Source organism: Silene latifolia, chromosome Y, assembly GCF_048544455.1.
Source record: "Silene latifolia isolate original U9 population chromosome Y, ASM4854445v1, whole genome shotgun sequence".
NCBI classification, from domain to species: Eukaryota; Viridiplantae; Streptophyta; class Magnoliopsida; order Caryophyllales; family Caryophyllaceae; genus Silene; species Silene latifolia.
Window position 1 is genome coordinate 406,200,140 of NC_133538.1, and position 72,089 is coordinate 406,272,228.

The 72,089-nt window shown below is 40.0% G+C and overlaps 3 protein-coding genes and 1 long non-coding RNA gene across 8 annotated transcripts; 2 read left to right on the plus strand and 2 right to left on the minus strand.

Annotated features, from left to right (window-relative positions):
- Window positions 1–6,761: 6,761 nt before the first annotated feature.
- Window positions 6,762–7,196, minus strand: LOC141632272 (uncharacterized). The gene has a single exon (XM_074444831.1). It carries the CDS (start codon window positions 7,194–7,196, stop codon window positions 6,762–6,764), a length of 435 nt encoding a protein of 144 aa, XP_074300932.1.
- A 9,084-nt stretch (window positions 7,197–16,280) lies between these two features.
- On the plus strand, window positions 16,281–20,401 carry LOC141632273 (replication protein A 70 kDa DNA-binding subunit D-like). Its single transcript, XM_074444832.1, has 10 exons — window positions 16,281–16,524; window positions 18,243–18,414; window positions 18,526–18,805; window positions 18,890–18,959; window positions 19,039–19,169; window positions 19,273–19,360; window positions 19,443–19,551; window positions 19,633–19,790; window positions 19,867–19,990; window positions 20,081–20,401. Exons 2-10 carry the CDS (start codon window positions 18,265–18,267, stop codon window positions 20,399–20,401), a joined length of 1,431 nt encoding a protein of 476 aa, XP_074300933.1. The 5' UTR covers window positions 16,281–16,524; window positions 18,243–18,264.
- Window positions 20,402–37,069: 16,668 nt separating this feature from the next.
- Window positions 37,070–40,912, plus strand: LOC141633052 (uncharacterized). 5 transcript variants are annotated; one of them, XR_012537854.1, is made up of 6 exons: window positions 37,070–39,147; window positions 39,537–39,801; window positions 39,902–39,950; window positions 40,044–40,126; window positions 40,230–40,378; window positions 40,542–40,912. It is a non-coding gene; the product is annotated as an uncharacterized LOC141633052 (long non-coding RNA). The 5 variants fall into 5 exon arrangements; XR_012537852.1 differs by lacking the exon at window positions 39,902–39,950 and having other exon boundaries at window positions 40,010–40,126; XR_012537853.1 differs by having other exon boundaries at window positions 37,071–39,801.
- A 29,466-nt stretch (window positions 40,913–70,378) lies between these two features.
- Window positions 70,379–71,803, minus strand: LOC141632274 (uncharacterized). Its single transcript, XM_074444834.1, has one exon. It carries the CDS (start codon window positions 71,801–71,803, stop codon window positions 70,379–70,381), a length of 1,425 nt encoding a protein of 474 aa, XP_074300935.1.
- Window positions 71,804–72,089: the final 286 nt, after the last annotated feature.

A 72,089-nucleotide genomic window follows, 5' to 3' on the forward strand; every position in this document is an offset into this window, starting at 1 on the left:
CACTCAAATTATCCAGCTATCAAGCCAAAACACGAGTAGGTAGCCGGGTGCGTTGCCGTCTAAACCTGACAAGCCTCATGAGACTGTGAATGCGATACATCTTCGAAGTGGTCTTACATATAATGGACTAGAGATGTCCCGGGTGAACAACGAGGTTATTGTTGAAGATCTGGATGTTGATGCAGAAGATGAAAGTGCTAACGAAGTTGCTGTAACGTCTGAAAAAAGTCGATCGACTGGAAAAAGTGGTCGATCGACTAAAACAGCAGAACAGGATATTGAAAAAGCTGAAAAAAGGCGATCAACTGAAAAAAGTGGTCGATCGACTGTAGTCGATCGACTGAAAAAAATGGTCGATCGACTAATTTGCCAGACGGAGTTGCTTATTCATCGTCTACTACTTGTAAAACGCCTTTTACTGCTGATAAGGCGTCCATTTCGGGTGGAGGGGAGAGTAAAATTTCCGAGCCACCTATTGCGATTAAGCTTCCCTTTCCGGCCCGACAGCTGAATACGAAGATTGGGCAGCAATTCGGGAAGTTTTTGAAAGTCGTGAAGGATCTGGAGGTAACGGTACCTTTCACTGAACTTATTACTCAAATTCCCTCATATGCTAAATTTATGAAAGAAATTTTGTCTCGTAAGAGGAATTTTGATGAGGTAGAGACTATTGCTTTTACTACGGAGTGTAGTGCGCTCCTACAAAATAAGTCTCCATCCAAATTGGCTGACCCAGGTAGTTTTTCCATCCCCTGTTTTATAGGCACCCATACTATTGATAATGCTTTGTGTGATTTGGGTGCCAGCATAAGTGTCTTACCCTTGTCTTTAGCTCAAAAGATAGGTTTGACTGAGTTTATATGCACAAATATGACTGTCCAAATGGCAGACCGTTCCTTGTCGCGTCCATTAGGGGTCCTAGAAGATGTTCCTGTGCGGGTAGGGAAGTTCTTTATACCCGTCGATTTTGTTGTTTTGGACATTCCTGAGGATACCCATACCCCTATTATCTTAGGGAGACCGTTCTTATACACTACTGGTGCAGTTATTGACGTAGGAGCGATGACTCTGACATTTAAAGTGGGGGGTGAGAAGCTGACCAACACTCAATCTAGTGTTCATAGGGCACCTATGCAAGTTGTACCTTGCCATGTGGTAGTTGATAGTCCTACAGTTGAGTCCTCTTTTGTCGTTACTGTAACACCTCCGCCCCATGCTGGGAGCAAGATGGAGGACTGTGCTTTTGTCTCTCTTTCTGCAGGACATGACAGGTTGAGCCACCAGGATTTGGGAGGTGGACTTGGTGCGTTGGGTGCGTTTTATGAGGCTGGAGATGCTGATTATGGTGGACATAAAGGAGATCCTTTGCCACGTGCAAAGTGTTGCGAGGAAGCCTATGCAGCGGGACGCCCTTCTATTTTCAAAGCCAAATTTGAGCGGTGGCCCAAGGTGAAGAATGCTGAGGGGACTTCATTTAGTCAGCGGCCGAACTGTGCATCGCCTGATTGTTGATGACTTATGAAGTAAGGTCGAGCGGGACCTCAAAAACCAGCGCTGATCGGGAGGCAACCCGGATTGAATAAACTTTATTTAGCAAAAGACATTTTAGTTTAGTTTATTGTTTGCTTTATTTGCGTTGTAATTAGGATTTATTTCCGTTTGGTACTGAGACAATTGGGACACGTGCTTTGGTTTGTGTTGAGAGATATGTGCATTATTTTCAGGTGCATCGACAAAGAGGCGAGTCGTCTTGGCAAACTAAGCATGAAAGAAGAGTTTGTGCCGCTTATAAGGAGCATAAAATTCGATCGACTAGTTGTTTTGGTCGATCGACTGGGGCTGTTAGTCGATCGACAGGTGATGTTGGTCGATCGAATTTCCCCTAGAAATCAGCACGTTATTTAAGGAGATGATGATCCCGATTCTGTTGTGGGTGATGAATAGTGGCTGCTATCCACGACCTCCCTTGTTGTTGGCTGGTTTGGGGAGGTCATGTTTTGCTCTCCATTGTGAGTCTCCGTTTCCTTTAGCTTGCTTTATTAGTTTTCATTTTGTTGTGTATTTTACCTTTCCCAATTTTTCTCTGCTGGTGTTGTTTGCTGCTGAGCACAATGAGGGCATTATGCATTTTTGGTTTGGGGAGGGTATGCATTTGTTTGCTCATGCATTGTTTTTGTTACATTTTAGTCACATATTTACTGCATTTCCGCTTGCATTGTTCTTTCTTTTCATATATCAAAAAAAAATATTGAAAAAAATGCAAAAAAATAAAAAATAAATCAGCATGTTTTAATTATGCATTTAGGATAGGAACGGTTGGATAACCATGATGAAATCGCATCTATGTTCTCTTTGGTAGCCTAAGTCTTGCATTGCCAACTTATAGACTTGACTTGAAGATTTTGGCAACCTACTTATAATTTCTAAGGATTAGATCCTATAAACTGGTGACGTCTATGACCAGTTTCACGTAGAATTGTGAGTAGTACTCCTTGCATAGCATGTAACATCAATTTGCATAAGTATGAAATTCAATTACTTTTTGCCTGCTACATTCGGGTTAGTGGCCGGTGTCACATGTTGGAGAGTGCTTATAATTTCCCTTTTCTTTCATTATTACCCATTAACTCCACATTTAGCCAAATTTGCCTTTTTGACCCCTTAGCTACATCCAAAATCTAGCCTGCCTTGTCAAGCTAGCTAGTGTTTGCTTCCGCGGGTATAATCATTAATTGTGTTAATTTGGTTTGCTTTGAACGGTTGGGAGTTGGTAGCCTTGAAGGAAGGATCATGAAAAAAAAATAGATGACAAGAAAAAAAAAGAAACGAAAAAAAAAAAGAAATTAAATGAAAAAGAGAAAAAAAAAGAGAGAAAAAAAAAGAGAAGAAACTTGAAAAAAAGAGAAGAATATTTTTACTCCTATGTTTCATTTATATCATATGAGGAGTCGTGGTTTCATTTGCTAAGTGAGTTATTTGCCAAATGAAAGCAACTGTGCTTATTTTTGATGGATTCGGAAGCAGGAAGTTGTTATTTTTGTTTTGTCTAGGTTGCTAGCTTGGCTATCACCTCCGCACATCCAAAAATGTTTTGCCTCTTCTTATCCATTGCCTCACTTTACAATACTTTGTAAGCACTCGGCATGTGACAGGATCTCGTTTGGTTGGAATGTATGTGTACGGTAGCTAGAATTGTCTATCATACTAGACTGCATGCATATTTATGTGGGTCGTAGTTTAGGTGAGCGACTATTTTTCTCTTTCTCTCTCGCACAAATATATGCTTGCCCTTTACTTTGTTGAGAGATGAGCGACCCGTGAGAGTCCGATTTTTACTAGTCTTGCAAGGTCGACGGTTCAAAAATTTCATCCTTGATATAACTCGTTTGCATTGATTTTGTACCTTGTTGTTGGCTAGTATGCATTGAATCGGTTTGGGCATGTAAAGAGCATAGCTAGCTCTGAGCTTGTCCATCGTCCCATTTAGTTTACTTCTTGTGTATAGTCTTTGCTTGCTTGGGGACAAGAAAGGGTTTGGTTTGGGGAGGTTTGATGCATGTCTATTTTATACATTTACTTTACTCATTTGCATGCATTTCTATGCTTATTTAGTAGCGACTGGCTACTATTCTCCCATGAATCGGCTACTTTGGGTTATTTTGTATTTCGTGCAGATATGGACCCGAAAGAAGTGTTAAACAAGCCAAAACTCGTCCTCGGAGTTGCATTATAGATACTAGTGAAGTTAGGCTCGGGAATGATCATCTTGGAATGCGTGAAAACGAAAGAAAGCATGATTAAGTGATGATTGACGCTGTTGTTCACCTAGAAAAGTCGATCGACTGAAATTCTGGTCGATCGAATGGACAAAGTGGTCGATCGACTGAAATTCTGGTCGATCGACTATTTCTCTTACCAGGCCGTGTTTGCTTAGTTAGTATTTCGGCCCATTAGTCGTTTAATTAATAATTATTAGCTAATTCTATATAAAGAGAAGCTGAGAACTTTATCTTTCATCTTTACTTTTGCAAAAAAACTGTTTTACACGTTACTTTGCTCCTTCCATTTTTTGGATCTAAACTTGTAATCTTTCCCTTTCAATTTCGGTAATTTCAATTGTTCTTCGTTCCTTACTTTCATTATTGTTCTTATTTATTCTGTTTTATGCTAGTTCAATATCTATGTAATTCCATCATGCAATCATTAGTTTTCTATTCTACTTTGAGTGTTGTTCTTCATTTAATTATGCATAGCTAAATCCCTCGTGCTAGGATATAGGGGATCCGCGGTTCTATGACATGATATGTTAGGGTTTTGGGTCTAGTTGTTTACTCCGTCTGTTTTGTTAATCGTGGCATCTGATAGCGGTTTGATTAATTAAGTGCAGGTAATTAATTGGCCTTCTTGTTAAACCTTGACCTAGATCGAGAGATTGGAAAGGGCGAAGACTTGCTATGAACAATAGGATAATCTAATTAGGGCGAGAGCTACATTAGAATTCTAGGGCGAATAGTGGACCGCGAGGACCTGTTTTGTACCCTTCAGACCGTTTATTGCTAACCGTTAACTTTACCTTAGATCGTTGTAGACCGCGGTGAACCGACCGTCCTAGCTATTTCTCTCTTTTATTGAAATCGTCTTAATTTACTTTATTTTGTTTGCTACCTTAGTGATTAGACAAACCCATTTCAAACCCCCAACTTCGTGACTCAGACAGACTTGAATTGACATATAGATTTGCAAACAGCCTCCTTGTGGATACTATCTCGACTACCTTGCTACATTAGTTTAGGCCAGTTGGTTTATCTTTGATAGGTGTGCGATTTAGCTTGTCAGAGAACTTATTGTTGATTGTCGTATTATTTGAATAAATTTTATTTTGATTAATATGATAGTTCACTAGTCACAAATTTATTTATAAAACGTTGATCATGCATAATTAATTATCACTTATTAGTTTTAATTAAAACTCTTATGTATTTTATTTTATAACATTGAAGTTAAACCTAAAAATATTAAATTTGAGAAAAACTTATTTATAAGAGAAAATATTGTAGGTTATATATGAATTATACATATAATTTTTCTTCAATTATAATCATAAAATATTAAAATAGACCGCGCGAAGCGCGGGATACTACCTAATATATATATATATATATATATATATATATATATATATATATATATATATATATATATATATATATATATATATATATATATATATATATATATATATATTTAAAGCTGGGTTGAAACGATGTGGATGCGCCACGTAGCGTATTGAACCTTAATTACAAGCAATAAAAATAACAAATCATTAAAAATGAACAGAATAAATGTTGCTTAAATCTCAGCAACATATTAATTAAGCATAACTTAAAAAATATTACAGCATTTATTAAATACATCAAATAAGTATGGTCATTTATTTCTAAATTTTAAACAATATACTTTTATTAAAATTATAAAATACTTCATAAATTATTAGAATTTAGAAATCTAGGAGAGTATTTCCAAATAGTATGTACACAAATTAGTAGGTAAATGATAAATTGACTAGAAATAAGTTGTGATAATGTGTACATTCCCAATGTATGAATGTACGGAGTATAATTTGTTTATCACAAATTATCATTACTGCTATGTTCAATGTTTCAATGTGGTGTCAAAAAACCATGGTCAATACATAGTTTCCCAATGTTTTATTCGAAAGAGTTGTGGCTCCCCTTGCTCCGGCTTTGCAAGTAACGGTGGCGTGCTTAGGTAGCTTTTGAGTTCTGCGAATGCCTTTTCATGTTTCTCGGTCCATTCGAATTTCTGACTTTTCCTCAATATATCATAGAACAGCTTGCACCTATCTGAAGCCCTTGATATGAACCTGTTTAATGCCGCCACCTTCCCTGCCAGCCTTTGCACATCTTTTGGTTTCTGAGGTGACTCCAGCTGGAGTATTGCGTTTATATGTTCCTTGCTTGCTTCAATTCCTCTCTGGGTCACCATATACCCTAAGAATTTTCCCGAGGATACTCCAAACGAACACTTGGACGGATTAAGTTTCATTTTAAACTCCCTTAATGTCTGGAAGGTGTCTGCCAAGTGCTTCATATACATTTCTTCTTTTTTGGACTTTACCACCATGTCGTCTATGTATACATCCATGGTCTTTCCTATTTGCTGCTTGAACATCTTATTTACCAACCGTTGGTAAGTGGATCCAGCGTTCTTCATGCCAAAGGGCATGACCTTGTAACAATATATGCCTCTTTCTGACATAAATGCCGTTTTCTCTTGATCTTGTGGATGCATCTTGATCTGATTGTAACCGCTCCAGGCGTCGAGGAAAGTGAGTACCTCGTGTCCCGTAGCGTCCACCATTGTATCAATATGTGGCAATGGAAAGGGGCCCTTGGGACAAGCTTGGTTTAAATCTGTGAAGTCTACACACACCCTCCATTTGCCGTTCTTCTTGGGCACAACTACCACATTAGAAAGCCATTCAGGGTAGCTAACTGCTCTAATTTTATCTGCTGCCAAGAGACCGTCTACTTCTTTGTTAATGACTTCGTTTCGTTCGGCCACGAATTTTCTTCTCTTCTGTTGTACTGGGGTGCAGCCTGGGTTCACACTTAGCTTATGTGAAATAACGGATGGGTCTATACCCACCATATCGTTGTGGGACCATGCGAAGCAGTCCATGTTGGTTTTCATAAATTGAGTCAGCTGGCTGCGCAGCTCTTCACTGCAAGTTGCCCCAATCAATACTGTCCTATCCGGGTGTTCCTTGTCCGGGTGTATCTGGTCCAGTTCCTCCGAGGGAGGCTCCTTGTATTCTGTCGAGGTGCCCCGGTCCTGTAATTGCTATGAGGGAGCTTGGTTGTAGCCTTGAGGGCTTGAGCGTAGCATTTTCTGGATTCTTCTCGATCTCCTTTTACTGTGACCGTACCCCATTGTGTTGGGAACTTGAGACACTGATGATATGTTGAGGGCACCGCCTTCATCTGATTCAGCCATGGTCTTCCTAGTATCACGTTGTAGGTGGTTGGACCCTCAATGACTAGGTATCTCACTAGTTTACTAACTCCATCAATATATGTTGGGATGGTTATCTCACCTACCGAATGCGCAATCTCACCACTGAATCCCACCAGGGGCACAGATTTCTTTATCAGGTTCTCTTTATCAAAACCCATGGTTTTGAGGGTCTCAAGCATGATGAGGTTCACAGAACTCCCGGTATCCACTAATGCTTTTCATACGGTGCAAATGCCAATGGATAACGTTATAGTTAGGGCATCGTCGTGTTGCTCTGCACCGCTTTCTATGTCAGTTTCGTCGAAGGTTACTGGGGTTAAATTGCTCTGGCTTACTCTGTATGAAGTTTGTGGATGATCTCCTTTGCTTCAGGTGGCTTTCCTCTTAGCGACGGAATATGTTAAACCTGATAGCTCGGATCCGCCTGTTATCACATTAATAATCTTTGTGCATACGGGTAGAGCAGAAGGATGCACCTGATTTGCTACTTCTCTCCTATCCTGCTTGCCCCCACGTGATAACAGGTGGTCCAAGTTTCCCCTGCGTACCTGGAACTTTACCTCCTTTCGCAACCTGTAGCAGTCTTCTGTCCTGTGACCTATGTCCTGATGCCATTCGCATCTCTTGCTGATGTCCCTGTCGTCATTGGGTCGATCCTGAGTGGGAGGCTTTGGCCACCTAACCTGATCACCTAGGCCTCTCAGTGCTTTCAGCAATCCTTCCATTCCCGTGTTGAATCCGTACTCAGATAGCTTAGGAGGATGCTGGAAGTCGTCAACTTGCTGGGTTTTTTCTGCTATTCTGCTGATATTAGGTCTGCTGTACGGCTTAGCTCGCTCGTCTTTCTTTTCTGTAAGGATCTTCCTGCCAGGTTTGTCGAAGTTTGTTATTCCCTTTCTTGCTTGTATATCTTCTTCCAATCTTAATGTTGTTGTAGCTCTCTGCTGGACTTCTTCGAATCTCTCACAAGGGTACATAGTTAATTCTTTGTAGAGGTTTGACTCCTTATCCAAGCCCTGCTTGAAGGCGTTGATGGCCGTGGACATATCGTAGCCTCGGATTGAAACTTTCTCTGCATTGAACCTAGTGACGTAATCCTTGATTGACTCACCTATTTTCTGAACGATCCTATACAGATCACTTGGCTGCTTTGGTGTTCTCCGATTGCTGGAGAACTGCTGATTGAATGCATTGACCAGATTGGCGAATGAAGATATGGTCCCGTTAGGCAAGCCGACGAACCATTATAGTGCTACTCCGGTTAGGGTCGAACCAAATCCTTTACACATACATGCCTCTTTCGAGGCTCCTGTGGCAGTGGTAACCATCATTTTCTGCTTGAATAGGCTAATGTGATCGCAGGGGTCTGTGGTTCCATCGAAGAGGGTCATTGTTGGAACGCTAAATCCTTTTGGTAAGGCCACTGTAGCTATATCGTCAGTAAACGGCGAGTCAGCGTAGCTTTCTGGTGTGGCCATTTCCATAGACAGCGGCATTCCTGGGACCCTTCGGAGGAGGCTTCGCAGTTCCTGGTATTGTTGTTCTATGTATGTCTCTCTCCAGGCAGGTCGCAGGTGCTCTTGTGACTGATGTTCGGCTCCTCGTGTGAAGTTCTGCTGTCCCAAGACTGCTGGTTGGTGCATCTGCGATGCTGCTGCAGCCGGGCCGCTTTCCCAGGTATACTCAGCTTGATTCGTAACTGGGGCCCTAATCATCGGGACCGCAGCTGCTGCTCTGCTCCGTTGGCGTCCCTCTGTATTTGAAGTGGGTGTTGGCTCTTGGTGGGCTGGCTCCTTATCTAGTGTCAATGCCCCCAGTCCTGTTGAGATCAAGCCTACTCTTGACTGTGGTGTTGCGTCCATGTCTAACCTAAGTGCCACTTCGCGTGGCAACACCCGCGTCTGCCTCCGGTCCCCACTTTCTCCTGGTGGCCTCCCGGATCTGTCCTCCTGCATCCAAGGGGACAAATTAGCGGCATGGCTCCTTAACTCGTTGATATGTGCTCGGAGGATATTGTTGTCCTCTTCCATCTGGGATCTCATGCTTCTATTCTCGTTCTGCATTGTCCGGATTGTCCTTGCTAATGTGTCCAATCCGCTTATCATGATGCTGGTGGGACTCGGAGGAGCCTGAGCCTGTTGCCTAGATTGTGCTCCCCTTTCAGGCTGTGTGACTCCTTGTCGTCCCTGGATGACTCCTGAATCTCTAGTTTGTACTCTCTCCAAAGATGGGCTTGCTGCTACCTGGGAACTTTGGCTTTGCTTAACTGCTGGTATTTGGGCAGCAGTGGTGGTCTGAATCGAGGTTGTGCGTGCTGTTGTTGCCGAGGGGATGGTATACGTGTTCTTTGCCGCCGGGGGGCGGTACCGCGTTCTTTGTGGGCACCGCTGGTGCTACCTGGGTTGGTTTCCTGGTGTCCGGACATGTTGTGCTTGCTGTTTAGACTGACTAACGAAGACGACCACTATGCCCCACGGTGGGCGCCAAACTATTTTGGTAAATTTCTACCAATTTAGAGTTAAAGTAGTCTTAACGTTAGGTCAGAATTGCTATTTGATTGTTTGTTGTATGCTAATCTAAATGTGCGATGTAAGTAAAGAACACAAGCAATTTTGGTGACGCGGAAAACCCAATTTGGGAAACAACCGCGGGGGGAGACGGAATCCCACCAATATTTTCACTATAATTCGGGAGGAAATACAGTTCGTGCGTTCGCTATGAATGTTAGGGTATATTTCTTGTATTTTCTGATGATCTTTCTTCTCTGCGTTGAGGCTCTTTATATAGGGAGAGTTCGGCTAGCTAGGGTTTCTTGCTTTCCCTCCAAGTTATTCCTAATTTGACCCTGAATAGGACTTTCCTTCCTTGGATATGGTAAGTGGTAGGACTCTCATAAGCTTCTTCCATGCGGATCAAAGCCCACGTCCTGCGCTGCTCGCTAATGCTGTCACCCTAGCTCCCTGATATCCTGAGTCCCACAGTGCTTCCAGACTTGCTGCCCCAGATTAGCCCATATCCAGATTTTGGGCCTAAGAAGAGTGATGGACTCTCATCATGGAATATATTTTCATTGACTACCATATCTTCACACATATTTCACAAATTTACTCTATAAATTTATTTTCTCTCATCAAATTTGAGTAAGACCCTTCTCTTTTTCCTTATTTTCAAAATATTGTAAAAGTATGGACTTACGAGCAGAGCCATGGAGCCTCGAAATGGACAAAGCGCAAGTGTTCTTAATTTGTTCAAGGTGGAATTTTGTGGTTGATAATGAAAAAAACCTTAAGGTGATGGTTGAGGCCCAACTATTATAAATATTCTTATTACGCTCCCTCATTCAAATGCCCATTGGGCTTGAAGAGTGGTTAGTTGTGCACCGGCTCCCCGTACCGTGTGCTGAGATTCCACTTTGTGGGTTTTTGAGAGTTTTGAGGTTGCCAAGATTTGAACCCGTGACCTTCGGTCACACTGGCTCTGATACCATGATAGATGAACCATCTCAACCAAAACCTTAAGGTGATGGTTGAGACCCAACTATTATAAGGAACATGGCAATTATAAGTGGATATTAGTCAGTAAATATTAGTTAGTCAATATTTGATATTATACTCTTGTATTCTAGGCTAGGATATCGTATATCTTGTATACCGTTCACACTTGTAATTAGCTATATATATCGTATGAATGAAATACCCTAATCAGGGTATTCAGTTATTTACAAGGTATCAAGAGATTAGGTTTCTTTAAAAAATCCCTACCTTGATTCCGCCACCTGCTCTCCTCGTCATCTCCCTCTGCTACGGCCAATGACGAAAGACGGCGATGGCTCCTCTGGATCCGGCAAGCCTGGACTCCACCCCGTTTACTCCGTCACTAACATACTCCACAAAATTCGTATGCTTGATGGTGTAAAAATTACTTACTCCTCTTGGGTTAAATTATTTCTCCTCCATGCCAAAGGTTATAAGGTATCCCATCACATTGATGGTACCCGTCCTCGTGCCGAATCTGATCCGAAGTATTCCGAATGGTGTGAAATTGATGCACACGTGCTTCAATGGATTTATGGCTCTCTCTCTGACGACTTACTCCTTCGGATTCTCGAAAGCGAATCCACAGCCTACGAGGCTTGGACTCGTCTCAAAAATCATTTTCATAATAATAAGGGGGCTCGTGCCGCGGCGTTGGAGAATGAATTTACGAACCTATCACTCAAGAAGACGGCCTCGTTGGATGACTACTGCCAGCAATTGAAGCATTTAGTAACCCAACTCACTAATGTTGGTAGCCCTGTCAATGATCAAAGGTTAGTCATTCAATTGGTACGCAGTCTTACGTCTGAGTATGATACTGTTGGTGCGTATATCAATCAAACTATACCAACATTCGAAAATGCCCGAAGCATGCTCCAATTAGAGGCACAGCGACAATCATCTCGCCCAGAGACTGAAAGTGCCACGGCACTTGCTGCTCTTGTTCCTTCTCAAGGATCGTCTTCAGGTAATTCTGATGGCTCTCAATCGTTTAATTCAAATCGCTCCAATAGTGGTGGAAATTGGAATAAGAACAAGCAGGGACATAAGGGCAAAGGCAAGCAAACTTGGCAGCCGCGTGGGGGTGGTGGCAATTCAGGCGGTGGTAAACCACCGGTGACACAAACCTGGGTCGCCGCTCCTGCTCAATTATGGCCGCAGCAGTACCCTGCTCAGTGGGCCATTCCGTCTTGTCCATACCCTTCGCAACAGGGATGGACGTCGCCTTGGCAGCCGCAGCAGCCACGTGGTACACCCTCTGGTCCACCGCGGTTCACTGCCCTCCCTCCACCAGTCGGACAGGTATTCGTGACTCATAGTGCTGATGGGACAAGCATTTCAGGCTATGACTATGTATCAACCCGAGGATTGCAATTTCTACATGGACACTGGCACTTCTTGTCATTTGATGTCCGAGTCAGGTATGCTATCTCCTCCATTTAATAAGAGCAATATTCGGTCTATTTATGTTGGTAATGGTAAAACTATTCCGGTTCACGGGTCCGGGCATACGACTATCACTACCCAACCCCGACCTTTGTCTCTCAACAATGTCCTGTATACCCAACAAATAATCAAAAATTTAATTTCCGTAAGACAATTCACTAAGGATAACAATGTGACTGTCGAATTTGATCCAAATGGTTTTTCTGTGAAGGATATACGGACTGGGAAAATAATAATGAGGAGCAATAGCATCGGTACTCTCTATCCCGTATCATCTACGTCCACAAAAGATCCGCCCGCTGCCTTCCATGTCGAGTCTGCGTCAGACCTGTGGCACCCTCGCCTTGGTCATCCCGGTCATAATATAGTAGATCATCTACGAACTCATGCTTTTATACGTTGTAATAAGGAGCGTCGCTCCAAACTTTGTCATGCTTGTCAAATTGTTAAGCATAAGCGTCTACCTTTTTATTCTTCCAATTCTATGTCTGTGTCTGCATTTGACATTATACATTGTGATTTATGGACCTCTCCTGTTATTAGTAAAAGCGGTTTCAAATACTACATGGTGCTTATTGATAATTTTACCCAATATGTGTGGATTTATCCGCTAAAATTTAAGTCCGAGGTCTTTAATAAATTCTTGCAATTCCGAACCTTTGTCACAACTCAATTCAATAGTCAAATAAAAAGTTTTCAATGTGATATGGGTCGCAAATTTGATAACTCGTCTTTCCACCAATTCTCACAACAACACGGCCTATCCCTGCGTTTTTCTTGCCCACAAACGTCCTCACAAAACGGAAAATCCGAGCGCATGATACGTCGTCTCAATGAAATCGTCTTAGCTCTCCTATCTCACGCTTCTCTCCCTCCCCACTTCTGGGTTGAAGTTGTACACACAGCCACTTATCTCCACAATATTCTACCATCCAAACTTCTACAATACCGATCCCCCGCTTCCGCACTCTATCTCCGTCAACCCACATACGATCACCTCCGTGTCTTCGGATGCTTATGCTACCTGAATTTGTCAGCCACACGTGACCATAAATTACAGACCCGGTCCACAAGATGTGTCTTCCTTGGTTATCCCGCAAATTATAGAGGGTACCGGTGTCTCGATCTTGCAACTCATAAAATTATTTTGTCTCGACACGTGACTTTCGACGAACATGTTTTTACCTACGCCGAAACCTTCACCCCTGCCCCTACCACCTACACTTTTCTTGAACCCGGACCCCCACCCAACATCAACCAGTTCGCCTACCCCACCCCACCACCACAAAACCCACTAGCCACACCATCTAGCCCCACCAACCTTTCCCCGAACCCCCCTGTCAACTCCCCACTATCCCCTAACAACCAGCCTAGTACCCCTGCCTCCCACCCGAACCAGACCACTAGCCCAGCCTCTCACCCGAACCCGCATACATCGTCTCCCACCAACAGCACTGCTGTCCCCTCCACCCCACCTCCACCACCTCCCCCACCACCAGCCCACACCATCGCCACCCGTAGCAAACACGGCATTTTTAAACCCATTAACCGATTAAACCTCCTCGTCCACAACAAACCACCACTCTCTCCCGTCCCTAAGTCACCACCCAAGGCCCTTCATGATCCGAATTGGAGAGCCGCCATGAATGCCGAATATAAAGCTCTTATTGATAACCGGACTTGGGATTTGGTACCTCGACCCTCGGATGCTCACGTGATTCGATGTATGTGGCTTTATCGCCACAAGTTTCGATCTGACGGTACTCTTGAGAGCTATAAAGCGCGATTAGTTGTCAATGGCAAAACTCAGCAAGTCGGGGTCGATTGTGACGAGACTTTTAGTCCTGTTGTTAAACCCGCAACTATTAGAACCGTACTTAGCTTAGCTGTCTCAAGATCTTGGCCCATTCATCAACTCGATGTTAAGAACGCTTTTCTACACGGCGATCTTGTAGAGACTGTCTATATACACCAACCCCCAGGTTTTACAGACCCAAAGGCCCTGTCTCATGTTTGTCGACTTTGCAAATCTTTATATGGCCTTAAACAGGCTCCTCGGGCCTAGTATCAGCGGTTCGCTACATTTATTATTTTCCAGGGGTTTCGAAGCAGTAAATGTGATGCATCCTTATTTATTTATCATCAGGGCTAGGCAATTGCTTATTTATTATTATACGTCGATGATATCGTTTTAACGGCTTCTAGTGATGCATTCCTAAGTTCTATTATCACTGCTTTGTCTAGAGAATTTGCCATGACAGATTTGGGCACGCTTCATCACTTTCTTGGTATTGTTGTCTCCCGCACAAAGACCGGCCTCTTTCTTTCTCAAAGTCAGTATGCCAAGTCCATTCTTGCCCGTGCCTCTATGTCGGGGTGTAACGCTTCTGCCACTCCTGTTGATACATCCGCCAAGCTCAGCGCTGGCGATGGCCCTCCTGTCGCTGACCCTAGTTTATATCGGAGTCTTGCAGGTGCGTTGCAATATTTGACCATTAATCGACCAGATCTCACCTATGCGGTTCAACAACTGTGTTTATTCATGCATGACCCACGGGAACCTCATTTGCATTTTATGAAGCGCGTACTTCGGTATGTTAAAGGCTCTATGGAACTCGGTCTTACTTTATCCGTCTCCAAGTCACATTCGTTTATTGCTTATTCTGATGTTGACTGGAGCGTTTGTCCTGATTTTCGCCGTTCCACATCTGGGTATAGCGTGTTTTTGGGTGATAACTTGATTTATTGGTCTTCCAAACGCCAAGCTACAGTGTCTCGTTCTAGTGCCGAGGCCGAATATCGAGGGGTTGCCAATGCTGTTGCTGAAACGAGTTGGCTCCGTAATCTCCTTCTTGATCTTCATATGCCAATTCGCCAGGCCACACTTGTCTATTGCGACAATGTCTCGGCCGTTTATATGTCCAGCAACCCCGTTCAGCACCAGCGCATGAAACACATTGAGATTGATATACATTTTGTTCGTGAACAGGTGCAGCTTGGTAAGGTCTGCGTTCTTCATGTCCCTTCCTCGTATCAGTATGCAGATATTTTCACAAAGTGACTCCCGCGCCAATTGTTTAATCAGTTTCGAACCAGTCTTTGCGTTCGTTCCCCTACTGCTACGACTGAGGGGGTGTATTAGTCAGTAAATATTAGTTAGTCAATATTTGATTAGTCGTATATCTTGTATACCGTTCACACTTACAATTAGCTATATATATCGTATGAATGAAATACCCTAATCAGGGGATTCAGTTATTTACAGTGGAGTTTTTGGTTAATTGAAATTGAGCATATTGGTTCAGGTAGCAGGGGGTTTGGGTTTGTTTTGGAGTAAGGGTCAAGGTTGACTTCCTGTGGTTTATTAAACAAGATGATCCATTAAACAACATCTTAATTTTCTAAAATCAATAATATCCATTAAACATCATTAGACTCGACTTCGCTACTGGAAAAATGGCTGCTAAATGCGCCGCAGATGATAACGGTTGATTCCAATGAAAAAGTTGGAATTCGTCATACTTCCCATGAAACACAAATAAACAACACATGATTTAAATGGGATAAGTGCATTTTGATTCGTCAGTTATGTGATACGAGACATCGAACTATTGGAGTATCTTACGTTACTTCGGGAGCATATCTTCCATACAGTATAATATACTACATGTGGTAGATAAGATGTATAGGATAGTCGAATCACACATATATGGTAATGCATGTATTCTAAGAATTACAACCAAAATATAAAGTTTTTGATAGTAGAGGCTTTAAATTGCTTATAGTAGCGGAAGTTATTGTGTGAGACACGCTTAAACTGTAAAACGGAGCATTCGCATAAAAATCTCTTTTATTATTACCATTAAAAGAATGAATTTTATATAGAAAAAGACCGTCTCACGGTATGAGAATGTTTGATTCTAGCTAAAAAATTTTGATAGTAGAATGAAGGTTAAAACTTAAAACTATCAAATTGTCACTCTCTCGAAGTACTTCATCGGTTTAATTATGCATTCTTTTTAATTATAAAAACTCCAATGGATTTGATGAAATATAAAAAATACTCCATAATAGACGACTACCGTTTTCGTATAACAAGAGCTATAAGTGATGATAAGTTCAAAAGAGTTTGATGAAATGGTGTACAAACAATCGAGTTGGTGACATTTGTGACCAAAAATAAAAATATGGTACATCTTTAATTTTATACATATAAACTTTTTGTCATTATGCGTATCCTTAATCCTTAATCCTTAACATCTAAAATGTATGAAGTTCCCCTAACTGTTGCTTATGAGCAGTGTGTCTCTTTGAAACCGTCGGGAGCAGTGTTTTGTTGGATCTGAGCCCCTCATTCACTTAGTTCCTCAACTCCCATCCAAACCACTCATTCCTTATCCTACTCAATCACTTCCTGGTCTACTTTTTCCCTTTTTTCTCCTTTTATCCTTTCTTGCTTGCCTATCTCCTTCTCTTTTGACGCTTCTTCATTTCCTCCTCATCGGTAAGTTGTTTGGTCTCTTACTGCTTAATTGCTCTTGGTTTATGTGTAGTTTTTTGGGGGGGTTTGTTTGATTATTGATTTTGATTTGGTTGAGTATGAATTAGAGATACGAGTTAGTAAACTTCTGTTCGATTTGTAATTTTTTCTCTTGGATTTTTGTTGTCTCCTACTGCTTAATTGTCTGGGTTTATGTGTGGATTTTGGGGTTTGTTTGATTATTATCATGCCTTATTTTGATTTGGTTGCGTATGAATTAGAGATAAGAGTTGATAAACTTTTGTTCGTTTTGCACTAAACTTGATTCAAGTACAATAGCTGCAACCTTCATGTTAATTAGATTACATCTAACTTGCAATATCTACTCCCTTAATATTTTTAAAATTGAATATATCCTGAATATATATGTTTAAATTTTTTATGTTTTGATCTACAAGTGTTTCAAACATGGTATTCATTTTTATCAGATGGGTAATAGTATATTCAATTTCATCAAATGCTTCCACTTTCATCAACTGCTCCACTTTCAGTCAGTGTTCCCCCTAGAAACAATGCATCTCTTAAGGAACAGTTCCGTCTATTGCTTGTCCCCTGCAAGTCCACGTTGCACATACTTTCCTCCACTCATTTTATTCTTCTTCATTCTCCCTTTCTCGTCTCTTTATTTTTCACTTACTTACTCTATCAATTATTTCTTCATCTTTCAATTATTCTATCGCATTTAAACAATCATTGGGTTTATTTGGGATGAAAAGCATTTACAATTTGTTTGATACATTGTCTAGTTAGTCGTGAGTTTTAATTCTTTGAATTCAAATACTATTTCTTACAAGAAGAAAGGAATCAAAATGAGATCATTAATGTGAGGTGAATCAATATCTATCTATATTAATAAAGGAAGCTTTTTCCGAGCGATTCTAGAGACTCCAATATTGTTGAACTACCTAAATTAAATGGATAATGGAAAATAAATCTGATTGGAAAAAAAAGCCTGGCAACAAAAGAAAACGGGTATTGTAGACTCCATCATTCACCTAAGTTGCATAAATTATGTAAATTAAATCTTAATTGGAAACAAATAAAAAACACTAAAATACAATTAAAAAACCCAAACGTGGCAGTGCCGCAGTTCTATTTCCATAACAAGACTGTACAAAAATTTACCTAAATTAAATAGATAATGGTAATTAAATCTGAATGGCAAAAAAAAGGCTGGTAAATAAAAACAAATCTTATATATCATTACCAAACGGTATCGTACAGTGCATCAATCACCTAAGTTACATAAATTATTCAAGTTAAATCTTAATTTGAAAGAAAAAAAAAATTAGGAAACCCAAACGTCCCAGTCTTAAAACCAGCACACCCTTGAGTTCTATTTCCATAAAAAGACTGTAAAAAAAGTCAATCCTACAGCCATTGCAAATCTATTCCTATCATAAGACTTTCACTTCCAAGCTTATTCCCAAGTCCCACCTGTTTCCTGCATACCATAAAATTTGTATCATGTTAGGAGAATTGTGGAGAATTGCACACACTATAAATACAGGACCTTTTGCTTGGCAAATCCCACACACCAAATACCACATATCTCATAGATCTTCTTGTGAATTACCTAACACTGGCATAATCCAAATCTAGGTTTATCTTGCTTCTCAATATTCATCGTCACATTGATATTAAATCATTGTCATTAATTGCATTTATTTTCTCTGTTTCAGTGCTTACTCAACCATCAACGAAATGAACGAAAGCAAGACAACCATCAACGAAATGAACGAAAGCAAGACAAGCGGGAAGATCAAGGCTCGTGTTTCTCGACTTTGGGAAGTACCAAATCCTTATGCTAAAGACCAGCTAATCTGCATAGATATGGTTCTTATAGACGAAGAGGTATGTTGAAGAAACTAACTCTGGACGTACTATTGCCTTATGATTTACTACTATTTATCTACTGAAATCTCACCATGACTACTAACTAATTATAACTGTATACTTTCACAGGGCGGTTACGTTCACGCAACCATATATGGCAATTCTCTAATTGAAAGGTTCCGTTCAAGACTCACCGAGGGAGATGTTTATGTGCTGAACCACTTTGCTATTGAATCGAACAAATCACCATATCGGGTTGTCAGCGATAGCAAGATTATGTTAAAATTTCAGTTTAGCACTCGCATTAAAAAGATTGCATCCGGAAGTTCCGTAATTCCAAGACACGGGTTTGACTTTGTATCATTCAACACTCTAGAACAACGCCGACTCAAACCAGAAGTTCTCACAGGTACTCCCTAGAATACTATCAACTATAACTTATATTGCCTTAGTGTTACCTGTATTCTTAAATTAAACTATTCTCTTGAAAAAGATGTCTACGGATTTTTGGTGAGCGAATCTGTGGAGAAGGATTCAACCGCTATTGAAATCCGAGACAAGAGGTATAAATAATCTCATCCTTAAAATTGAATTATATTCCGTTTTATGAACTTATTTACTTCACTACACTGATTTATGCAGTGAGAACATTATCAAGTTGAAGTTATGGAAACAATTTATCGTTGCTTACAACAAACAAATGAAAGGATACCGTGGACAGTCTCACATTATCATAGTAGTGACCTCTACCTTAGTTAAAGGCTACAATACGGGTAAGCAATTCTTCTTGCCAGTTTATGCCTTTCATCCTCTCGACTTTAATACGAAGTTCGCTGACTTTATTCTTACTAATTGCACCATAAAATATACTTGCAGCTTCTATGAAGCTTGACACTTCCTCATCAAGCAAGGTTTATATTAATCTAGACTTTCCAGAGATCAATGAGCTGAAGAGCCTATTAAGGTAATCAACAAAAACACATTTAATGTCTCTGACTATAGCTAGCAGATTTTGACGTTTGTTACTAAATTCTTTTCCTGTACAGGGAGAAGAAGGAAGAAATTTTTTTGAGCACTTCTTCAAGTCAAAACAGTGACATTCTCAAGAAAGATATCTCAACAATCATCAATCACTGTAAATTACCATATGAGAAGGTACTCTATCAGTTAACTATATTCATCTTCCCAATTATCATGGTTTACGACAGGTCAAATAATCAAACATTATACACGCAGAATGAAATTTGCTTCTGCCAAGCCACGGTAAAGGAAGTCATGGGAGAATTACCTTGGTACAATCCTTCATGTCCTGATTGTAATAGGAAGCCCAAGACAGTGAGTAAAGGCTTCTTCTACGGGTATTGCACCAAACCTGTAGAAAAACCATTGACGGTGTAAGTATGCATTTATCATATTCAGCCCAATCATACACAGCTCAATAGCTTAAATTAATTAACTTAAACTGTGCAGGTATCGTCTGGAGTTATTAGTTGAAGACGCATCTGGAATAACTATTTTTACTATGTTCAATGACGAAGCTAAAAGGATGGTTGGTCAAGATGCAAACACATTATTTGACTCCCATCCAGAACAGGTACACCAGTTTTAATATGGTATTTTGTTCTCCCATCAAGACCGCTGGTTTCGTTATTTAATCAACTCCCAAAATTATTGTTATGTACAGGACCCCTCATCTGAGGACTATGACTTCATCCCAAGCTTACTCCGAAATACTTTTGAAGATAAAACATTTGTTTTCAAAGTGAAGATTGACAGATTCAACCATCATAATATAAAGAAGAATAAGCAGACATTTGTTGTCATGAAAGTAATAGAAAGCATCTCATCTGAGGATTCAAATACAGACAAGGGTGCACAAAAAACTACCCACAAACGTCAACTTGAATATATCTCATCAGACGATGAAGTGTCAAGCACTTCAACAGTCACGATTACCCGCAAGAAACGCAAGGTACAGCAGGTGCAAGATGAAAAGGAAGGATGATAAGATAGTTCGCCAATATATAGTTTTAGTTTATTAGTAATTTACATATATTCATATATTCTAGAAAAATAACTCTTTTACACGAAGTCGAAATAGTTAGTAATTTAAATTGTTATTCATGTTCTGGCAAAATAAGACTCCTTTTATGTAGTATTCAACCAATTTCGATACTTCAGAATTTTATCTTACGTTCTCAGAATGTCATAATACCTTTCAGTTATGCAACCGTATATCAATCTTACCAACTCTTCACTCATGTATCCCACTCCCGTGCAATCCTACCCGTGCTTTCTCTCCATCTTTGCTGTAACAATAAAACACACAACTAATCACCATTAAATGAAACTAAGTGTTCAAGTGTAGCGCCGTCAACACACGTCAACTGAACTAACAAAAAGGATTAAAGACCTTTCACAAACTGATCGTAAATAACATGGTTCATATAACAAGCATTGATGTAATGTTAGATGTAAAATTTATTTATTAGTTCCAACATGCGTACATTTTTTATAGACCTCATTATTCTTATCTATATGAGACAATAATTTAGGATTAGTAATCACATGGGCGTGGAATCTGCCATTGGAGCAGCAACTTAATTTCAGAACTTTTTTGGCAGTAGGGTTCGTTACCTATCGAATCCTGCGAACTCTTATAAACATACGAAGTTTATTCTGCAACCACTCTAATTGGTTAAAAGAGCAGCGAAAAAATCAAGACAGCAAAAGAATTGACCGATTCAAATTTTAGTTGACATAAAATATAATTTGGAATTTAATCTCAAAAAGTAGATGGCAAACATACAATTACTTTTCTGGAACTATCTGTCCATAAAACGAATTATAGTTCAACTCATACTCACCTTACCATAATATTATTATAATAGAATCCTACCCCAACCCCTGCAAAGCTACATACACTTAAACTCTCTTTCTCATAATATTAGTATAATAGAATCCTATCCTAACGCAAACTGTTTATGCAAAGCTATATATACAGATATACAGATGAGGTCCTCTTTCAAACCCTACACGAGTTTCATATAAACATTGCCCTATCCAGGTAAACGAAAAAAAGATATCATGTCTGATAATCCCCCCTACATTTCTAATTCCAAGGATAATAGAAAGAACCGTATGCTACAACAAAGACTTAAGAAACGACAAAGATTAGCTTATGACAGTCATGACCATCATACCTCATTAATGCAGTCTCAATCAGAGCTTTCTACACAGGCAAAACACCCACAAGCTGTCCCGCATACCAATAGGAGACGAAACCGTAACCCGAGGCCATTGAATCTCTTAGAACCAGCAACTGCAGAACACCAAGGAAGAATAGAGTCAGCACGAGAATACACGGGTTCAGAAAGACAACTACCTACACATGCCAGAGAACCAAGTGTGGACTCGGGATACCAAACTCAAGACGGTAACATGCAGCTGGACGCAGATAATCAAGGTGAAGAACCACAGGATACAGGTAAGAATCATTCCCTATAGCAATTATCATACATAGAACAATATCAAAACAGTAAAAAGATACATAAAGAACACATGCTCAAGATGTTAAAAGAAACATCCGTTATCTACAGATGTTGCTCGGCAGGGAGAACAAAGGGACGTACAAAAGTTACCAGGAACCGTCACAAGAAGACAACAAAGTACTCCCAACCAACCCAACTTGGTAACTCAGGGAGTTGATCCAGAGATGGTAATATACCCACCCGAACAAGAATATGGTACGCTCGCTATTTCAACCGAAATTAGTAACTTTCAAAGAACCATTAAATAAATTAATAAGATATATACTCATCCATGAAAACTGACCGTTGTTAGTATTAATTTTGATTTATAGACACTGAATCAATACAAACAAGCACGAACTACCTCAACTTAAGCCAGCCGAACTATTTTTGTAGAAAATGTGAGGCAATCATGTGGTATGAAGAAAGAGTGAAAAAGAACAGTACCAGGGCACAGATAAGTTTCAATATGTGTTGTAGGGAGGGTATTGTTCGACTGTTGAAGATAAAAGATCCGCCAAACTTTTTGAGGTGCTTAATGGAGTATAGCCAAGACTCAAAGTCTACGAAAGTTTAGAGAGAACATACGAATGTACAATTCGTCATATGCTTTCACGTCGATGGGTGCGAAGATTGACAGATCTGTCTATAACACTCCAGGCCCCTACACCTTGAATCGGCGGTCGAAATAGTCACTTCATTGGATCTCTACTACCAGTCGGGGAGCGGGCACCCTCTTTTTTGCAGCTTTATATCTATGACACAGCATCAGAATTAGATATGCGTGCAAATGCGGTACGGAAAGACACAAGCACAATCCAGCTAGACAAAAATATTCTTTCTGGGTTGAAGACTATGCTTGATGAGACTAACCTGCTTGCAAAAACATTCTGCATGGCACAACAGAGGATTAAGGAGGACAAGAATATAAATTTATCCATAAGAATACTCGGCCATAGAGACAGCAAAGCCATCAAAGATAGGGTGTATAACAGTCCGACTGCATCAGAAGTCGCTGCTCTCATTGTGGGCGATTCAGGGGGAGCCAATACTGGAAGAGATATCATAGTTAATCACAAGGAAAAGGGTTTAAAAAGAATAAATGAGCTTCATCCATCTTTCATGGCCTTACAATACCCTCTTCTATTTCCTTACGGAGAAGATAGTTACCATATTAACATAGAGTATTGTGAGGATGAGGATCAACCGAAGAAGATAGGAAAAAGACAGTGTGTAACGATGAGGGAGTATTACGCTTATCGGATACAACAAAGACTTAACGAAGGGTATGCTCTGCTTCGTGGAGGAAAGTTACTACACCAATTTATTGTCGATTGTTATTGTGCAATTGAAAGTGAAAGACTGTTATTCATAAGATATAACCAGCCATCTCTACGTTGTGAACTGCTAAACAACATTTGTGATGCTGTCAGCAAGGGTGATTATGTGGGAGCGATGGTTGGAACCAGAATAATACTACCCGCATCATTTACAGGATGCGGAAGATATTTGCAACGAAATTACAAGGACGAAATGTCAAAGTGCAGGTGGTTTGGTAATCCACATTTATTTATTACCTTTACTGCTAATCCAAAATGGCCAGAAGTAGAGAGTATGTTAAAACACATAAAAGGGCAGAAGGCTGAGGACAAACCAGATATTGTAGCCAGGGTATTCAAGATGAAACTCAGACAGCTAATGGATTTTCTCAAAAAAGAACGCTATTTTGGAACGGTAATTGCAGGTAAGCCTTTAAGTTAACCCGCTCATTCAGCACAAATCCTAATACCATATATTTTACAAAGCAGCCAACTGTTATTGTATAAAAGAAATTATTTGTCAACACTTAGATAAATATAAAGTATCACTGAAGCAGGACTTCTCTATCTTCAACAGATGTATATACAATCGAGTTCCAGAAAAGAGGGCTACCACATGCCCACATACTTCTATGGTTAAAGCCAGAGGAAGTAGACCTGACCACCCAGTTCATTGATAATATTATTTGTGCTGAGATACCAGACAAAGAGAAGGAGCCTGATCTATATAGAGCCGTATCCCGATATATGGTTCATGGACCATGTGGGCGGATGAACCCGAACTGCTCGTGTATGATCAATAACACGTGCAGTAAGAAGTTCCCGAAGAATTCCAATCAGGAAACAGTGATAGATAATAACGGCTACCCAGTATACAGAAGGCAAGAAAATGACAGGTACGCTACATTTAATTCCAAGTTTCGGCTTTTACAGCAAACTTCAGAATACATAAATTACTGTCATTCTCCTCAGGTGCATATTCACTGCAATTAATTCAAAATTTCGCCTTAAATATCAACCTTCAGTGTATAAACATTACTACTATTCTCCTCAGGTACATAAAGAAAGGAGACCACCTCTTAGACAATAGGTACGTGGTGCCATATAATCCGGGTTTGCTTTTAATGTTTGAAGCACACTTAAATGTCGAATGGTGCAACACAGCTCGGGCGATTAAGTATCTTTTTAAGTACATTCTCAAAGGCCCGGATAAAGCAACTATGGTACTGACAGGAGGTCAGGATGATGAAATTAAATCATATCTTGATTGTAGATACCTATCAGCCTGCGAAAGTGCGTGGAGGATCTTCGAGTTTGACATTTTAGAGAGAAACCCGAGTGTGATACGATTACCAGTACACTTAGAAGGAGAACAAGCTGTAGTACTAAGAGATCATGAACGTTTAGAAGTTGTTATAGAATGTGCCAGTGAAAAGAAGACAATGCTAACAGCGTGGATGGATACAAATACTCTCCATCCGGAGGCAAGAGCTCTAACATATGCACAGTTCCCCACAAAATATGTGTGGAACAACGGTTGGACAAAGAGGAAGCAGGGGATGAGTATAGGTAGGATTGTTTTCGTGCATCCAACTGCCGGAGAGCGTTATTATCTTCGTTTACTACTGAATATCGTCAAGGGTGCCCAAAACTTCGAGGATTTAAGGACAGTAAAGGAACATGTGTACACTACTTACAAGGAAGCATGCTTTGCACACGGGCTACTAAGTAATGATAAGGAATGACACGAAGCCATGAAAGAAGCAGGTCGGTGGGCAATGCCTACACAGCTTCGGGAGTTATTCGTCACGATGCTCTTATTCTGTGAAGTAACGGACGTCCTAGATCTATGGAATGACAGCTATGAAATGCTCTCCGAGGACATCGAAAGGAAGAAGAGAAGACTATTCTGTCATCCAAATCTCGAGCTAACAGAAGAAGCCAAACTATCATATACATTAATTGAGGTCGAGAAAATACTTCTAAGGTATGGAAAGACCCTGAAAGACATTAATAATATGCCTCTTCCAAAGATTGATGATATAAACGGCTTAGAAAACAAGCTAATTCGAGACGAACGTTTATACGACCGCAAGAAAATGGCCGATGAGTGGACACAAAAGGTGCAGCAACTCAACGTTGAACAACGATTAGTGTATGACAAGGTCACTGTAGCAGTGGAGAATGGCACTGGTGGAGTAGTATTCTTATACGGGCACGGAGGAACAGGAAAGACATTTTTATACAGGGCCATCTCAGCAAAGGTAAGATCAGAGGGTAAAATAGTTCTCAACGTCGCATCATCAGGTGAGTAACCAAAAGATTCACATAAATCAATCAGTATAAAGAAGAATTATCATTACTCACGAAAGCAATATGGTTACACTTTCTTAAATTAGGTATTGCAGCATTACTACTGCCGGGAGGAAGGACGGCTCATAGCAGATTAGCCATCCCAATTGACTTATTCGAAAATACTACATGTAACATAGGGCAAAAAAGCCAGCTTGCTGAACTCCTAAGAGAGACGGTTTGATAATATGGGATGAGGCACCTATGGATCACAGGTTTGCATTTGAAGCAGTCGACCGTACAATGAGAGACATAATTGGGTTTAAAGATAGAGAAGCAAGATCTAAGCTCTTTGGTGGAAAGACGGTTCTACTTGGCGGAGACTTCCGCCAAGTATTACCCATAATAACCAAGGGAAGAAGGCAAGATGTCGTACAAGCATCGATTAGTAGATCGTACATATGGGATGAATGCACTGTATACACACTTAAGAAAAGCATGAGAGTATCAGAATGCAACAGTGATCCAGAAAAACGAGAAAGAAACCGAGCATCCAATGATTGGTTGCTAGCCATGGGGGATGGAACATTAGAGGCCAAGGCAGATCAGAATGACACGGAAGAAACATGGATAGAAATACCAGAGCAATACATCGGCAGTAAAGGAGCATTGGAAATTGAGGTCATAGTTAACCAGATGTACCCGGATTTTGCAATCAGGCATAAAAACGAGGACTATCTAAGAGAGAGAGCAATACTAACACCTTTAAATGAAACTACAGACATGATAAACAACCACATGGCAAAGTTGGTACCGGGAGATGAGGTACTGTACCGAAGTTGCAATGAGGTCTGCACGTCATCAACTGAGTCTGAAGACCAGTTTACGTCTTATCCAACAGAGTACCTAAATAGTCTTAACTTACAGGGGTTGCCGCACCATGAATTAAAGCTTAAGGTAGGGTTGCCAGTTATGCTACTAAGGAACATAAACCCATCACAGGGGTTATGTAATGGTACACGTCTGATTATAACTCACCTCGGAAGATATATAGTCGAAGGTAAAATAATAACGGGTTCAAAGCTGGGTGAAAAGGTTCTTATACCAAGGATAATAATGACTACAGCGGACATAAAGATACAATTCGTACTTAAGAGGAGGCAATTCCCCCTAAAGCCCTGTTATGCAATGACAATTAACAAGAGTCAAGGACAAACCCTAAAGCATGTAGGGATCTACTTGCCAAAACCCGTGTTTAGTCATGGCCAGTTATATGTAGCAGCTTCAAGGACAACATCCCCAGAAGGTATAAAATTCTTCATCGACGATTCAGCCCAAGAGTTCAAAGGTCATACGAGAAACATCGTCTATAAAGAAGTATTTAACAACCTACAGTCTCTAGCATAAACAATTGATGCTGTGCAGGTTTCTTATTTGGGCAGTTGTCTGTATAGACAGCTGAACACCAAAACAATAGTTTACCTTTTATATATAAAATCGTAAGTTTATCATTAATTTAAATGTTTCTATGTCTAATTGTGATAAAAAGGACAAGGAAAGATCCTTCCCCTTTGCATTTACAGCGGAGCTAATCCTGTACTTTATATTCATTTAAATTGACGGGCTTCGTTAATTGTTATGTTAACAAATCAGGAGGGATACACAAAAGGCCATCCCTATACATTGTATTCAATATAGAACATAGCAAACACTCTTCACAAACAATACTACAGTAAAGTCCATTCAAGTTGATTACAATCTACCGAAAACAAAAAGAATAAGAAGATGAAGTCCTTACCTAGGTAGAGTTGTTTGGAGCAAGATACCTCAACAATAGCCTTATCACCCAATATCCTCAAATTGCTTGGACCAGCTATCCGTCTTACCAACGGATAACCCGCCACTTCCGCCGTAACTGAACTAATACCTCTTATTCCGATAATTAAATGAGAAGATGACAGCAAATAACAAGACAAGTTCCGTCACCCATAAAGAAGAGGCGTGATTTAGGTAAAACCGAGATGTGGAATAAATCAGAAACGGAAGAGAGTGAATGTCAGACGGGGATTAATTATTTGGCGATTGAAAGGAATAGAATAGACGATTGAAAGGCATATAAAAGAACCAGATCTGAGATTGAGGAGGCGATTGGTGGTGGTTCCACTGATTGTTGCGGTGTTTGAGTGCGGTAGGTGGGTGATTGTGAGCAGTTGGGCGGATGAGGGAAACGGATGGTCATGCGTATGATTCTAAAAAGTAAAAGGGGGAAATTGAAACAAATAAGATGAGTATTTTAACTAAAATTTACTTTTACAGTGAGAAATATTTACCTAAGTAAGAGGTCAAAGAAATTAATTAAGTCGGTCTAATGAAATTTATCGAAAAACTTTTACATAATTAATTTTTTCATGTGGCGTATTAATGAATAAATGAACATGTATCAAGTCGGTACTTCTCAGTATAGTATATTAAAGCACTACAGAAAAAACCGTCTATGTAAGTAACGAGATTGTGCCACGACAAAACAACAATAAGCACTAAAATAACCGCAGGCAAAGATAAAGTGAATCAACTACTAATACATGAAATTTCCAAATTTAATGAGAGTATACGCATGGTTCAAAGTTCATTCTTACAAAAGAAAAAAAACAATAGGCCTGTGCATCGCACGGGCATTAAACCTAGTATATATATAAAAGAGGCTTTTTTCAGGCACTCTCAGAGATTCCAACTTTTCTAAAACACTTAAAATTAAAAACACATTAAAATATGAACTTGATAGGATAGAAATTTAAAAAAAAAAAAAAACATTAAAATATAAACTTGATAAGATACAAAATTTGTGTACGTACCAAACACTTTAGCAATGTATATATATAGGCATTCATCCTCTTTATAAGAGAACCCTAAAAACACTCTTTTCCCATCCGTTTTCACGTGCCTTTTTTTTTTTTTTGTTTCAAATGTATAATAACCATGTTTTTAATAATTGTACGATTTAGTTTATTGAATATCTCTACTCTATTATTTTGATTGCAGGTACTAACTCTTTCGTATTTACTTTTATAAACAAAGGCTCTAATAAGGGTATTAGATAGAAACAAAACTACTTTACGAGGTAAGACCATCAAACTTTTGTTTTTGTATTATATTATTGTCAACTTTGTATTTCATATTGATTTCAAGGATTTGTTTTCCATATAAATTAACGTCATAATATAAATACTGTTTTCGTTTTTGTTTATCTTTGTATGCAGGAACTTCGGCACAATTTTTATTCAAGGTGACCTACGGTGTACGAATTAATTGTACAAGTTAGGTATGTTGAGTAAATTACTTTTACTATAAAATTAAATTGTAGAACAACTTATACTCGGTAAAGATGGTATAAATCATATACGTAATTGTACCATTGCAAAAATTTACATGACCTACAACACTCTCCCTCAAGGTGTTCATATCACTCAAAGTTCCTGATAATAACCATATTCAAGATGCTCCCAGGTTTCCCTATCTCATTGTAGACCAACGAGCTTAAAAGTTCCTAATAAATTAATCCACATAAAAGGAACACATTATAATAGTAAACAATTTTTTTTATCATAAACGAATTAATGGATCTCCAAGACTCCCAAGTATGATTTCTATTATCTCATTTCGACCATAGAAAAAATATTATAAATATTTTTGTTCTTTTTATTTGAAGTAGTGATTTATATAATAAATTGAATATGATACTGAGTTTATTAGATATATACAATTATTATGTTATTAGCTCTAATTTGAGACAATCGTTAATATATCTTCTGATTTTCTACTGAAATGTTTTTCTAACAAGCATATTTTTTATAATCTTTAACATTTACGCTACTTTATTTGGGTGTTTTTGCAGATTATCTGGGAGTCATGCATGTCTTCATCTAACATGGTTGTGGGTTCGAGTCGAGGAGCGAGAAATGAGTTATTTGCGTAATTTACGTATTTGGTACAACTTGCTATTACTAACACAAGAAGTACTTGAGTTTCCTTTAGAACAATTCAACTAATAACAATCATCATGGTAATTCAGTTGACTGCTATGGTACATTAGCTATGTTTAGTGTTATATTTGAACATTACGTAAAAGATGTATGATCAAAATTTTAATTGTTTATCTCATGCACTTGCGGAGTTTCGATATTATATACTCCCTCCTATTCACTATATTCTTCCTTTTTACTTTTTACCCAAGAAATAAGGAAATCAATTTGGACCACACAAAACACACTACCCCACGTGCCATTGAATTTGGACCACACAAATCAACCCAAAAAAGAAAATAGGGAAAAAAACCCGAATATGAAAATAGGGAAGAATACCCTGAATAGGAGGGAGTATAAATTTTAATGATTACTTTAGTGGTCAAGTAAAGTTGATTTATATTGAAAATTCAGAGTGGTATTAATGTATTATTATACCTTTCCTTAATATTGTGAGACTATCAAAGTTACTCCTGCCTTGAGTTTTTTTTTTTTTTTTTTTTTTTTTTTTTGATTAGGTAAGAAAACTAGGTTGATCCTCTAGAGTAGGACCAACCTATCTCATCCTTTCGAATGAGGGAGGTAAGTTGAAGCCACCGGCTATCAAACCACCTCGAAAGAGTTGGACATGAATGTCCAACCGAAGCCATGAAGTCAGCAACCTTGTTGGCTTCACGAAAGCAATGTTTAATTATCACTTCATCGAAAAAATGAAGGTCTAATTTCACATCCTTGATAATACTAGAAATTTCCCACGGAATTTGCCAAGTACCTCGAATCGAGTTAATAACACATAAGTTGTCACCCTCCACAATTAACTTCGAGATTCCTAAGTATTTAGTCATAAAATACCTTCTTTTAAAGCAAGTGCTTCCGCAACAAGGATACTATTGGATCCGCACTTATTTGCTCCCAACAAAACAACTTTACCATTGTGATCTCTTATAGAATATCCTAAAGCAGCTTTATTACCTTCTATTCTCGATCCGTCAAAATTTAGCTTTAGGAAACCGTTTGTAGGTTTTTCCCACCAAATCTCTTCCTTACTAGAACTGTTTCTAGTCGACTCTTCTACCTCGGGATTGTTGAGATCCTTAAATCTAGTCACATTCCATGTCTTTGTGCTATTATTACATAAAGTAATAAGTTTCTTGCGATACTTAAATTAACATTATTAAAGATAATATCATTTCTATGGAACCATGCATTCCACCAAATAAAAATAATCTTTATAAAGTCGTCTTTTGGAATTAAATCCTTGAGATAATTAAGTTTCGTCGAAAAACTTTGACTTGTAATAATACCATAATTTGACAAAAACTCGTTGAAACTAATAATATTCAGGTCTTGGATGACAGACTCAATCAAGGGACATTCGTAAAAGAAATGATCTTTGTTTTCAATAGGGTTGTTGCACAAAACACAATGAGGTGGGACATCAATATGACTCTTGAGAAGTCTACTTTTCGTTGGAAGACCGTCAACACAGGCTTTCCAAAGAAAAAATTTCAATTTAGGAGGAATATTCAATTTCCAAATCCACTGAAATTCACATTTGTCAAGAGTTTGATCGAACAAACCTTGCGCTAAGAAAGTTGCTGTTTTGGTAGAGAACTTTCCATCTACGGACAACCCCCAAATGAGGGTATCTGGAATATCATTATGTGGCACTGGAATATTAGTAATCTGATTAACAATATCGTTATTCACTAAAATGGATAATTTACAAACATCCCATTGTTTGTCTGAGGTTATGAAATCTTTAACCAAAAGATTAAGATCACGGTTACTATCATCATCAACCATACTGCTTGTAAGTGGGTGTGAAAAAACCCAATTATCAGACCAAAACTTAATGTTGTTACCATTACCTACCTGCCATCTCAGTCCTTTTCTAAATAGAGTCCGAAGACTCATTAGTTTACGCCATTGCCAAGAAGAGGTTGAATTAGGCTTATGATCAAAGAGTGAACAATTTTTCAAGTATTTTTTAGATACCACTTTGACCCATATACTTTCTTTATCCATAAGAATTTTCCATAAAAGTTTCATTTGAAGAGCTTTATTAGTCGCTTTAAGATTTAATTCCTAAACCACCAACCGACTTTGGTAAACAAACTTTATGCCAACCAACCAAATTAGGAGAACGCTGGGAAGGATTCTTATTCCAAAGAAAGTCTCTATTAATTTTATCTAATCTATTATGGATCGATGAAGGGAGGAGGAAGCTTTGCATCTGAAAAGTTCCCTTCGCGGCTAAATTAGCATTAACAAGAACTAGTCTACCTGCTTGAGATAGAGAATTCGCTTTCCATTTCGATAATTGAGTGCAAGAGGATTGAATAATGTTCTCGAAAGTATTTTTAGTCACTCTGCTATCAATTATAGGACATCCTAAATACTTACCCAAATGGGCTTCCTCGTTCATATGAAGAATGCCTCTAAAGGATTCACGAAGAGAACGCTCAATATTTCTGGTGCATTGAAAAGTGGATTTGTCAAAATTAACAAATTGTCCCGAAATCGTGCAAAATTTATCTAAAATAGACTTAATAGTTCTACAACTCTGGTTAGAGGCTTTAGCGAAAATGATAGTGTCATCCGCAAAAGTGAGAAAGGGAATTTTCTCCACCCCGGATCCAATTCTAATACCAATATCACTAGAGCTAACATCACTATTTTTTTTGTAGAGATCTTGCTAAAATCTCGGCGCACATAATAAAAATATATGGCGAAAGCGGGTCTCCTTGTCGAATACCTCGAGTGGGTTTAAAAACGTCTCCCGGTGTTCCATTTACTAACACTGAGTAAGAAACAGTGTTTATACATGTCATAATCCATGAAATCCATTTAGCATTAAAACCCATTTGCTTAAAAGTTTCCTCGATAAAATTCCATTCTAGTCTGTCGTATGCTTTCTCCATATCAAGTTTGATTGCAATCCAACCTCCTTTGCCCTTTTTACGTTTAAACGAGTTAAAAATCTCGTGGGCTAAAAGAATATTATCTTGAATGAATCGATTAGGTGTAAAGGCACCTTGAAACGGGTGTATAATCTTATGCAAGACACTTCGTAGACGATTAGTCAAGATTTTTGCAATAATTTTATAAATTGTTGAACAAAGACTAATCGGTCGAAAATGGTTTGCCGTTTGAGGATTTTCAATTTTAGGAATCAATGCAATGAAAGTATGATTTATTTCTTTTAGTAATTTCTCGAAATGGAAAAATGCTAACATTTGCATTAGTGACAGAATTTCCTACAATATCCCAATATTTTGAAAAATTCTGCAGAAATCCATCGGGACACAGGCATTTATCTGCGGCTAAACTAAACACGGTTTGTTTAACCTCTTCCCTACTAATATTACCTGTAAGAAATCATTATCTTAAATCATAATTAATCCACAAATAGACTTAAAATCCTCATTCTTGTCGAAATTACAAAGATGATTTTTCGCAAACCTAAGTTTAAACTCCTCGGATATTTCTTGCTTAATGAGGTTTTGATCAATAATACAAGCACCATCCTTATTAATAAACTGTTTAATGCCATTTCTACTACGTCTAATCGTGGCATGAGTTTGAAAAAACTTGGTATTATTATCTCCAAAATTAGCTTTGTTTATACGAGCTTTTTGTTGCCAGTAAACACGTTTATAGTCAAGGAGTGCATCCCGCTTTTTCAACCATCTCAATTGCGCGACTTCTAAATTGGTAACATGAGATGTGCCTAGTTGATTTTGAATATTTTCTAATTTTTTTTCAGCAATTGAAAGTTGTCTAAAAACATTTCCAAAAGTAGATTGGTTCCATTTCTTAGCCTTTTGTTTTAGCAATTTGCATTTTTGGGAGAGACAGAACATATAAGATCCCTGAAACGATATTGCCAACAACTTTTGACCATTTCTATGAAATCATTCCGAAGGGTCCACATGAGTTCAAATCGAAAAGGAGGGGCTTTCTTATGAACTTGGTCATGGAAATTCACAGAGATAGGACAATGGTCGGAGCTAGTGAAAGCATGATGCACAAACTGCATGTTTGGATATCTACTAATCCAATTAGGAGACGCTAAGGCTCTATCAAGTATTTCAAAAACATTTTCGGGGCCACTTTTCTTTTTCTCCAAGTAAAAAAATTACCGGAGAAAGGGAGATCTATGCAATTTGTATTACTTAAAAAATTAGTTAATCTCATACAACGCGCATTCGTTATCACAGCACCCCCTTCTTTTTCACTAGGACTCTTAATCTCGTTAAGATCGCCTAATAATAAGAAAGGCAAATCAAGACCAAGTATAAAGTTTTGGAATTCATTCCAAAAGTCCGTTTTTTCAGCCGCTTGAGCAGGAGCATAAACAAAAATAAGACAAAATACCACATTTTTCGTTAAGTCACACACTTCACAAGCAATGAATCTATTCGACTTAAAAGTGACATTTATCGAAAAGGACATTGAGATAGACTCTTTCCAAAATAACCAAATACCACCGATAAACCAAGACTAGGAATAAAATCACAATTATTAAACCCAAAACTCGCCATTAGATAAGGTTCGGGTTTAGAAGACGATTTAGTGTCACATATAGCTAAGATTTTAATTCCATTTGACGCGCTAAAGAAATTAAGTTCTTCCGCAAAATTCTTTCTTTTGGTACCCCTAACATTCCAAAAAGCAATATTCATAAGGGATAATTAAAAAATGTAACCAAATTGCTTAGACAAAGTTCGAAAAACCTCCATGCAGTGATAAAGCCCGACACCATTGGTTCTTTGAAAAATTCGGATAACCAAATTGTATTCGACGAAGCCTTAGAAACTTCCCCACAAAGACAAGTGCAAGTGAAAGATGAACTGGTGCATAAGTGACTTTATAATGTGACATAATGCTAAATTCATTAAAGAAAAGAGTAACCGTAACCAACAACGATTATGTGCAATGTTATAAAAATGATGGATTTTAAACACATACATCGAGCTCAAACTTTGTTTGGTTTTAACTGGGATGGCAAGGCCCCAAACAAGCTTAAGAAAACCACGAAACAAATTTCTACACTCGCTTAAATTATCAAGACAAAATCTAAACCAATAAGCGGACAAACTAGATGGTCACAGAATTCATTATAATTGATGACAAATGCTAAAATTTGCCAACAGTTAACCATAAGATTATCCAAGAGAGAAATCTCGTCAATTCCAAAAATTAAAAAGATCTTTCCGTTGGAACCTATAGCAAAGCGACAGGCTAAAAATCTGTCAAAAGTATTTGAGAACATGGATTCCGTGGCTAAAAAATCCCATCTCAAAATGACCCAATCAAGCTTACGAGAAACAAGGAATTGAAAGTCTACCCTCCTCAAATTATGAGGCCAGTATCTAAACCAAAACCGAGACCCAATTTGATGGTCAGAGGACTCATCAAAACAGGTAAAGAATGCTAATAAAGGCCAACAAAAAAGACAATCAAGGCGATAAATATCACTTAGAGATCTATTACCCAACCATCTTGAAACATAATCGAAAAGAGAAGGATAGAAATCATCAAAGATGACCCTAAATCCTCCAAAGGGCAAAAAATAGCACATTTGAGTGTCAAACATGTCACCAACAACACTCAAAAAGATGTTGTCAAAACATATAACATCAAAGCAACAAAGGATGAGTTCAGTAGAAGAATTGGACAAAGGTACTCCTTGATCAACAAAAAACCATCTTGACAAGATGGTTAAGCAAGCAGAAAACATAAGCTTATTGCAACAATAATTTGCTAGATAAAAGTTGGCTTTGGGAGGACCTATGTCCAAAGTCTCTTTAATGTAGACAATATGCTGGATACTGCTCTCCTGTTCTAGATTGGAGAGCAAATCAATGTCCACAAATAAAGAAAACAATGGACTAGGCACAAAGGGAGGATTCAAAAGAAGAATACAAACCCAAAATCGGACAAAATAACGAAAAAAAGACAACTTACATCCGACAATGGAGACCTACAACAAGAGCTAAAACCCAAACTGTCCTCCTCAAAAGAAACCTCCAAGAAGCACAAAAACAAGGTTCTTTCCTCGAAAGGGTGTCTCAAATTTACTGTTATAAGCAACAATAAATGGAGGAGGCTTGGTTTCATCGGGTCTTCAACCGTCAACGGAATCGGAATGTTGACGTTTGCAGTTTCCTCCCAAATCGAGGAAACCAAAAAAATGTTTCCCTTCTCGGATTGAAACTCCTCCTTTTCTTCGATTAGCCGCAGACCGAGAGCAAAGCAAGTAACCTCGCTACACCAGAAACGACATAACCACTCGAAACCATGGTATAGCAATTTCGACTTCCAATTTAATTGAAAAGAGTGTACATTTCTGAGATTTTCCACTAGTAGAACCCTCCAAGAACATGATGAGAAATCAAAAGAGGGAATAGAACTAGAGAAAATGAAGATCTGAAAACCAAAATCCTCAAAATAGAGAAAATTGGAGGATTTAAAAGAATGATGCACAAAAAAATCGAGATTTGTTTGTGATGATGGCAGAGAGATGATTAGAGTACTTGGAGCACATGACCATTGAAGTGGAGCATGAAGAGCTCTAATTGATTTTTCTTTAAGCAGTTTTCTTTTTATTGATTTTCTTTTTTTGGGTTTTTTCATTATTTGAGAGAGTTTTCTCTCACTACTCTCTCACTTCGTTTTTCCAACAATTAAGTTTATAATTTGTTCTTACTCCTGCCTTGAGTTGGTTAGCATTACGTACAACTTTTGTGGACGCGTTTTGAGAGATAATTAGATAAACCTACCAACAAATCAAATATATATATATAATATATGTATAAAGTAATATTTATTGGATGGGAGTGAGATAAAGTTTAACTTATATCTATCCACGTACAAGACTACAACTCTACCAAAAAACCACTACTACAAACCTCAATGCGTATTCATAGAAGTGTTGCTAATATTCTAAATCTACTAGCATGAGTTAATTATTGATAATGTCAGTAACAACATATCTAACAGGTATATAGGAATCATTGTCATATTATAATTCACATATTCTTATTTATAACGGATATATCCATCACAAACTTGCGACGTGTCAAGTACTATGTATTTAGTTAAGACAAAACATTGTCACAATTGAGACTTGCTGATTTCGTCACAATTGAGACTTGCTGATTATAATTAGGGCACAACCCATGATCATACATATTTAAGATGACAATAAAGATTTCATAATATGCCAATGAAGACCGTTTAATACGGAGCAGTATATAACACAATCGTACAAAAAACTAATTGAAATTAGAGAGACTAACTGAAATTAATTCACAACCTCGACTACACTTATTTTCAAAGTCATTAATTACTTTACGATAGCAAATTTTACCGTTCTCACATTCAAGAACTTACATATTCTATCACTTCAGTTAAAAATAAAACATTATTTAGAAACCGTGCAACGCACGGACACAAAATCTAGTACTCCGTATTTTATAGTAGAATTAAGATTAGAAGAGGATGATGAATCTCTTTGCTGCATACGCAGCATCCGAATTTCCATTGGTTGCGCGTGGCTATTTCCACACGAGATTTCTGACTTTACTTTTTTCCTTCATATGCTAAGGTACCACATATTTGCATCTTCATCTTGGCCACATCCATTTACTGTTTTTACATCTTTGATTTGAAGCTTACAAATTTGAAGCTACTCTATTCCACAGTTTAATCCTCAACCATTTTGGCTTACACTTCATCATCATCATCTGATATAAACCTTAAGTTTTATTGCTATCACATGAGTGAAATGCAGCATGACAGTGAAGGGGACAAGAAGAATTTGGTTTGATCGTTTATGCTAATCGTTATTGTAATCTTTTGAATTTTATTGTTGGCGTGAAAATTGTTAACGGCTGATATTTGAGTATAGTTTCATACAAGGTGTTCGACATATTGCCTCGCTGAACTTTTTGGTCGAAATGCTTTGGTTTGTCTTGGTATACTGACTCCATACCCACCTCCCAATACACTGTATATTCTTTCAAAGTTTTGCTTTACCAACAGCCAATCATCGAGTTCCCTGTTCAATTTCACTGTTTGTAGTTTGATTTCTTTGTATATATGCTTTTGAGCTTGATTGAGATGCCTTTCGGCTCGCTTTTTTCAGTCGGACTCAGTGTCAGCGGTCATGATGATGAGGATAAACACAAATACAGTTACAGTTTCGTTGGCTATTGTTTTGATTGTCTTTACTTAAGAGTTTTCGATGTGGTTCTGTGACCATGCTATTTTAAAAGCTGTATTTTGAGTGACGGAGTATATTTTCGAGTTGCATTATGAGTTATGACCACCTATGTGTTCGGGATTTGGGATTTTTTGTGCTCGTCATACCATGTTAGTGAATTTGTTACAGCTGAAGCTATCTTGCTTGGATTTCAGCATGACTTGGTGATGTTAGGGACAACAGTACTAATTCCAACCTACTTGGTTCCCAAATGGGAGGACATAAAGTACTCCCTCCGTCCCGGTCATTTGTTGTCCTTTTCCATTTTGGGGTGTCTCAGTCATTTGTTGTCCTTTCTATTTTAAGATTGAATTTGATGAGTAATTTGATCATTAACACTCAATGTATTCGACTTGTCATTTAGTCATTGGCCTCCTCCCCTTTCCTTGGTCTTTGTGCCAAAACCAAAGGACAACAAATGACCGGGACGGAGGGAGTAATTTTCAGCTTCAAATTTGTCCTACCATCTTATAAATCAAAAGAAGAGTGTCACGCATAACTCTCCAGAGATGCTATCTGCCATCCCTATGTTTTAAACAGTAACAAAATTAGTGTCACCGTTCATTCTATTTGCACAAAATCTCATTGAAGACGGCACGTATCCGTCATTTTGGAGTGACGGATACCATTTCCTCTCACAAATAACCCAAATAGAGGAGAGAGGAAAGCACATGGATGTGCCCCCACCTTGTCCCCCCTATCCGTTTTGTGAGTGGCATTACCCGTCACTTACTCCGACCCGTCTTCAGCAAGACTAACTATTCTATTTGACTTATAGTAAAATGAAGATTAACTTTCACAAGTATTGGTCCTACTTGACGTTCTATGAAATAAAGATTAGCTTTTGTGTTTGCTGCTATTCTTGAACTGTAGTCTCATCTGATGATTAAAAAATAATTTCATTGTTGCAAAAAGGTAAACACTAATTAGTAACTAGGTTTCATTAATTGGAAGGTCTGGCCTTGCTCTATGGTATAGTGCATTTGAATTGTGGTGAAAGGCCCATACTCACATAAAGGAGTTTTGTGCGTAGTATCTTAACCCAAATGGTAATGTAATGACTTGACTAGATTATTTGAATGTCCCATACTGGGAGTCCTGGAGGTGTTGGGTAATGTTGTATTTGTTTTGTGCAAGTCTTGTTGGTTGGCTAATAATCAGTTTCTTGTCATTTATTGCATTGTGAATACAGTTACATGGGACTTTAAACAGCCATTGCATACGCCTACTATGTATTGATAATCGGAGTTGATGACCGAATACGGTGGTCTGAGAGCTCTTCTGCAAGATGGGATTTTTTGCCTCCGTCACTCTTTTTGGTATACCAATGTACCCTTTCTTACACATAACATCATACTTTTGTCTCTGAGATTTCACGGAGGGATCTGTCCTAACCTGATCGATGTACTAAAAAACGTGAAATTTGGCAACTTCAGTATAGTGAACTGTACACACTGGAAACCGTGAAATTAGGATATTGTGGTAATTAGGTCTCGGGTGTATGTCCCGTGTCCTCATTGTTCTATCCGATTAAACTGAAAAATGCTACACTGACTTATCTATGATTTGACACTAAATTGGAGATTTGCTAATTGGAAATTGGGGGACCTTCTGAGCTATGATGTTCTGCTAAAGAGCTAAGTGGATCTTGGGGCATAGTTGGAATCACAATAGCTATTTTGACCATTCAATTCTTGATTGATTGCAGTACTCTTGTTGGTATCAAATGAAAGGATGAAATTATCATGATAGGTTGCACCAACTAATAGAATTGCTGAAGTTTTCTGTCAAAGTTGATTGACTGTAAGCCCGTATGTTTCATCTCAAAAATTGCTAAAGTTTTCTGCTCTAAAACTGGGGAGAAGGGAAGAGGGAGGAGGAAGGGGCGGAGGCAGAGGCGAAAAGGAAGGGGGAAGAGAAGGAGTAGGATCAATAAGGAATATATTAATGATACCAATGACATCTAACATGAGGTATGAAGTGTTCAGTGAGTTTGGAACTCCATATAACTGTCAGATATTTTGAAACTACAGAGTCTGATGTTGTTCAAGAAATAACAGATCTTTTGTACAGGGTTATGATTCGATTCCATGTGAAAATTCCGGCCCCGAATAAAAAACGGGTAACTTGTGTTCTTGCCACATTCCTGTCATCTAATCAAATGTTATGCTTAATATATAGGAGGAACTAAAAAGCTGCAGTTGTGAATGGCCAGAAATTTGGGACGAGGAAGATGTCAACTTGTGGATACCATGAAAGGTACTGAATCCAGCATGCAAAGGACCTTAGAGTATAAAGGTGTGTAGTCGATCACTTTTTAAAATGAACATCATTATCGATACCTATGCTTATTGACATCACTGTTGCTCAAACTTGCTGTTTTTTTTTTCATGTACACCAGAAAGTTAAGAACCCGAACTACAAGGGAAAGTGGAATACTCTATCAAATAGTGTAATTGTTAACGCCAGAGAAAAAGCAGTTCAACATGAGCTTTACAAGAACAGGATAAATAATCTCAATTGAATCAAAAGGATATTTGTAACTTTTAGGTGATCAATTTCATGCATATATTGATCTCTATTTCATGCTGCCCCCATGTTAAATATTGATCTCTAACGAATCATGTAGTGATTTTCTTTGTTGAAATCCAATATGTTTTATGACTGCTTCTACAAAACATGATTGACTGAACTCCTTTTCGTCTTCTGGCAGGAGAAGCAATGGAGGATTATTGTAACAACACTGAAAGTAAACAATTGAATTGTCAGCTTCCCAGTCCAGATTCCATTCTTGAATTTTCTACTGTAACCGAAAGCTGTTATTCTTCAGAGAGTTTAGCACGTTGCAGTACAGAAGGTAGAAACCATTTTTCAGAAAACAATTCTTACAGACAGTGCCTAAATCAGGGCCTGTCTTATTTATTTCGTGTTGTAATCCATATATTGTGTTTCTCAAACTTACCCAGCGTGGGGACAGCACAAGTAACTCAGTCGGTAATGCCCTGTGAAATAGTGATTTTCTCCTGTAACTCAGTCGGTATTATTGCTTTTGCAGTGTTCATTTAATTCTTTCTTTGGTAAAAACCTCTCGGAAAATGTGTTCTGGCATTGCATTATGGCTAAGGCCCTGTTCTTTCCTGGGCTTATTTTTACCACTTCACTTGATTCAAATTTTTAAATTTCGATTAGAACCATTTAGTTGATTTAAATTTCACTAAGTTTAGCACATTTCATTTCTACTTATCCTAAACTTATAGATTTTATTAATATATTAATATTTATTTATTTATTATGGTTATATTAAAATTGTTATATCCATATTATTAATATTTTTATTATTGTTATTAATTAATTAATCATCACAATTATTATTATTATTATTATTATTATTATTATTATTATTATTATTATTATTATTATTATTATTATTATTATTATTATTATTATTATTATTATTATTATTATTGTGATTACAACTATCAATAATAGAAAAATTCTTGGGTACACCCAGTGTACACGATTATCGTACACCCTAGCCAATGATAAACCTTTAGTCATATTCCACTTAGATTTTGCTTTGTTATTTATGGAAAATGTGGGTAATTCTAATATTCTTATTGGCTAGGTGTACGGTGACGTGGTGCACCGGGTGTACCTAAGAATTTTTCATCAATAATATGTCACTGGCATGGCATAACCTTTCAAACAATATTTATTTTGCTCATATTTTCATAGTTGTGCAACTGTCTTCGTTGTTATGTAACTATATGAACTTGGTTTGTTCTTCTTAACGAAACGTGACCCTTTTAATCACAACCGGAATCTGTTATGTACAACATAAAGCTACTTACATGTATGAAAAAACAATCAGGCTAAATTGGAAGGCATGAAACAACTTTGGAAACCAAAAGAATACCGCGCCCGGTAGGGTGCGGACCACCTACTAGTTAATCTAAATGCAAGGAATGAGACTACGATTGTCCAAGCAAAATTAAATTTTCGACGGCCATTTTGTGGTCGAGTCTTACCCAAACTGAGAAAACAAAATCTACTACACGGTAATGTTTCTATAGTTTTACAATTAGTAATTGTATACTGTACATTTTTTAAGATATTTTATTGTTCACAGTAATATTTGAAACAAGTTACAAATATAGTGTGCTATATGTTGAAATTTCTATGGCTCCTTTCAATACACGGGTGAATTTCAAAAATAATGTGATCGATTAAATTGGTAAGTTGGCTATGTATGTTGTCAAGTCTTTGGTGACCTACTATCCAAACTATAAAGTACAATTATATGCACAATAAATAATTTCAATAAAAATACTTTTACATCAGTATTAAATAGAGTGTCTAAAAAATTACAAATTATTCTTTTTGCACGATAAAAAACCTTGCCTAGAAAGATAAAATAAAAACAAACAATTTACTTATGCTTCTAAATACAGAGTAAAATATTAACGTATATAATTAGCATATACAAATAGACCGTGCAAAGCACGGGATTCTACCTAGTGTTCTTGTATGCCTGAGTTATGTTTACGTTGCATTATTGAGATGGAATGTTTGGAATTGTGAGTGGTATGTTATTTTTGTGCCTAAGCGTATTATATTAAATGTCGGGATGGATGTCACTATTATTTATATCACCGCGATTATTATTGATAAGTCATACGAGTATTGTGATGAGTTGTGCATAGCATGAAAGATGCTACTGCCAGTTGTGCATAGCAAGAGAATTGCTACTGCCAGATGTCCATAGTACCGAGGGTACTACTGCCAGTTAAACATGGTATGAGAGTACCACTGCCAGTTACACAGTTGTGCATAGTACGGAGGGTGCTACTGTCAGTTGAGCATGGTAAGAAAGTACTACTGTCAGTTATATAGTTGAGCATGGCACGGTGTAGAGGGTGTTGTGCTACTGCAAGTGAAAGCATTGATTTATCCACGGTATGGTTGGATGAGTTGGCAATGGTTGTATGTCGTTTGGTTGTGCTACTGCAGTTTTTTATTTATATTGAGTAATTATTGTTGTTTAGTTTATTCTTACTCAACCTCGTGGTTGACAGTGTATTCGTGAATATCTGTGATGAACCATAACCGGGGAGCAGACTTGGCAGGTATTTGAGACTAGCTGGGGATGCGTGAATGGACACGAAGTGGACGATGTAGCTTTAGCTCACTACTTAGTTACTTATCAGCACTAGTTATCTTTTAATTCCGCTGCAAGATTGTATTATATTTATTTTGAGAAGAAAAAGAAATATGTATGAGACATTTGAGTTTAATTTATTTATATTGCCTTGGTTTGCTAAACTCTCTTATTATTCACTATCTTGGACATTCAAAGATGGTAATAGTCTCACTTATCTAGGAAGGTGTAATACCACTCGAATTTTAAACTTGTTTCTTTTTTTCTACCACAAAGTTTATTTTAAGGGGGAAAAATTGTAATAACCCGAATATTTTACGTATTTTCTATGAACTTTATTTTAATAATTGATATTTTATTGACTTCCGTAAGAGAAATAAAACTTGTGACTACTTTAAAAAGTTAGAAAACAAGTCTTTTAATAATTTTTATGGAAGATATTTTATGGTAACCACATCTTTTGCTAAACCCTTACTTATCCCGTAATTGACTTAACGACCAATTTGGGTATAAGTGTAGAAACCCTTTTTCAATTGTCTTCTTTCCAATATCAATTTCACTCCGACGGCATACCCTTTCCTCATTAATTTTTCTTACAAGCTCAATCTCTTTATTTATTCAACCGGGATTATCATTACCTATACTCTTGCTATCTTTATGTTGTATCGTGTTTTAAGCCATCGTCATGGCTTTACTTTAGCGTTTTTCGTCAGGCCCTTAGTTTTGCAGTTTTTAGTAATGATTTTTTTGTGGCGCAAATTTAAATCGTCTTTGAGGTAACACGATTCTAATGTCCTATTAGAGAATATTATATTAGATATATTATTATTAGGAAAATATATTATTGTTCCGGGTGTAATTCCAGAGCAAGTATTGTTACCACCCGTGGCTTGTAGAATAATGTCTTGAGTTGAATCCTTCTTGTCTTTATCGTTCCTCTCGGCCTCTCCTGCAACAATGAACGAACTGAGGGCTTGGCTTTGTGCCAAGCGTACTCACTCCGACGCTCAAGTCAGTATACTTAAGGGATAAGTTGTTGTTACTCGACTAAATGTATATTGTAGAGAGATAAGGAAGATAATACCAGATGAATAGTGTTTCTTAGGTTAAGTTCTGGATCCTTTCCTCAATGAAGGTTGAGGAGTATTTATAGACTTTCACCTTTTGTCACGTAGTGGCCAAGTGGCTAGCAGGTGGAAAGACGATCTACCCCTCGGCCGGGGACCTATGGCAGGCCGGCGGGCCCTTTGCCTCACCGTCGAGGGTCTTGGATATGAGTACGCGGATGTGTGCCCCGGGCGCGAGGTTGCCATGCCGAGACCCAGTTAACAGCCGATGGGCTGCATCGGCTAGGTTTGTCTAAGTCGTTGACTTTGTTTGTGGATATCTTTGATCTTGCTCAATATGTTGACTTGGTCGATGCGAAATATGCCCCATCAATTTGCCCCCAGCGTAGTCTATGCCGTGGTATGGGCTCCGATGTACGTTTGAGCGTATATTCTGCGCAAGTAATTTGTAGAAAATTTTCTGCATCGGCTTCTTCTGCGGCGGCTTCTTTTACCTCGGCCTGGTCTTTCTTAGGCCGTACCATATCCCCCCTCCACATGGATGCGTAAAGGGCATCCGATGTGGAAAAGAAAGTGACACTGGCCGAGACCAGGGTTGAGAGTGCCGGTTGTTTTTGATTGCCCCCGGCCGGCGCTACCTAGCTTGGTTGATCGAGTGGCGTATGGAGAACGGATGCTTGGGAATTTGTTGAGGAAAGTGAATATGCGGAGAGATATGAATGGGCGTGTTGAAGACGCTTGGTCACTGTTGCATTGATTGACGTCTAACTGTTGCAACGATTGACATCCCGTGGTTGCATGTCCGACACGTGTCACCGCACGCCGATTGGTTGACGCTTCATGGGTCATTCGATTGGTCCTTCTTTATGGGCTTTTCCCTATAAATAGGGCAGTTATTCCGTGAAATTGGCCACCAATTTCATTCTCCAAAATTTTTCTTCTCTCTAAACTTTCAAGGGCTTCCTTGTCTTCTAATTTTCAGAGTTGTTACTCCGGCGGGTGTTTTTCTTCAAGGTAAACACACAGACTTTCCAATTTCTTAACTTTGTTTTTATTGTAAACATGTCTTCTGCTGATGCCGGGCCTAGCAAACCGGCGCGGGGGGGATCCCCGTCGCGTCTTGATGAGGAGGAGAAGTTGGACGCCCTCCTGATAAGGCCTGGGGGCCCTAGGTCACCTTCTCCTGAAGTTGATCCTCGAATTTTGGAGGAATGGGAGGATGACGATGATGTTGATGATGACGCAGACGATTTTGGTGATGATGCTGAAGAGGCTCGTCCCAAAGAGAGGAGGCAGTACGTTATGGATCACGGTGACGTCTGTAAGGTACGCGTTGACCGAGCTTGGACCCATAAGTTGGCCAGCTGTTCCGGTGAGACATTTTTCGGGGGCCATTTCTTCTTTGGCAGGGGATACAAGATTGTTATCCCCGAGGAGGGTCGAGCCGTCTGTTGCCCTCCACCGGGCCATACCGGCGTATACATGCGACACTTGGAGTACGGGCTCCGGTTTCCGCTGAATGAGTACGTCATGGCCATCATCAAAGCTATGAACGTCGCTGTGGCCCAACTGCATCCGTTGGCCATGAGGACGATAGTCGGCTTTGTGTGGCTTTGTCTCTTCAAGGGGGAGGCCCCGACGGTGAATTTATTCCGCCGGCTTCATTATCTCCACCACAATCTCTCGCCGCGTCGGTTGGTACAGTGTGCATATGGAGAAGGGTTATGTCTCTGTTGACAAACTTACTTCTTGCAAAGACCGGAGAGATCGGTGGGTGTACGTTAAGGTGCTTGGATGACTATCCGCGCCCATTGCCAAAGACCAAGTTAACTTGCGGTGTGAGACTAAGGCGGAACATGACGGATGGGTCACCCGGAAAAAGCTCAAGATGGATGCCAAAGAAGGTCCTTCTTAAAGAGGATGAGAAGTCATGCGATGAGGCTTTTTGAGGCGGACAAGAGTGGGGTGCCGAAAGATGGATTCCCCAACGCAGATCATTCTTCGGATGAGCCATTGCCATGTCGGCCTCATACCGGCCTTAGCACGGGGTGAGTGGGGTCGGTATGAGGCCCATCACCGCCAACGTTCTGTTTTTCGAACTTCGATTTATTTCTTCTACTTAATTCTTGCTTTATTTCCTTCGCAGACTACTTTGGACCGGATTTGTCTGAGGATTTCCTCCGGAGAATGGGGCTGCACAAAGACAAAACCGTTTCTAACTTGCATCCCAAGGCTCTGACCCATGACCGCAGGACGTCGCCGAATGATCTTATGGACCAGCAGCTGAAAAGCTTGAATGTGGCGGAGGCCCAGGCGAAGGTTGTTAGTAACATGCCGCGCCATATGCGAAAAACAAAGCCTTCGGCGGTGATGGCGTCGACATCGGCTCCGCCTTCCATCCCCCCTGTTCAGAAGGAGACGGTGGAGATCGTTTATATCTCCAATGGGGATGACTCCGATGAGGAGGAGGGGTCGCCCCTTGTCCGTAAAAAAGAAAGCGACAGCCTTTATCGCTGCCGTTGCTTCGCCGCCGACGAGAAATGCGCCCTTCGGCCAAGAAGGCCAAGCACGGTATTGATCTATCCGGTGGCTCAGATTTAGCCGGTTTATCAGGCGCTGCTGATGACAGGCTCTTCGGCATGCCTATGTATGTTGATACTGATGCTCTCTTTTTTTTTTTGTAGATCAGCCGCTGTCGACCGCCGCTCTTGTTGAGCAGCAAGTGGAGGAGAACCCCGCGCAGGCTGGTGATCATAACGTCGCCATTGACTCTTCATCCCAGAAGGTTTCCCTTTCCCGACCGCAGGCTGGTGATCAAAACGTCGCCATCGACTCTTCATCCCAAAAGGCTTCCCCCTCCCAGCTTGTAGCGGAAAGCGCGAGGTTGATCAAGAGACTGGCGAGGTGGAACGAGCTGACCGGTGCTCGTATCATGGAGCAGGAGAAAGCCATGGCTCAATCCGCTTTTGAGCTTAATGCCACTAAGAAGGTGGCCGCGAAGGCGAAGCTGGATCTTCTCAATGAGCAGAGGCTTAGGGGGGAGGCTGAGAAAGCGCTCTTGGCTGAGAGAAAGCTCAGGGAGGACGCCGAAAAGGAGGTCCTTCTTTGAGAGAGCCAAAGCCGAGGCTGCTGCGGCCAAGTTGAAAAGTCGGCGAAGTGTGACCTTGTTCGAGGCACGCCGACCTTTATCTCCGTAGAGGAATGAATTCGGGGAACGGTTTGAGATCCGGGGAAGGTGATTCGGAGCAAGGAGGCCATCATCGGGCAAAAGGAGGACGACATTGAGATGCTCCAAACCGACATGCTCCCTAACATGTGCGCCGAATTCCGGATCTCGGCGAAGACGCCGCCAGGGGAAGTGATTGGGGAACTCTTCCTTCTTGAAGGTTCCTTCCGTGGGCGTATTTAACGAGCTGTTTGACGACAAGCTCGAAGCTAAGGAGAATGCCGTGGAGGAGAGAGCCAAGGAGGCGGTGAGGGTGAAGATAGAGAAAGAGGCGGCCGAGGAGGCAGCAGCCCTTGCTGAGAAGGCTAAGACGGCCAATGAGGAGGCCAAGAGAATGAGGGAAGCCGAGGCCGCCGAGGCAAAGGCCGAGGCCGCCGAAGCCGAGGTCGCCAGAAAACCGTTGGGTTGCCCATCGAAGGAGATCTTGCTACACGGCGATGGCGAGCAAAAGAATGACATAGGGAGATGATATCTGCCCTTTTGCCTTTTCTGTCTTTGTATTTTGTACAACTTTGGTAGGTTGTCTTTTGGCTGACCCTTATGGGGACGGCCGTTGTTTGTATTTCTTGTAATTTGTTGAACATATTTAATAAGAGCTCGTTTCTTCTGCCTCCGGCTTGGCCGAGGTCTTTACCTCATTCCTTTTTCTTGTGCTAATAGTTGAGCGTCTCAATCGCACTTAACGTTTTCACTTTGTCTCTGGCTCGGCCGAGGTCTTTTCTCGCCCTTGTCTGAGTTTTTTCTCATGTTATTAATTGGGCGTCTCCTTTGTTTCTCGCCTTGGCTTGGCTTGCGAGGCGGTCTAGAGTGCGTTCCTCAACTGCGTAACGCTTCTAAGGCGTTTTGATCGCTTTGCGAGTATCAACTACTACGCTGGTCGTGACCGTCGAGGTGTTTGTTTCCCGAGGGTGATTGCCATTCTTGCCGGTGTGACGGTGTCGGCCCGGCGAGTGCTCCTTGTTATTGATTTGTCGTGGCGTCTACCATTTGGAGTGATTTGTGACGGCGTCAAACCTCTTGGGGTGATCGCTAGTGGCGTCTACCACTTGAGTGACTGCGACGGTGTCAAACCTCGGGGGTGAGGCTGCCGTGGCGTCTACTACTTGGGGTGACTATGCGACGCGCCTACTTCTTGATGGAGGCTAGTGGCGTCTACCACTGGAGTGACTGCGACGGCGTCAAACCTGCAGGGGTGACTGTCGTGGCGTCTACTACTTGGGGTGACTGCGGCGGCGCCTACTTCTTGATGGAGGCTCGCCGTGGCGTCTACTACTTGGAGTGATCTGCGACGGCATCAAACCTCTGGGGGTGATCGCCGTGGCGTCTACTACTTGGGGTGACTGCGACGGCGCCTACTTCTTGATGGAGACTGCCGTGGCGTCTACCACTTGGAGCGACTGCGACGGCGTCTACTTCTTGATGGAGACTGCCGTGGCGTCTACCACTTGGAGTGACTGCGACGGCGTCAAACCTCTTGGGGTGACTGCCGTGGCGTCTACTACTTGGGGTGACTGGCGGCGCGCTACTTCTTGATGGAGGCTGTGGCGTCTACCACTTGGAGTGACTGCGACGGCGTCAAACCTCTTGGGGTGACCGCCGTGGCGTCTACTACTTGGGGTGACTGCGACGGCGCCTACTTCTTGATGGAGACGCTCTTGTCGGTATGACAAATGTGAGCCGACGTTTGCTTATCGATAGAGATCGCCGCTCTTGTCGGTATGACAAAGTGCGAGCCGGCGTCTCTTGCTTCCTAGTGACTATGGGGAAAATGAACATTTTGATGGAAGACTTGGACGATTTTTCACTAGATAAAAACATGCGTCGGGGTGCCCACAAATGTTTTGGACACCTCCGCCGCTACGAGTTTTCCGAGATTACCGGTGTCCTAATCCTAACGGTTTATCAAAGGCACACCTTCCTGGTCACCGCTAGCTACATCCATGAGGTCGCCCTCCTGTTGTAAGGATAGACTTTTCCCTTTCTCCGATTTCTTTGCCACTTTGAGGGATTGCATGTTGCATCCTCCGCGGCTATCTGGACGTTGACCACCTCGTCGTTCTCGTCTTTAGAGACGAGCTTATGCGCTTCCCCCCGGTCCGAGACATACATCAGTGTTAGGGCCCGGATGGACATCACTGCGTCAGCCTCGCTCAGGGTGACTCGGCCTATGAGAACGTTGTAGGCGGACGAGCCGTCGATGACCACGAACTCGGCTAGGACATTCTTAGCCGCATTCTTTTCGCGAACGTCACCGGAGTTTGATTGATCCCGTGGTACCAGGCCGGCCCCAGAGAAGTCCGTATAGTGGGTTGGTGCGGGGGCTCAAGTCCTTGACTTTCGGTAGCCGAGGCCGAGGAAGCATTCCCCTGAACATGATATTCGTGTATGCGCCTGTGTCAATCGGGCACCTCTTGACCAGGTGGTTGGATATGTCCAAATTGACTACAAGTGGGTCGTTGTGAGGAGCGATGACTCCTTCGTAGTCCTTGCTTCCTATGGTTATATCGGGGATGTTGGAAGCGGGGATCGCTGTGTTGGTCACAAAGTTGATGGCCTGATATAGCTCGTTCAGGTGCCGTTTGTGCCCATGAGCGGACCCTCCGTTCTCGTTGCCCCGATGACAACATGGATCACTCATATCCGTTCAAGACGGATTTCTTACCTGAATCGCTTGCCGCGTCGGTCTTTTGGCCTTTGGCAACGTACTTGCTGAGGCTCCCCTTCCGGATCGGCTCTTCAATGGCATTCTTCGAGATGCGGCGATCGTTGGTTAAATGGCCTGTGGCGTGGTACTCACGATCGGCTCGTGTCACCGTCACTTTTTGGCTTGGGGTCTCTCCCACTTCGGCCCTCGTTTTTGCTCGGGCGAAGACCTCGGCGGCGATACGACGAGAGGGGTTTTATCATTATACCGCCTCCGGTGGTACGTTCTGAACTCCACCCGCGCCCGTCGAGTCCTGTTTCTGGCGCATTTGTCCGACCATGACCTATTATTCTCACGGCGTCTTTCATCGGACCGTGACCCGTTGTTGTCACGGCGTCTTTCATCCGGGTTGTCCTCCCGGCGCTCTTCTTTTACGAGTGCTCGGCCTCGGCCTGGGCCTACCCAGGTCTTGTGATAGTCTTCTACCTTGATGGCTTGGTCACCATCTTCCTGGCGGCGTCAAGCCCGTGCCTCCGCACTTGATGAGCTCATTTTTAAGTCTCCCCTTGGGAGGCCTTTCATCGGCCGCAAAAGCCGCCAATTCGGGATTAATTTCTCGAATCTGCTGGACCTTTCCGTCGAACCTCTTCACATAGCTTCGTAGAGACTCGCCCCCTCCTGTTTGATAGTTAGGAGGTCCGACGTCTCCACGGCCCTCCTCTTATTGCAAGAGTACTGGGCTAGAAAGGCGTCCCTTAGGTCGGCGTAATAGTATACCGAGCCGTCGGGAAGCCCCTTGTACCAACTTTGAGCCATCCCATGCAGAGTTGTTGGGAAAACTCGGCACCAGACCTCATCGGGCTGCTCCCATACCGACATGTAAGACTCGAAAGCCTCAGCGTGGTCGGCTGGATCACTATCTCCTTTGTATGATAGAGGTGGCAACTTGAGCTTAGTTGGCACCGGACTTCTAGGACGTAGGCGCCGAGGGGGCTGTCGACCACGTGTCGAACGACACGCGGCGATCGGCTCCTCGCATTCCTAATCCGGCTCCTCCCCTCGTAGCGGGAAGGACTCCTTCTTCGACTCGGACTTCTCCTCCAACTCTGCTGAGTCGGACTCCTCTGGCTCCTTTGGGGTAAGCCTCGTTCGTGCTGCGGGGGACGCCGTCCTCCCATGAGTGCGGCAAGGACTTAGGTCTACCACGCCCACTTTGGGCTCCCCGCGACTTGACGGGTCGCTTCTCCTAGTGCTCCGTTCAAATTTCTCGGGTCACGTTTTGGCCCCGGTCTCCTGGACGGTTTCCGCCGCTCTTGTCGGCGTGACGGTGTGAGCGGGCGTATTACTAATTAGGTCCGGGAGCATTTTCGGTTTGCTACGTCAACCACATGTCCCATGATGGTGACCTGGTTGGGGCGGCGGCGTGTGTCAGTATTATTGGCATCCCGAACTCCGGTTGGATTACTCCGCCGGTGGAGGGCTGCACGACTCCCGGTGTTGAAGGTATCATCTTGGTAGAACGCGGTTTCGTCGGTCACGACTGCGTCTTGTTGTTTCGACATCTTCTTAGCTTTTTGGGTGGGTTTTTGTTGTTTTTTTTTGTTTGGGAATGAATGTGACTAGCTTCTAGTAGCGAGTTCCCCACAGACGGCGCCAATTGTTCCGGGTGTAATTCCAGAGCAAGTATTGTTACCACCCGTGGCTTGTAGAATAATGTCTTGAGTTGAATCCTTCTTGTCTTTATCGTTCCTCTCGGCCTCTCCTGCAACAATGAACGAACTGAGGGCTTGGCTTTGTGCCAAGCGTACTCACTCCGACGCTCAAGTCAGTATACTTAAGGGATAAGTTGTTGTTACTTGACTAAATGTATATTGTAGAGAGATAAGGAAGATAATACCAGATGAATAGTGTTTCTTAGGTTAAGTTCTGGATCCTTTCCTCAATGAAGGTTGAGGAGTATTTATAGACTTTCACCTTTTGTCACGTAGTGGCCAAGTGGCTAGCAGGTGGAAAGACTGATCTACCCCTCGGCCGAGGGACCTATGGCAGGCCGGCGGGCCCTGTTGCCTCACCGCCGAGGGGTCTTGGATATGAGTACGCGGATGTGTGCCCCGGCTGGCAGGTTGCCATGCCGAGACCCAGGTTAACAGGCCGATGGGCTGCATCGGCTAGGCTGTCTAAGTCGTTGACTTTGCTGTGGATATCTTTGACCTTGCTCAATATGTTGACTTGGTCAGCGGTGCAGAATATGCCCCATCAATTATCATTAGATAATATATTATAGTTAGGATATTATACCGAGGAATATTCTTGGACTATTCCGCAAGTTAGTGTCATATATATTGTAATCAGTTTATCAATAATACTCAACTCATTCAGTTATACTCTCCCTTCTATTATTATTACTAGTTTTCTTGTCCGTGCATTGCACGGATATTAAAATAATGTGTGATAAATTTCACAATAAATGGAATATAGACATATAGTACATCGTTCATGTCTAAGATTTTATGTATGCCGCATGACCAATAAATAATTCCCGTTAACATAATATTGACGTAAGAAAAAAAGAGTGTTTGATTAATAAAATACTTTTTTTTGGAAAATAAAACCAAAATCAAGTATATATATATATATATATGATACTTGGACTGATAGTTTTTAGAATTTGTTCATTAATACCTGTTTGTTTTTCAATTGGTCAAGGAAAACAATAATATCTACTCTGCATAATCAACTCAATGATGCAATGATGCAACAATTCTCCTTCTTTCGAATAACAACCATAATTTAATCATTGCTGAATCAAATTGTAATTAAGTAAAATCATTTAGAGGTAGGTAGAATGTTATATCTCCCGGTCAAACTATACAAGTACGTTTGAATGTGAATCAAATTCCAACACAATATTACACCCCCCCTCTTTTCTCTCTATAGCAATAGTCTTGGACCTCATCTTCTCATTTGAAACAAAATTTTTCACGCAAACCTCTATTTTTGTTCCCTATTCACACACATGATCTAAAACAATCTCATCCCTTGAAAGATCGATCCTTGTCTCCGAAACTTATCTCAAATTTATCCAACCAAGCGAAAAACTAAACCCTACTTCTAGAAAAATCCACCATCCAATGGAAACTAACCCTTTCTCTCGACAATGTTTAATTTTTTAGGAAAATAAAACCAATATGAAGTTTATATATATAATACTTGGGACTGAGGAGTTTTTAGATTTTGTTCATTAATACTTATTTGTTTTTTAATTGGTCAAGGAAAACAATAATATCTACTTAATCAACTCAATGATGCAACAAATCTCCTTCTTTAGAAGAACAACCATAATTTAGTCATTGTTGGATCAAATGGTAGTTACGTAAAAACATTTACAGGTAGTTAAATGTTATATTTCCCGGTCAAACTATTGACGTACCTTTGAATGTGAACCAAATTCCAACGCAATACTTGTAGATACCCGTATCCGTCGATATTGGAATTTATAGAGAACCCGATAAACATCCGATGATGATAGGACACATGTATTTATTTAGTTGTCATTGTCATTATTTGGGTTCGTTTTACGATGTAGAATGAGCGTTGTCGACGGAGTATTTTAATTTAAATGATATTTAAATTAAGGTCTTTTTTAAGGTGATTTCAATTTATTTTATTTTATTTTGAATTTATTTTTCTCAAGTTTATTTTATTGAAAATAAAATAAATAATTGATTTGAAAAATCATTTTATGAGTATATTTGATTTGAAAAATCATTTATTTTAATGTGTTAATTGATTTGAAAAATCGATTTAAAAATCGAGAAAAACTCGTTTTGAACACGCGTTTTGGAGCGCGACTTTAGCTCGGTTTTTGAGCCCGTTTTCTTTACAAGTTGGCACGAATATCGAGTACACTAACCAACCTAAGCCTCTACCCATCCAACCCCAGTTCGAACCTCATAACCATGGCCCAAATCCCGTCCCAAACTCCCCCCAACAGCCCGCACAAAAGCACGAGCAGCCCCCTGTTTTGCGTGCCAAATCCCGAGCCCAAAACCTGCTCCAAAAACCACCAAAACCCATACCCTAATATCCTACCCATATTACCTTACCTTAACCACCAAGAAAACCCCCCATACAAACTCTAGAAAACCCCACAAAAGCTGCTGGACAACAGCTATGCTCAGCCGAGCCCGTCTGCCTCTCCTCTCTTTTACCCTACTTTAACTCCTTATAAATACCCACCCTTCACCCTACATTCATTCCTCTAAGTTCTCCATACATACAACCGTCACTTACAAGCTTTAAACTCCAGAAACAAACCCTAATTGCCTCTCAAAAACCCTCCACAAAACCGACTTGCAAACTGGAACAGTTTGTGTGTCCTCTTCGAAATACAATTCGTTCCTCCTTCAAACATCCATCAAAATTCGATTTTCTTGTTCCAAATTAACCATACAACATCCATATACACATTAGACAAAGATTTATGAGCCAAATTGCCCTTGAGAGTACATGAATTCCCTCGAAAAACAGAGTGTTATACACTCTGTTTTCGCGCTTTTTCCCTGTCTGTCCAGATTACATTTGTGCTCGTTTTTAAATGCCCTATAACTCAAAACGAGCAGGGATTGTTTTAAGATCTCTGTTCTCCTCTCTTTCTAGTTTTCAAAACATCTTTTAAATTGAATTTTCACCGTGAAACGAGAGAGAAATCGCTGTTTGAAAGTTGAAGCCTATTGGTCCAACTCCGGACCCTCCTGCTGATCAACAAGGTAAATGGTATAAACCAAATGCCTACTGTGCCTTTCATCAAGGGAAAGGCCATGATACTGAAAGGTGCTATCGACTGAAGCACGAAATCCAAGACATGATTGAGAATGGAACACTCCCGATCCCAACTGTTAAACCCAATAACATCACCAATCCATTTGGCGATCACGCCAACTTTGTTTATGTCGAAGACAATGTCGATTATTCCCATCTTATCCGCCCATGTCACTTAAAAGGGGTGTTTATCGGGAAAATATTTGTGGATTGCTCTAAATTTTTGCCAAGCCCGAAGAATGAAATTCAAGTCGGGAGTCTTGCTCTAGAATGTACTCCTCTCGTTAACGAAGTTAATAAAAGACAATTCGATTCACCAACCTTCATCACTGGCGTAGATCCTCAGAGGACTACCTCGGGATGGAGGCCGACCATCAAAGAGATCAAGGACTAGAACCGAGCATCTAAGCTGACAGCTGAACAAGGGAAAGCTCAAGACCAGATTTGAAAATTATGAGTCGGGATCTGTTTTCTTATCTTAGTCGAGTCGAGTCTAGGATTTTCTTTTCTTGAAGTTTGAGTCGTTTTTTCTGCGATGACCTAGGGTGTGTCCTAGGAGTCGTTCCTTCGAGTCTGTTAAGCATGTGTCATTCCAATAAAAGTTGCAGTTCGTTTTCAAATATGTCTTGTTTCCAATCCTCAATCATTCCGAAACATGATAAAATGCACAACACACTCAAAGGCATCCCTGGGGTAGAAATATGTCCCATTTCAAAACGTATGGTACAATAGGATTCCGTGTTTGATTCCTTTACCTATTCCATGTCTGGCGGTAGAAAACCTCCATCAGAACCAGTGATTTTGACAAGCTTTTAGATGATTCTATGACGAACCCGAACTAGCTCCTTGTTTCCCCTATCGATGACGGAAGGCAAGCCTTTTCCCCATAAAATCATCCCATCTCAAAGAGAGAAGAGACCAACCCATTTTAACAAGGAATTGTTAGTTCTAACCCAATTTAGTTGGCGAAGCCCAGTTTTCAGTGTGAATTCAATGGTAACAAGCAGTATGGGTGGAAGATCATTTTCAGGAAGAAAAAGAAAAAAAGAGACGGAAAAAAGAAAGAAGAAAAAGAAAAGTGATGAAAGAAAAAGAGAAAAAGAAAAAAAAGATGTTGAAGTTATTGCAAAATATTTTTGGTTGAATGTCGAAGTTACGGAAGCCAGAAGTCAAGTCAAGTACCCATAGTTGAAGTTCAATGGGCGAAGCCCAAAAGCTTAAGTAGTAACCTCTTTACCCCTAAGTCCTTCCTGAGACGATTCTGGGGTATAGTCGGGAATTTTGAGAATCATTCCGCTTGTGTTGTTATACCTAGCCTTTAGGGTCCAGACATGGAAATTTGAACCCACATTGTTTTCCAACCCATTTGCACTCGGGTTTCATCAAACCCGAGACTCCTTTTCCAACCACGATGTAAGCCATAACCCTTTGGCCTTAGCACCAGAAAATGAACCTTCAGAATGACGGTCCACTATTCCAACTTGTTATTACCAAGCTCCACATCCCAAAAGATCCAAGCCTTTTACACCTAACCCCAAACACGGGATTTAACGGTACTTTACAGGCTAGAATGGGATATGACATGATACCTTAGGTGAAACCTTCGAGTGTGTACACACAATTAAAATGCCAAGTTTATGCACCTTGATCGAACTACGTCGGATTTGATTTCGCTCCACGCGAATACGTAGGCAGTCCTTCTGAACAAGGGATTCAATCCACCCATCATCCAAGTTGTCATCTTGTCGGTTTCTTACGGGTCTTAACCAAGTCCAAATGAAGCCACCTTTGTTTGAGTTGGTCTTAGTACTCGATGTAAGCTAGGATAAGGATATAGGTTAAGATGAATAGTATCAAGTCTCAGAATGAGCTTTATCTAATGGTTTAGGCAAAGATGCTGAGTCACATAGATGTGGGTTTGTGTTGGGAACAGAAAATATGAAAAACCCGCTGAAAAGAAAGAAGGCGTGGAAGAAAAATAGTAAAAGCCCGCTGAAAAGAAAGAAGGCGGTGGTAAGAAATGATGAAAACTCGCTAAAAAGAAAGGAGGCGAGGAGAAGAGTGACAGAATGTTCCCAACAAGAGTGATGTGTGATGTCTAAGTGCTTTCATAAAATCAGTCTGTGTTTAGTGTCTGGGCGAAGCCAACGTTGTTGCTCCGTGAGTTTAATCCACCCTGTCAATGCCAAGTGATCTTGATTCCCATGTGCCCTCGGGAGCACGACCATGCCATACGATATCTTCGTCCCAAGTTCGATGACCTTGTGATTCCCATTTGCCATCTTTTGGTGCGCCGGAGTGGCCAATTTACGTTTCTACCCCCAACAAGTCCATAATTGAATTAAAACCCGTGCACACTTAGGGTTTTATTTTCCTTTTTTGTTTTACGGTAGCGGGCTATGCCCACGTTTGTTTACGGGTCATACAGAGTGTCTGAGTCGTATTTCCTGCTCACCCGTCAAGGTTCGATTTCAAAATTCCAAAGATTTCAGAATTCCGAAATTTCAAAAACTTTTTGCGAATTGTGGATAGATGATCCAAGTAGTGGAATCTTTGTGGGTCGATGATCCAATCCTTCGAAATTCAAAATTCAAGATTCAATTTTTGAAGGGCCGATGGCCCGACATTCCAAGTGATGTCAAATTCAAACTTCGGGTCGATGGCCCAGTTTTTCAAAATTTTCAAATTCAATTTTCGGGTCGATGACCCAATCTTTCAAATGATCCAATTTCAAGATCGATGACCCAAATGTGCTTATGTGATGATTATTGCTAGTACGTTTTTGTGTTTCAAATGTAGCAGGATATGCTTCAACTGGGGGCTTTAAAGTCTTCGACTTTAGAGCCATTGCAAACTGGAGGCTGTGAAGCCGTTGGCTTCAGAGACCATTATCAAGATGAAAAGGATGACATCCACTCAGAATTCAATTCAATACAAGAGTATGAAATGGAAGAATTTCGTAGCTGAAAGCAAATGATGAAAGTGGCGGCAACCTCCTTGGAAAGTCCCGTCCCATTTGGGCACCTGCCAGCAGATGATAAGCTTTGGGCAAATGTCAACAGATGATGAATTTTGGACAAATGCCAGCAGATGATAAACTTTGGGCATGTGTCAGCAGTTGCCGAACTACGACGCGGGATTGATTCCGTCAGAAACGGATACGTAGGCGCCCAAGGATAAGGCTCAACCCACCATATATGCAATTTATGGGTCGATGACCAATGATGACAATTTGACGCAACAGAAGCAAGAGTTAATCCCCAACGAAGTTTCAGGTATGATCTCTTCTTATGGCTGGCGAGCTTACATACGCAAGTCTAATAGACTATAAACGACCCGCAGAATCCTCGGGTCGAGAGGGACCTGGGGTATACTTTGACTTTCGCCTTGTCCAAGCCTCAGTCAAAGTGGGGGCTCTGTAGATACCCGTATCCGTCGATATTGGAATTTATAGAGAACCCGACAAACACCCGATGATGATAGGACACATGTATTTATTTAGTTGTCATTGTCATTATTTGGGTTCGTTTTACGATGTAGAATGAGCGTTGTCGACGGAGTATTTTAATTTAAATGATATTTAAATTAAGGACTTTTTTAAGGTGATTTCAATTTATTTTATTTTATTTTGAATTTATTTTTCTCAAGTTTATTTTATTGAAAATAAAATAAATAATTGATTTGAAAAATCATTTTATGAGTATATTTGATTTGAAAAATCATTTATTTTAATGTGTTAATTGATTTGAAAAATCGATTTAAAAATCGAGAAAAACTCGTTTTGAACACGCGTTTTGGAGCGCGACTTTAGCTCGGTTTTTGAGCCCGTTTTCTTTATGAGTTAGCACGAATATCGAGTACACTAACCAACCTAAGCCTCTACCCATCCAACCCCAGTTCGAACCTCATAACCATGGCCCAAATCCCGTCCCAAACTCCCCCCAACAGCCCGCACAAAAGCACGAGCAGCCCCCTGTTTTGCGTGCCAAATCCCGAGCCCAAAACCCGCTCCAAACACTACCAAAACCCATACCCTAATATCCTACCCATATTACCTTACCTTAACCACCAAGAAAACCCCCCATACAAACCCTAGAAAACCCCACAAAAGCTGCAGGACAGCAGCTATGCTCAGCCGAGCCCGTCTGCCTCCTCTCTTTTACCCTACTTTAACTCCTTATAAATACCCACCCTTCACCATACATTCATTCCTCTAAGTTCTCCATACATACAACCGTCACTTAAAAGCTTTAAACTCAAGAAACAAACCCTAATTGCCTCTCAAAAACCCTCCACAAAACCGACTTGCAAACTGGAACAGTTTGTGTGTCCTCTTCGAAATACAATTCGTTCCTCCTTCAAACATCCATCAAAATTCGAGTTTCTTGTTCCAAATTAACCATACAACATCCATCTACACATTAGACAAAGATTTACGAGCCAAATTGCCCTTGAGAGTACACGAATTCCCTCGAAAAACAGAGTGTTATACACTCTGTTTTCGCGGCTTTTTCCTGTCTGTCCAGTTCTGTTTGTGCTCGTTTTTCGTGCCCTATAACTCAAAACGAGCAGTGATTGTTTTAAGATCTCTGTTCTCCTCTCTTTATAGTTTTCAAAACATCTTTTAAATTGAATTTTCACCGTAAAACGAGAGAGAAATCGCTGTTTGAAAGTTGCTGTCCAGATTTGCAAAAAACGTGTTGTTCGCTTTGTTTCTTCGTCGACGACTGCCTCTCGAGATAAAATCTACGATCGATTACGACCCAAGACGGTGTCAACGATACATGTAGGTTGAGGGTGCATCAAATCCTCCTCTTTCTCCCTTTTATTTCGGTTTTTATGTTTGTTTTTTTTTTTATAGTTCGTTTTTGTTTGTTTATCGTTTTTGTTTATCGTTTGTTCTTATTAACTATGAAACTAGTTTAGTCCGAGTATGAGTTAAAGTACCACTGTGAACACCCGCGTTGACTTGAGATGGGAAAGAAACCGCTACATCAGTCGGTCGTACACCCCCGTCTCATTTACATATCCTCGTGTTCAAGGTAGGGCATTAATAAAACGATTTCTGACTTCGTTCTTCGCTTTTGACCCCTCCTTTGTTTCGTGTGATTCGACCCACCTTAGGACCATTCACATGTTAGTATGACCTCTGATTGTTAACATATAACTCGTTTAAATGACATTAGATCAATTTAATAACCTAATTAGACACTTTAGGGTACATCGACATAGCTTTAAAAATCAACTGACGATTCTGTAACTTAATTGAATACATCTCTCTCTTTCACCTAATTTCTCATTAGTATAAGAGTGCGTGATTAGCACCTTCTTATTAACACTCGATGAGTTAAATTAATTAGTAAACTTGACCTAATTTGACCCCTTTAGGCCGTGTAGAATGCGCGTTTGCAAGGTATCTTTCCAAATCGATCAACGTCGTTTCTAACTTGTTTTCTAGCCCGCTTTCGAACTTGTTTCGCAATCAATTGATCTAACTAATGAACCTGACCTAGGACCTAGGGTTGGACGTGGCTTTAGGCCGTGAGGCTTGGCCGTGTCCTTTGGTCTTTCTTGTTTCGTTTGTTTGACATCATTCGTTCTTTATTTGTTTTGTCGCTTGTAATTTATCGTTTGTTATCGAGTTGTAATTTTCAAGTTAGCTTTCTTTTGTCGAGTCAAAACTCCTTCCAAAAACCTTAGTCTTGTTTGGTTAGATGGTTGTGCCTCAATGCATGTAAGAGCGTAGTAAATCGCATGTTGTTTAAAGCGACATGGCCCGATTTATGCTAGTGCATGCTTTGGTGCGTGGCCTTATGCCTAATTCGATAAGATTAAGTGAAAGCACACATTACGAGGAGTGACCCAAGGCCGTGAGTCATGTAAGCCGTGGGCCACCCCTTTGTGCACGTTTTTCTAGGTCGAATGGCCGTGTAATGTGTCATGTACGGTGTTGTATATATCGATTGTATTTAGATCGAGTTGTATCTTTAATTCCTCGTTGTGTCGGCATGAAATGCCTGGGTTGTAATAGGGTAGATCCCAACGGCTCCCCCATTCCCATCAAGCCTTGTTTGCTTTGTTTTGTATGTTGTTAGATCAATCAACCCACATGCTAAATTACAACTTTGACAAAGTTAGTTTAGTTGCATCTAAATCGACATAGAAACTTCACATGTTAGGGTTTTAAAACGATGTTTGCATATCATATATCGTAGTAGCTATGACCTTGTTTGAAATCCGATACTTGACTTAGTAGAGGCCGTTATTGACGGGCGGGGTTAGGTGTCCTTATGGGCTTCCTAATACGTACCCTCACCCCTTACTCAAGATCTATGGTTTGTGGATCCGTCTAAATACCATTGGATTACGAGAGTCATTCAAATCGAGTGATATAGGGTATAAGTCTTTATCTTTAATCACTCATAGTCGATTGGCTTTATGCTTTTCGATGAAAGGTGTAAAGTTGACTTGAACGGTTCCAAGTTCCCAAAAAACTTGGTGGCGACTCTAATTTGTCTTAATTCGATTCGAAAGAACCTCGAGTCGATTATGCCTAGTGTGGATCCCGCGGACGCAGCCTCCCGAGGGCCTTGTCCACGATTTGGCGACTCTATGGGAAAAAGAGGACTAGTTACACTTTGTTTCTAGGGTCTTTTCCTCCGAGGTGAAACTTGAAAAGAAAGTATTGGAAAGTAAAACATTACTCATAGTGCTACGATTCATGCATAAACCCTTAAGGACTTTCCCGGGCCGTCCCAGCGTTTTTTTGTGATGCGTGGGGGGGCGACGTCCCACTATGCCAGGAACTCGCACATTGCTTGCTTCCGCTCCGCCTCGCGTGGTTCTTGATGGTGGGGATTGTCTTCTAGGTACTCTACCTAAAGGCCCTTGCTCTATAAGACCGCAAAAGGATGGAGGGCATAGACCTTCTTGTAGAAGACTTGCCGAGACTTAGAGATGTCTAAGAGCATACATCCTTATAACATGAGAATGACAATGTGCAAGGTGTTTTCCCGAGTCTTTTCAAAATTTTCCATGTCCTTTTCAAAACCGAACTTTTGAACACCTTACTTTCAAAATAGCATGGTTTTAAAATGCGGAATGCTGCCCAAATAGGACTAGACATTTCGGCCAAAATGAGCTTTTCTAGCCGGCATGCTGCCCATTTCAAATCTCATTTTCAAATCGATCCTTCGTTTTTTTCAAATTCAATCCAAAATATTTCTTGAACCTTAACCAAGCTTGAAATGCGTCGAGTCGTGTCCGGGTCATGGCCGTGTTAGGCCAGGCGTTTTTTTTCGTTCCAAGAGTTTAGAACACGACCCTGTTGGGTCACCCAAGCTCACCTCTTGGGTTTTGAGTCATGTTGGTCGACCATTTGGTTTAGGATAGTCCACAGAAATGTCTAAGCTAGGCCCTTTAGGACGTTTCACTTGAACCTAAGGACTATGTTGGTCCAATCACGGGTTTAATCACACCGAGTCCAGTTTAGAATCGAGCTATGACAGCTTGAGTCATGTCGTTTTGTCGAGTCTAAAATGAATCGAGGTCTAAATCCAACCGTGAGTTGAACCTTTGGTTAGTCAGTCTCAAGTCGAGTCTTTGTTTGAGTCAAGTTGGTGTCGTGTCCTTAAGTGTGCAGGGGCTCTTACTTTAAATATTGACTCAGTTCGGGGTTTTCTTGTAGAAAGGCCGCCCAAAACCCAACGTCAAGCAATGGAAGATGCTGTTAACAAGCTCACTGAGGCCGTGAACCTCATGATGACCCGAATGGATGCAATCGAATCTAAGCTGGGTGAAGATTCCCCTCCATTTACCCCACCTCTGACTGATCTGGAGAAACAGTTCAAGTTCATCGAAGACCGTCTGAAACTCTCCCAGGGGAAGAACATCCACTATGAGAATGCTAGGGCCTATGCCCCAGTTCAGGATAAGTTGCCCACGAACATGGTACTTACTGATATTCCAAAGTTTAAGGGCACAGAAGATCCGGTCCACCATTTTAAGGCCTATAAGGGGTACTTAGCACTGAAGGGAGTACCTGCTGACATGCTCTCTGAAATTTTCGCTCAATCTCTGGATGAACACCCGAAGGCGTGGTTCTATAATCTGGACCTTAAGAATTTCCCTACCTTCGAAGATATCACGGTGGAGTTCTGCAAGCACTATGCTGATAATGTCGAGATTCAAACCAACATAAGAACATTGGAGGTGATGACACAGAAAGACAAAGAAGGCTTTACTGAATTCCTTGCAAGATGGCGTGCTGAAAGCGTGAAATTAGCCAAGAAGCCTGACGAAGTTGAAATGGTAGATAAGTTCGTAAAGAATCTACGACCTATTTACCGCAATGCTCTGAAATACCAGAATTTTGGTTCTTTCAAAGAATTGATAAGAATCGGGATAAAGGTAGAAGATGATGTCATAAGGGCAGAGGCTGAAAAGCCGAAAGGGTACCAAGGGGCCTCATCGTCTAAGGGCAAGGCCCCAACAACGACCCATATTGATGAAGCCATCAATCTCTTAGAAGGGCAATCGAAGAAGTCGCAGCGCCAAACACCTAGGGCATTCACCGATATCGGATGCACTTATACATATGCTCTCCAAAGGCTCATAGCCCAAGGAAAGCTGAAGCCTATTGGTCCAACTCCGGACCCTCCTCCTGATCAACAAGGTAAATGGTATAAACCAAATGCCTACTGTGCCTTTCATCAAGGGAAAGGCCATGATACTGAAAGGTGCTATCGATCAAGCACGAAATCCAAGACATGATTGAGAATGGAACACTCCCGATCCCAACTGTTAAACCCAATAACATCACCAATCCATTTGGCGATCACGCCAACTTTGTTTCTGTCGAAGACAATGTCGATTATTCCCATCTTATCCGCCCATGTCACTTAAAAGGGGTGCTTATCGGGAAAATATTTGTGGATTGCTCTAAATTTTTGCCAAGCCCGAAGAATGAAATTCAAGTCGGGAGTCTTGCTCTAGAATGTACTCCTCTCGTTAACGAAGTTAATAAAAGACAATTCGATTCACCAACCTTCATCACTGGCGTAGATCCTCAGAGGACTACCTCGGGATGGAGGCCGACCATCAAAGAGATCAAGGACTAGAACCGAGCATCTAAGCTGACAGCTGAACAAGGGAAAGCTCAAGACCAGATTTGAAAATTATGAGTCGGGATCTGTTTTCTTATCTTAGTCGAGTCGAGTCTAGGATTTTCTTTTCTTGAAGTTTGAGTCGTTTTTTCTGCGATGACCTAGGGTGTGTCCTAGGAGTCGTTCCTTCGAGTCTGTTAAGCATGTGTCATTCCAATAAAAGTTGCAGTTCGTTTTCAAATATGTCTTGTTTCCAATCCTCAATCATTCCGAAACATGATAAAATGCACAACACACTCAAAGGCATCCCTGGGGTAGAAATATGTCCCATTTCAAAACGTATGGTACAATAGGATTCCGTGTTTGATTCCTTTACCTATTCCATGTCCAAGCGGTAGAAAACCTCCATCGTAACCGATGATTTTGACAAGCTTTTAGATGATTCTATGACGAACCCGAACTAGCTCCTTGTTTCCCCTATCGATGACGGAAGGCAAGCCTTTTCCCCATAAAATCATCCCATCTCAAAGAGAGAAGAGACCAACCCATTTTAACAAGGAATTGTTAGTTCTAACCCAATTTAGTTGGCGAAGCCCATTTTTCAGTGTGAATTCAATGGTAACAAGCAGTATGGGTGGAAGATCATTTTCAGGAAGAAAAAGAAAAAAAGAGACGGAAAAAAGAAAGAAGAAAAAGAAAAGTGATGAAAGAAAAAGAGAAAAAGAAAAAAAAGATGTTGAAGTTATTGGAAAATGTTTTTGGTTGAATGTCGAAGTTACGGAAGCCAGAAGTCAAGTCAAGTACCCATAGTTGAAGTTCAATGGGCGAAGCCCAAAAGCTTAAGTAGTAACCTCTTTACCCCTAAGTCCTTCCTGAGACAGTTACAAGGGTATAGTCGGGAATTTTGAGAATCATTCCGCTTGTGTTGTTATACCTAGCCTTTAGGGTCCAGACATGGAAATTTGAACCCACATTGTTTTCCAACCCATTTGCACTCGGGTTTCATCAAACCCGAGACACCTTTTCCAACCACGATGTAAGCCATAACCCTTTGGCCTTAGCACCAGAAAATGAACCTTCAGAATGACGGTCCACTATTCCAACTTGTTATTACCAAGCTCCACATCCCAAAAGATCCAAGCCTTTTACACCTAACCCCAAACACGGGATTTAACGGTACTTTACAGGCTAGAATGGGATATGACATGATACCTTAGGTGAAACCTTCGAGTGTGTACACATAATTAAAATGCCAAGTTTATGCACCTTGATCGAACTACGTCGGATTTGATTTCGCTCCACGCGAATACGTAGGCAGTCCTTCTGAACAAGGGATTCAATCCACCCATCATCCAAGTTGTCATCTTGTCGGTTTCTTACGGGTCTTAACCAAGTCCAAATGAAGCCACCTTTGTTTGAGTTGGTCTTAGTACTCGATGTAAGCTAGGATAAGGATATAGGTTAAGATGAATAGTATCAAGTCTCAGAATGAGCTTTATCTAATGGTTTAGGCAAAGATGCTGAGTCACATAGATGTGGGTTTGTGTTGGGAACAGAAAATATAAAAACCCAAAAAAAGAAAGAAGGCGTGGAAGAAAAATAGTAAAAGCCCGCTGAAAAGAAAGAAGGCGGTGGTAAGAAATGATGAAAACTCGCTGAAAAGAAAGGAGGCGAGGAGAAGAGTGACAGAATGTTCCCAACAAGAGTGATGTGTGATGTCTAAGTGCTTTCATAAAATCAGTCTGTGTTTAGTGTCTGGGCGAAGCCAACGTTGTTGCTCCGTGAGTTTAATCCACCCTGTCAATGCCAAGTGATCTTGATTCCCATGTGCCCTCGGGAGCACGACCATGCCATACGATATCTTCGTCCCAAGTTCGACGACCTTGTGATTCCCATTTGCCATCTTTTGGTGCGCCGGAGTGGCCAATTTACGTTTCTACCCCCAACAAGTCCATAATTGAATTAAAACCCGTGCACACTTAGGGTTTTATTTTCCTTTTTTGTTTTACGGTAGCGGGCTACGCCCACGTTTGTTTACGGTAGCGGGCTACGCCCACGATTTCTGACTTCGTTCTTCGCTTTTGACCCCTCCTTTGTTTCGTGTGATTCGACCTACCTTAGGACCATTCACATGTTAGTATGACCTCTGATTGTTAACATATAACTCGTTTAAATGACATTAGATCAATTTAATAACCTAATTAGACACTTTAGGGTACATCGACATAGCTTTAAAAATCAACTGACGATTCTGTAACTTAATTGTATACATCTCTCTCTTTCACCTAATTTCTCGTTAGTATAAGAGTGCGTGATTAGCACCTTCTTATTAACACTCGATGAGTTAAATTAATTAGTAAACTTGACCTAATTTGACCCCTTTAGGCCGTGTAGAATGCACGTTTGCAAGGTATCTTTCCAAATCGATCAACGTCGTTTCTAACTTGTTTTCTAGCCCGCTTTCGAACTTGTTTCGCAATCAATTGATCTAACTAATGAACCTGACCTAGGACCTAGGGTTGGACGTGGCTTTAGGCCGTGAGGCTTGGCCGTGTCCTTTGGTCTTTCTTGTTTCGTTTGTTTTACATCATTCGTTCTTTATTTGTTTTGTCGCTTGTAATTTATCGTTTGTTATCGAGTTGTAATTTTCAAGTTAGCTTTCTTTTGTCGACTCAAAACTCCTTCCAAAAACCTTAGTCTTGTTTGGTTAGATGGTTGTGCCTCAATGCATGTAAGAGCGTAGTAAATCGCATGTTGTTTAAAGCGACATGGCCCGATTTATGCTAGTACATGCTTTGGTGCGTGGCCTTATGCCTAATTCGATAAGATTAAGTGAAAGCACACATTACGAGGAGTGACCCAAGGCCGTGAGTCATGTAAGCCGTGGGCCACCCCTTTGTGCACGTTTTTCTAGGTCGAATGGCCGTGTAATGTGTCATGTACGGTGTTGTATATAGCGATTGTATTTAGATCGAGTTGTATCTTTAATTACTCGTTGTGTCGGCATGAAATGCCTGGGTTGTAATAGGGTAGATCCCAACGGCTCCCCCATTCCCATCAAGCCTTGGTTGCTTTGTTTTGTATGTTGTTAGATCAATCAACCCACATGCTAAATTACAACTTTGACAAAGTTAGTTTAGTTGCATCTAAATCGACATAGAAACTTCACATGTTAGGGTTTTAAAACGATGTTTGCATATCATATATCGTAGTAGCTATGACCTTGTTTGAAATCCGATACTTGACTTAGTAGAGGCCGTTATTGACGGGCGGGGTTAGGTGTCCTTATGGGCTTCCTAATACGTACCCTCACCCCTTACTCAAGATCTATGGTTTGTGGATCCGTCTAAATACCATTGGATTACGAGAGTCATTCAAATCGAGTGATATAGGGTATAAGTCTTTATCTTTAATCACTCGTAGTCGATTGGCTTTATGCTTTTCGATGAAAGGTGTAAAGTTGACTTGAACGATTCCAAGTTCCCAAAAAACTTGGTGGCGACTCTAATTTGTCTTAATTCGATTCGAAAGAACCTCGAGTCGATTATGCCTAGTGTGGATCCCGCGGACGCAGTTCCCGAGGGCCTTGTCCACAATACTACATGACTGGGGTTGCTTATGACACCTCACTATAACAATAGTCTTGCCCCCCATCTTCTCATTTGAAACAAAATCTTTCACGTAGACCCTTATTTTCTTCCTTATTCACACACATGATCTAAAACAATCTCATCCCTTGAAAGATGGATCTTTGTCTTCGAAATTTCTCTCAAATTTATCCAACCAAGTGAAAAACTAAACCCTTACTTCTAGAAAAATCTACAATACAATGGAAACTAACCCTTGCTCTCGACAATGTTGTTAGAATTAATATTTTACTTTAATTTGGATTGATGGGGGTCAAGATTAAGTTTATCAGTATGATCTTTTGTGGTTTCTTGTTATTATTCATGTTACCTATATGTTTTAATGCAAGCGATATTTTGCTGATAAATAACCTTATTTATTATCACTATCCTCGTTAAACTCATCACCCTCCACAAATGCACCCTCCTTCCACCCCACTAATTTACTCGCAAAATAAAACATCAGCCACTGTGATTAGTTCTTACTACTTGAAACAACCTCCAATCCACTGCCATTATCACTACCTTTCTGCCACGTTTTACATCTAAGAAGTCATAAATCACATTCAGCTTTATGAAACACCAATCTTTACTCTAGATAATATGGATCCTCGTCTCCCTTATCGAAGACAATTTATTTCTCCTTCAACAAAGAAAAGTTTAAGAAGCAATATTCCCTCTTATCCCTCTCCCTTTCCCTTCCTAATGTTTTTCTCGTCCCCTCCCTGACCTCAATTCCAGATACTCAACAAAGTGTTTGGGTACTATGTTTGTAAACTAAATAAGTTTGAATATTTTATATATACACGAACTTTGCTATTTATTTCATTTTGTATAAATAAATCTTACTACCTCCATCTCATTTTTATTGTCCTTTTTTTCTTCAAATTTTATTATCTTATAATTATTATCTCCTTTCTAGATCTACTAAGGAAAAACTTTAGTCAATCAACTCACAATCAACCTCATTCCCACTCGAAACAACCTTTAGCCCACTACTTAATCCCCTCGGTTCACACATAAAACGGTCTAAAATGCAAAGCTTTCATCTTTCTCTTGAAAAGTCCATCTAACTAACATAAAACTATCCGCTACTTTCTGAACTTCATCACATTTACATCCCATAAAGATCAAGTTGAACATGAGAAAAAAAATGCAGAAACTCAGGTTTTCTTTGATAACGACAAATTGAACATTTTTTTTAGCATTTTGAGAGTTTTTACACTATTTAAATAACAAATGTGCTATTTGAGTGTTGGTCATCGACATATTGAAATGGTAGATTGTGGTGTAATTTCCTGTTTTACATTATGACCTTTAATTAGTATATTATAAGAAAATAAAAAATTGAGTTTTTTTATCTCCGACGAAATTAAAGATCAAACTTTATCTTTATCATATTTATAGTTAATATTCTTCACTTAAAATATATAAATTTAAGCAAGTTCAAATAAGTTAGCTAAAATTTATAAATCACAAATTGCACGAAGCAGTAAAATCATTTTTTTCATTAATATGAAATAAATGCCATAAACTTCATGAGAATATTAATGCGGTAGAGAACTATAGAAGAGTTGGCAAGTACGTGACCCCCTTTTAGGTTTAAATTTTTTCATTTATTTTTATATTTTTGCCTAAAGGTGGTTAAAACATTGTATTATGCATGACGAATATGTCTCACCCTTCCCCAATTCGTATCTCTCCCTAAATTATAGTGATGATGTTCTCAATTTACACCCAAAAAAAATTATAGCATCAACAATAATTAGTTTGTTCCATATAATTGAATAGTACCGTTTTTTATGCATGTAAATTTGTCAGAAGAAAAGCTTGAGAGAGACGGTCTTCACTATGTTAGGGAAAGAATACTCTTACCCTTTTATGTGTTTATCATGACGTTTTTTTTTAATGTTGATCGTTGCTTGAATTGAATCTTAACCTTATACATATTTCTATAATAAGTGTATCTAATTTACCTTCAAGCCTCATTCAAATCTATTTTATTACTCGTGGTACCATTTTTACTTTAAATTGTAAAACAATCGCACAATAAAGTTTTTCAAAACATTTACTCATTGTCATAATATGATATTTCGATTCGCATATTAGCAGCAACTTTCTTTATCTTTTAATACTCCTTGAAAAATAGATATCAAACTTTGTACTTATCAATAATATGTGAATATCTTATTTAATTTTTGATTAATATACTTTTATATAATGACAAATGAATGTAAATAATATAATAATAAATTATATCAATAGAAGTTGAAGTGTATTGTGAGGGAAATAACTTTAAAATTAGTAGGAGAAATACATATGACATTTGAAAAATAAACTTCGTATTATGTATAATTAAATATGACATTAGCAATAACAAAAGATGTAGGAGCATATTTCAGCGTTCATTTTACTCTTTACACGAGTAAATTACATGTAGTACGTATTATGCATGCACATTTGTCACAACCCAGCTCGGCCTAGGGGCTTTTAGCCTCATAATACCTATTTCTAATAGGAAAATTGTAAAATAATTAGTTTATTTCCTATTTCTAATAGGAAAATTCTATTCCTAATTGTAATAGAAAAATTTTAAATAATTAATTTCTCCTAATTCTAATGCTAATAGTATAATTAGGGAAAAAAGGCCTCCTTTAGTTATATATATATATTGATTATTATTATTATTATTATTATTATTATTATTATTATTATTATTATTATTATTATTATTATTATTATTATTATTATTATTATTATTATTATTATTATTATTATTATTATTATTATTATTATTATTATTTGCAAGAAAGGTATCTCCATTTTTATTCATCCATTAAGGGAACAAACAATAGAGTAAACTTACAAAAACTATCCTCTAAAAGCCTAATACAAGGCTCAAAATTACATCCAACTAGGAGTATGCTCTACTATGTCACCCAACCTGCTACCTTGACCATGTGCAATCATTCGGATGCCAACAATATACTTAATAGATTGAAGAAGGATGCTAACAGGTCGTTCCTGTCCTTTGAAAATCCGCAGATTCCTTTCTTGCCAAATCTGATTGATTGCCACTGTAAGACTTGACACATACCAACTATACTTCCAATGCCTTCTATGTCTCCGACTTTGGCTCCACCTAATCTCCCTCTGTAAATCCATAGCAGGTCTCTTAATAGACATCCAACTCAACAGAGTTTCCCACAGCAGCTTAGAGTAGGGACAGTGGAAGAATAGATGGGAATGGCTTTCAGAATTACATTTACACAAAGAGCATCTATTAATCAAAACCAATCCCTTCCTAACGATATTGTCAGAAGTTGCCAGCTTCAATTCAGCAGCAAGGGAAGCTGTAACCCGGTGTGCAGGAATAATGATAGGGTGAGTGAGAGCTTTAGCCCAGGTATAAAGAGTACCAGGAGCTCGTAACCCATCATAAGCAGTGGCTATATTAAGCTTGCCATGCTGCACACAACTGTGAAGAAAAGCTTGTGCAGCATTCAGATTCCCAAATTTTTGAAGACAAAAGTCTCTAACTACCAGAACACTTCTGAAGCTTTCAGAAAATCTATCAGCAGACTGTACAGACCAGATATTGCTACCATTCAGAGCATAGACTCTATGCCAACGTGCCCAGAGACCATCAGAATGCTCAATTCGCCAAAGCCAACGGAGAAGCAAGGCTCTATTCCAAGAGAGAAGCTCTTTTATACCAAAACCACCCTCAGGCCAGGGAAGACAGATGGATTTCCAACTCTTCATAGTCATGTGCCTGCAACCATTGGTAACTTGCCAAAAGAAATTTTTACTCAATCTATTAAGCAGTTTGAGCACCCCCTTAGGCAATAAAATGGTAGAGCACCAGTAAGTTTGCAACCCCAGCAGAACTGAGTTAATTAACTGCAAACGCCCAGCATAACTCAGAAAAGTGGTTGTCCAATGATGAATAGCACCCTGAACCTTAGTAAGGAGTGGTCCAAAGTGTTCAAGACAAAGCCTAGACACATTAAGGGGGACCCCTAAGTATCTAAAGGGAAAAGTACTATGGGAAAAGCTGGTGAACTGTAAGATAGCAGACTGAACAGCAGGGTGCACACCTCCAAAATAGATGGAAGTCTTATCAGGATTTGCAATGAGTCCAGAAAGCCTGCAAAATTTATCAAGAACCTGGACAACAGCTGCTACAGAAGGAACATCTCCCCGTGTAAAAATCATTAAATCGTCAGCAAAGATGAGATGGGTGAGGTTCAACTGAGTGCATTTAGGGTGATAAGAAACATTAGGCTGCTTGCAAATAACTATTAAGTACCTAGAGAGCACTTCCATACTCAAGACAAAGAGATAGGGAGAAAGAGGGTCTCCCTACCTCACACCACTCTTCCCTTTGAAAAACCCATGACTAGTCCCATTAACTTTTACGGAAAACCAGGAACCTGTAATGCAAGTCATTATCCATCTGATGAAGAGTGCATGGAAATGGAAAGCTTTCAACATGTTTTCAATAAAACTCCATTGCAGAGTATCAAATGCTTTACGAATATCCACCTTCATAAGACAACGAGGAGTGAGGTACTTCCTGCCATATCCTTTGACCAAGGCTTGAGAAAGCATC

Coding starts and splice junctions, on each gene's coding strand:
- LOC141632273 (XM_074444832.1), top strand. CDS start 18,265: ATGAACGAAAGCAAGACAACCATCAACGAAATGAACGAAAGCAAGACA. Junction 18,960..19,038: donor ATTGAAATCCGAGACAAGAG/GTATAAATAATC, acceptor TGATTTATGCAG/TGAGAACATTATCAAGTTGA. Junction 19,170..19,272: donor AGTTAAAGGCTACAATACGG/GTAAGCAATTCT, acceptor ATATACTTGCAG/CTTCTATGAAGCTTGACACT.
- LOC141632274 (XM_074444834.1), bottom strand. CDS start 71,803: ATGGAAGTGCTCTCTAGGTACTTAATAGTTATTTGCAAGCAGCCTAAT.
- LOC141632272 (XM_074444831.1), bottom strand. CDS start 7,196: ATGGGTTTTGATAAAGAGAACCTGATAAAGAAATCTGTGCCCCTGGTG.